Source organism: Nerophis lumbriciformis, linkage group LG03 (assembly GCF_033978685.3).
Source record: "Nerophis lumbriciformis linkage group LG03, RoL_Nlum_v2.1, whole genome shotgun sequence".
Lineage (NCBI taxonomy): Eukaryota > Metazoa > Chordata > Actinopteri > Syngnathiformes > Syngnathidae > Nerophis > Nerophis lumbriciformis.
Genome location: NC_084550.2, coordinates 59,364,275 through 59,430,000, shown reverse-complemented (window position 1 = coordinate 59,430,000; position 65,726 = coordinate 59,364,275). Strand labels below are relative to the sequence as shown.

At 37.4% G+C, this 65,726-nt stretch overlaps 1 protein-coding gene across 1 annotated transcript; it reads right to left on the bottom strand.

The window, feature by feature from the left end:
- Positions 1-10,365: 10,365 nt before the first annotated feature.
- Positions 10,366-46,251, bottom strand: apcdd1l (adenomatosis polyposis coli down-regulated 1-like). Its single transcript, XM_061929610.2, has 4 exons — positions 46,021-46,251; positions 14,917-15,082; positions 11,824-12,343; positions 10,366-11,716 (listed from the first exon to the last, which is right to left on the bottom strand). The coding sequence occupies exons 1-4, from the start codon at positions 46,055-46,057 to the stop codon at positions 10,943-10,945; spliced, it is 1,497 nt and encodes a 498-aa protein (XP_061785594.2). The 5' UTR covers positions 46,058-46,251; the 3' UTR covers positions 10,366-10,942.
- Positions 46,252-65,726: the final 19,475 nt, after the last annotated feature.

Genomic DNA, 65,726 nt, shown 5'->3' with positions numbered 1-65,726 from the left:
AGGAACAGCATGGCGCATCTGGAAAGGAGTAGTTATCACTTTCTCTGACTTTGCTTATTTATTGACCTCGTCTTCAAATACAGTTGAAACCCTTGGGGATTTCCACACCACCATATTCCGTACATATGCAGTCTCTACAGGTCTACTGAAAATGTGAGCAAATGTGTTGGGTCAAAAGTATACATACAGCAATGTAAATATTTGCTTACATGTCCCTTGGCAAGTTTCACTACAATAAGGCGCTTTTGGTAGCCATCCACAAGCTTCTGCTTGAATTTTTGACCACTCCTCTTGACAAAATTGGTGAAGTTCAGCCAAATGTGTTGGTTTTCTGACATGGACTTGTTTCTTCAGCATTGTCCACACGTTTAAGCCAGGACTTTGGGAAGGCCATTCTAAAACCTTCATTCTAGCCTGATTTGTGTTTCATCTGACATCACATGGACAAAGATAAGACCTTCTGGAGGAAAGTTCTGTGGTCAGATGAAATAAAAACGGAGCTGTTTGGCCACAATACCCAGCAATATGTTTGGAGAAGAAAAGGTGAGGCCTTTAATCCCAGGAACACCATACCTGCAGTCAAGCATGGTGGTGGTAGTATTATGCTCTGGGCCTGTTTCGCTGCCAATGGAACTGGTGCTTTAAATGGGACAATGAAAAAGGAGGATTATTGTTATGATCCGCTGCCCGGATCATATTCTGTTTGTTTTCAGTTCACTTGTGTTCCCAGCACCTGTTGAGTTTGTGTGTCTCAGTTGCCATGACGGCAGATTACAGTCACCTGCCTCTGGTTAGTGTTCCGGACGCGCACCTGTTGCCTCGGCACTAATCAGAGGGCTATTTAGTTTACGCGCTGGCCTCACTCGGTCTGTTGGTCTTGTTTGCTCCCATGCAACAAGTTACGCTCTTGCTTACGCTCGTAGTCTGCATTTTGATATTAGCATCTTTTGGCTACCCTTTTGTTTTCCGTGCCGTGGGCACCGCGCAGCATATTTTGTTCTGCACTTAAAAATAAACAATTGATTCTCACCTGCAAGCCGCTTCCTGACATCCCTCTGCATCGTGAAAATACGACCTACGGCATCACAATGCCACGCGAGCGTAACAATTATCTCCAAATTCTTCAGGACAACCTAAAATCATCAGCTCGGAGGTTGGATCTTGGGCGCAGTTGGGTGTTCCAACAGGACAATGACCCCAAACACACGTCAAAAGTGGTAAAGGAATGGCTAAATCAGGCTAGAATGAAAGTTTTAGAATGGCCTTCCCAAAGTCCTGACTTAAACGTGTGGACAATGCTGAAGAAACAAGTCCATGTAAGAAAACCAACACTTTTAGCTGAACTGCACCAATTTAGTCAAGAGGAGTGGTCAAAAATTCAAGCAGAAGCTTATGGGTGGCTACCAAAAGTGCCTTATTGCAGAGAAACTTGCCAAGGGACATGTAAGCAAATATTAACATTGCTGTATGTATACTTTTGACCCAGCACATTTGCTCACATTTTCAGTAGACCCATAATAAATTCATAAAAGAAGCAAACTTCATGAATGTTTTTTTGTGACCAACAATTATGTGCTCCAATCACTGTATCACAAAAAAATAAGAGTTGTAGAAATGATTGGAAACTCAAGACAGCCATGACATTATGTTCTTTACAAGTGTATGTCAACTTTTGACCGCGACTGTACATATACACATACTGTACATATACAAGTACATATACATACATACACTCATGCACATAATCATCTTTCATCAAAGATATATTAACGTTGTTGCCCTAGAGGAAACTGGGTAACACATGACACACAGACAAAGCTTAACCTATTGTTACTATAACAATCTACAAGGTTAAAACAGTCCGCTTCTCTTTCTTCCCCTCCATTTATTTGCTTTCTTTTGTATCTCTAGTTATCATTACATATATGTATTGTTGCATTTGAACAACTGTATTGTTGATAATAGAGGTAATTATTGTTGTTATTCATTATCATTAGTGATATTCCTATTGGTATTTGTATTGCTCCATTTGTAGTGTAATAATGCTCATTAATAATATTTATTTCACTAACTGCTTCTTTGTTATCACTTTTACTATCATATTTGTGTCACGACTAGGACTGTGGCGTGGTTTGTTCTCCCGAGGTGCAAAAGATTTGGACCATACGTGGCGTGAAGGGGAGTACATGATTTATTTAAACACTATAACTACAAAAAAAAAGGAAGCAAACAAAAGGCGCGCACAAGGGCGGAAGTACAAAACTTGACTATAAACACAAAACTTGCACAAAGGCAGAAACTATGAACAATTAAACAAAACTTGCAAACTATGGGATGAATAAAGAAAACTTACTTGGACGAGAAACCGGCATGAAAAAAGAGCAGCAAGGGTCTTAAGGGTGTGTGGAGAGTGTGCAGAAGCATAAATGCGGGTTGTCGCCAGGAAGACAAACCGAAAACAATGAACTTAAATACTACAGACATGATTAACGAAAACAGGTGCGTGACGTGACAGGTGAAAACTAATGGGTTGCTATGGTGACAAACAAGAGTGCACAATGATTCCAAACGTGGAACAGGTGAAACTAATGGGTAACCATGGAAACAGGACAAGGGAGTGAAAAGCCAGAAACTGAAGAGTCCAATAACTAAACAAAACAAAACATGACTAATACAAAACATGGTCACACAAACATGACAATTTGTACATATCCTATTTGCTGATGTTCTGTTTTTGTTGTTATTTTTGTGTTTGTTGTTGTTGTTGTTGTCTCTTTGTCTTATCCCCCTCTTTTCCCCACAATTTCCCCCTCTGTCTTCCTTTTTTTTATCCCCTCCTGCTCCGGCCCGGCTGCACCAAATAATAATATAAATACATTTAATAAAGTCAAATACAAATAAGGCAACAAGAGAAGTATCCCACACTTCTCTTTTGTAAAGTAAATCTGAACAGCTGATACGGGCATCTACATCAACTATATGATTTACAAGTAGCTGGACAGGACACAAAAAAAGGTGCATTAAATCATGTTCCTCAAACCATATTTCCCGAACCAAATCCCTTGTTTTGTAACTTGTGTTTTTAGAAAGGTGTTTATGATCAGAACTGAACGGCCTCCATCTTTTTGTTGGAAACAGGTGTTTTCCGAGTGAGGAACAATGTTCCATGGATCGTAACGCTCCGCTTGCTTCAGCCATAACATATAAAAACTGCTGCACGACTCCACTCAAGGCTTCTAAAACCCAAACAGCTCAATTGCCTTTCGCGGCCGAGCTGTGTAATATCTGAGCATTGGATCCGAGTTATTCTCAACCGTGTGTTTGTTGCAAAGTTACACCTTTGTTGTCATGTCAATGACTTCACTACGAGCTTTGTGTTGAATGTTTGGAGACCAAAAAGTGATGTGGAAATGTGGGTTTAGCTTTTTTGTTGTTGTAGTAATAGCTGGTGTAAAAAGGGGAACTGCACTTTTTGGGTCATTATGCTCATCACTCACACACAAGATCACATATGTTTTGTTTTTTTGCATTCTAAAGATCAAAAAAAGGTTTGTACACTGCAAAAACTGAAATCCAAGTAAGATTAAATATCTCAAATAAGGGTGATATTGTCAATACGTGGACTTTGGGGTTTGTTTTCCCATGGTGCAAAGGAATGTTGGCGCAGGCAAGGCGTGAATGTAAGTACCGTATTTTTCGGACTATAAGTCGCAGTTTTTTTCATAGTGCGACTTATATATGTTTTTTTTCTTTTTTTATTATGCATTTTCGGCAGGTGCGACTTATACTCCGAAAAATACGGTACATGTTTAATTTTACAAAAAGAACAAACGAAAAGGAAACAAGGCAGAAGTACAAAAACTTGGCTAATGAAACAAAAACTTGCACAAAGGCAAAAAACTATGAACAATAAGCAAAAACACTTACTGTGGCATGAAAAACGTGCATGAAACAATGACTTGGCATGACGGGTAGCAGAGGTAGAAAGGATAGATAGATATGATAATGTCACCAGGACGAAGAACAGAAACAGACTGGCTTAAATAGCAGTGACATGATCAGTGAAAGCAGGTGCGTGACTCAAAATGTGAAAACGTGAGACAGGTGCGTGACATGAGGATGTGAACCAGGTGAAACTAATGGTTGCTATGGTGACAAAGCAAGGGAGTGAAACCAGGAACTAAAAAGTGTCCAAAAACCAAGCAAAACATAACTAAACAAAACATGATCACAGATATTTTCTTATTTTCTGTCTGATAAGATAATTCTTCTCACTAAGCAGATTTTATGTTAGAGTGTTTTACTTGTTTTAAGGGTTTTGGTCCTAAATGATCTCAGTAAGATATTCCAGCTTGTTGCTGAGATTTGATGACCTATATTGAGTAAAACATGTTTGAAACTAGAATATCAACTGATGCAAAGCTGTGTCATCAACACTCACAAGTATAAAACTACTTTTTCAAAGTAATAATTTCTTATTTCAAGCATGAAATAAAAAATCATGACTTTGACACAATTGTGTCTCATAATTAAAACAGATGACAGCCAAATGGACTTTGCTGTTTTATTTCCAATGAAACAATAGAAAATAGGTACTCATATATTAGTACAGTTGGCACAGTACAGTAAACTGACAGTTAATATTTAAACATTTAACATTTCAAACAATTTTGAACAGAAATAGTTCATGCACATTCAGATAAATTCTTCAAAATTACAATAAAAAAAATGTGTCCGGGGGCCGGGCTGTATATATGCGCACTAATTGACTGAAAGAGCACGCACTTGGCGTGATGATGTCATGTTATCCATGGAAAAATGCATTTTTAGACAATATGATTTGCCTGAGCGACTAGGAGACCCCGAGAGTAACAAGCGGTTGCTTTGTTGCCTTTCCATTAAGAATAATAAATTAGTTTTTACTATAAGTTTGCTGGTTTCAAGAAATGTAATGCCGAGCGCATATCATTATGTCAAGATAATGGCACTAGCATTTACTTCATTTAAGAATATTTTTCAACATATTGAGCAAAAAGGTCTAAATTTTTCTTCCTACCAAGAAAAGTGCACTTGTTATTAGTGAGAATATACTTATTTTAAGGTATTTTTGGGTTCATTGAGGTTAGCTAATTTTACTTGTTCTGGAAAGTCTTGACAAGCCAAACTTTCCTGTTCTATTGGCAGATAATTTTGCTTAGTTCAAGTAAAATACCCCTCATTTTTGTATATTTTTTTCTTGTTTTTGAACACTGACTTTTTGCAGTGTGAATATAAGGAGGATGAGTTACAAGTTTTAGAAGCTCTGCTAAACAAATCCAGCTTTAGTGAAACACTATAACATCATTTAGCAGTCTTGCTAAACAAGAAATACAAACGATGAACGTAAAAAAACTATCACTTACTGTACGATGTCTTCTTTTACGTCGATTACGACTGATAGGATGTCCATATCTTCCCATTTAGATAAAGCGTTAATCATGATGCACACAAGGAAGTCTCCTTGCAGACACTGTCTTCGGTGGTGTGTGTGATTGTCTCCATCTTTGGGTATACGTTGAATGTCACAGATGAACAACTTCTAGATTTAAGGCTAAATCCTCCTATTCTCCAGATTAGAGGCATGATTCATTGTCTCGAATAATTCTGACAAGCCGAGACGCGATGGTGCGGGAGCAGCAGGACTACTTAGCTTTGTGTATCGTTGCGCCGCTAAGAAATGGTTTGTTTGTGTTAGCGCTTATAATAACAACCATGTTAATATTTGGTCAGTATTTAGGTCACAATATGTATAAAGAGTATTGTTGGCGGGTTTTGGATGGTTATTTGGAGGGTTTTGTGGGAAAAATAGAGAGCCCCCATTGACTATTTTATTAGCGGACTTTTTATGTATTTATTTATTTACGACTTAGAATGCATAAAAAAGACAAAAATATATATTGTTGTCTTATATAGAGATTGTGAATGATAGACAGTACACATCACTGTCTATTTTTGGCGTATTCCCAGTACGACTGATCTGATAACATGGTCAGAGTGCAGAAGCGTTCCCATTGTGACGTCAATCTCCGGAAATAGCCAAAAGTATTCGGAGCGGAATATTCAAAGTGGCTGACTGAATTTGTGGCATTTTGTGATGTTTAAACTGTTTTTTTTATATACTTTGCGGATTGAAAAATACGATTGTTTATGGTTTATGCACACTTTTTCTGCAGGCGAGCTACTTTTCAATTGACCAAGTCGAGGGGATCTACCTCATTCATATATGAGAACTTACCTCCAGAAGGTCTTATGGGATGTCAGATGAAACAAAAATTGAGCTGTTTGACCACAATACCCAGCAATATGTTTGGAGGAGAAAAGGTGAGGCCTTTAATCCCAGGAACACCAATTCATACCGTCAAGCATGGTGGTGGTAGTATTATGCTCTGGGCCTGTTTTGCTGCCAATGGAACTGGTGTTTTACAGAGAGTAAATGGGACTATGAAAAAGGAGGATTACGTCCAAATTCTTCAGGACAACCTAAAATCATCAGCCCGGAGGTTGGGTCTTGGGCGCAGTTGGGTGTTCCAACAGGACAATGACCCCAAACACACGTCAAAAGTGGTAAAGGAATGGCTAAATCAGGCTAGAATGAAGGTTTTAGAATGGCCTTCCCAAAGTCCCGACTTCAACGTGTGGACAATGCTGAAGAAACAAGTCCATGTCAGAAAACCAACACATTTAGCTGAACTGCACCAATTTTGTCAAGAGGAGTGGTCAAAAATTCAAGCAGAAGCTTGTGGATGGCTACCAAAAGCGCTTTATTGTAGGTAAACTTGCCAAGGGACATGTAAGCAAATATTAACATTGCTGTATGTATACTTTTGACCCAGCACATTTGCTCACATTTTCAGTAGACCCATAATAAATCCATAAAAGAACCAAACTTCATGAATGTTTTTTGTGACCAACAAGTATGTGCTCCAATCACTCTATCACAAAAAAATAAGAGTTGTAGAAATGATTGGAAACTCAAGACAGCCATGACTTTATGTTCTTTACAAGTGTATGTCAACTTTTGACCACAACTGTATGTAAAATATGTGATGTATTTGAAAGTTCAACGAACCATCAGGGTTCCTCACGAGAAAACTCATGTATTAAATCCATGAATAGTTATAAAATTGAGTAGATGGTGAGTTTTTTGTGATGTAAAAAAAAAAAATCCCATATTTTAACAATTTCCAGGAGATTTACCATATTTTGAAATGCAAATGTCGATTCCCCTTCTTTGACACACATTATTACAGCGTTTGATGGTTTTGGCTGCTAAATTAACCACAACATTAGCGCTGCATAAAATATTATGTCGCCACTACACTGCAAAAAGTCAGTGTTCAAAAACACAGAAAAAAAAATACAAAAATGAGGGGTATTTTATTTGAACTGAGCAAAATTATCTGCCAATAGAACAAGAAAATTTCCCAAAACTTTCCAAAACAAGTCAAATTAGCTAACCTCAATGAACCCAAAAATACCTTAAAATAAGTATATTCTCACTAATAACAAGTAGGGATGTCCGATAATGGCTTTTTGCCGATATTCCGATATTGTCCAACTCTTTAATTACTGATACCGATATCAACCGATATATACAGTCGTGGAATTAACACATTATTATGCCTAATTTGGACAACCAGGTATGGTGAAGATAAAATACTTAAAAAAAAAAAATTTATAAAATAAAATAAGATAAATAAATTAAAAACGTTTTCTTGAATAAAAAAGAAAGTAAAACAATATAAAAACAGTTACATAGAAACTAGTAATTAATGAAAATTAGCCAAATTAACTGTTAAAGGTTAGTACTATTAGTGGACCAGCAGTACGCACAATCATGTGTGCTTACGCACTGTATCCCTTGCAGACTGTATTGATATATATTGATATATAATGTAGGAACCAGAATATTAATAACAGAAAGAAACAACCCTTTTGTGTGAATGAGTGTAAATGGGGGTGGGAGTTTTTTTTGGGTTGGTGCACTAATTGTAAGTGTATCTTGTGTTTTTTATGTTGATTTAAAGGGGAACATTATCACCAGACCTATGTAAGCGTCAATATATACCTTGATGTTGCAGAAAAAAGACCATATATTTTTTTAACCGATTTCCGAACTCTAAATGGGTGAATTTTTGCGAATTAAACGCCTTTCTAATATTCGCTCTCGGAGCGATGACGTCACAACGTGGCGTCACATCGGGAAGCAATCCGCCATTTTCTCAAACACCGAGTCAAATCAGCTCTGTTATTTTCCGTTTTTTCCGACTGTTTTCCGTACCTTGGAGACATCATGCCTCGTCGGTGTGTTGTCGGAGGGTGTAACAACACGAACAGGGACGGATTCAAGTTGCACCAGTGGCCCAAAGATGCGAAAGTGGCAAGAAATTGGACGTTTGTTCCGCACACTTTACCGACGAAAGCTATGCTACGACAGAGATGGCAAGAATGCGTGGATATCCTGCGACACTCAAAGCAGATGCATTTCCAACGATAAAGTCAAAGAAATCTGCCGCCAGACCCCCATTGAATCTGCCGGAGTGTGTGAGCTATTCAGGGACAAAGGACCTCGGTAGCACGGCAAGCAATGGCGGCAGTTTGTTCCCGCAGACGAGCGAGCTAAACCCCCTATCGACCCTAGCTTCCCTGGCCTGCTGACATCAACTCCAAAACTGGACAGATCAGCTTTCAGGAAAAGAGCGCGGATGAGGGTATGTCTACAGAATATATTAATTGATGAAAATTGGGCTGTCTGCGCTCTCAAAGTGCATGTTGTTGCCAAATGTATTTCATATGCTGTAAACCTAGTTCATAGTTGTTAGTTTCCTTTAATGCCAAACAAACACATACCAATCGTTGGTTAGAAGGCAATCGCCGAATTCGTCCTCGCTTTCTCCCGTGTCGCTGGCTGTTGTGTCGTTTTCGTCGGTTTCGCTTGCATACGGTTCAAACCGATATGGCTCAATAGCTTCAGTTTCTTCTTCAATTTCGTTTTCGCTACCTGCCTCCACACTACAACCATCCGTTTCAATACATGCGTAATCTGTTGAATCGCTTAAGCCGCTGAAATCCGAGTCTGAATCCGAGCTAATGTCGCTATACCTTGCTGTTCTTTCCGCCATGTTTGTTTGTATTGGCATCACTGTGTGACGTCACAGGAAAATGGACGGGTGTTTATAACGATGGTTAAAATCAGGCACTTTGAAGCTTTTTTTAGGGATATTGCGTGATGGGTAAAATTTTGAAAAAAACTTTGAAAAATATAATAAGCCACTGGGAACTGATTTTTAATGGTTTTAACCCTTCTGAAATTGTGATAATGTTCCCCTTTAATTAAAAAACAACAAAAAACAAACAAACCTAGATACAGAAAATTTTAAAAAAAAGATACCGATAATTTTTGATATTACATTTTAACGCATTTATCGGGCGATAATATCGGCAGGCCGATATTATCTCTAATAACAAGTGCACTTTTCTAGGTTCCAAAAAAAAAATGAGTTGAAAAATATTCTTAAGTTAAGTAAATACTAGTGTTATTATCTTGACATAATGATATGTGCTCGGCATCATGATTTTTTTTTTTCATGCTTGAACTAAGAAATGATTACTTTAAAAAAGTAGTTTTATACTTGTGAGTGTTGATGACACAGCTTTGCAACACTTGATATTCTAGTTTCAAGCATGTTTTACTCAATATAGGTCATCAAATCTCAGCAACAAGCTGGAATATCTTACTGAGATCATTTAGGACCAAAACCCTTAAAACAAGTAAAACACTCTAACATAAAATCTGCTTAGTGAGAAGAATGATCTTATCAGACAGAAAATAAGCAAATATCACCCTTATTTGAGATATTTAATCTTACTTAGATTTCAGTTTTTGCAGTGTACTCTTACATTTCCTAAAAAATTATGTTAAATAAACAACTTAAAGCCTTGTCCAGCTATTTACTGACATATACTGTTCATGGACCCCAACTTAAACAAGTTGAAAAACTTATTCGGGTGTTACCATTTAGTGGTCAATTGTACGGAATATGTACTGAACTGTGCAACCTACTAATAAAAGTCTCAATCAATAAATCAATCAATGTCTAAATAACTTTTACTGCAAATAAATATTGGCTCCAAACATCGGTTATCAGCATCCTTGACTACTAATAATCGGTATCCGCCCTGTAAAAAACATAATCGGTCAAAATCTCATCTGAACATTGATATTTTGGTCTCATTTTGGCAAAAGTGAAACACATTTGTGACTGAGAACTTAGTTAAAGAGCTTTTAAAGAGTCATCAAAACACAAGGCATTATGGGAAGCCACGTTTAATGCACAAAGAAATCACTTCTGCTGGTGCTAGCTACAAAAAGTACAGTATATATATATATATATTTATATATATATGGCGATAAAATAAATAGTCGTTTGATTTGTTCAGACTGAAAGATGATAGAAATTTAGCTTAACGGCTTTTTAAGGAAGAACTTCTCGCACCACAAAGTGGGACTGACTACAGAATGTCTGCCTTTTGGCTGCTTTTCTTTCCAGCATCAACAATCCTTTGTACAAAGTGCAATCGTTCTCCCGCTGCTGACCCACATTTCAACTGCCATCTTGCTTTGTAATGATGGCATCACACGAAAACCGAGTACGAGGCCAGAGCAGAATTCTTTGATGATGCTGGTATCAGTGGTTTACGTGCAGATTAGTTTGAAGTAGAACTGGAGCTCGAGCTTCGGGTTAGTAAAAGGCACCGTCTGAAAGCCGGGAGGAGGTTCGAGAAAAGGAGCAGATATAAAAATGCGAAGTGTTTATTCAGCTCTCCTGAATGTCTTGTGGTGTTCCTCACACCTGGTCAAAACCACAGTAACAGAGAGAGCTGCCGAACTCCGTCAGTGTCTCTAAAAAACCCAAATCCAGCTGCACAGAGCAGATCCGAGGACCAAAAACAGGATCTGTGTCAGCCTCCCGGTCCCACTGGTATCCACCTGGACTTGCTTGCTGTTAAGTCCTGAGCTGTGGCGACTGGAAGGCTGTGTCTCCCTGTGGCTGCAAAGCATCATGGGAGGCTGAAAGGAAGTAGCTCTCTTTGATGGTCGGTCTGGGCTGGAACCGTCTTTCGGCCTCTCCCCAACATACAACAGCGGGTGTTTCCTGTGGTCCAGCTCGACTTTAAAGAGCTCGTACTCCTTATGCGGCAGCTTGATGCCGAGCACCGTGCACCCGTGAGTAGGACTCAGGTCCTGCTCCACCCCGACCTGCCAAGCTCCCGCACGACCACACTTTCCCGTCTTTGTCCCGTTCAGCAGCTTAGCCGTGGGCTCCTCGTCAGCCGTCACTCTCACTTCAGTCACTTTGAATACAAACTCAGTGGCTCCCGGTACCTTGACGGAAGGGTTTCCCTGAGCGTAGTGACCCGAGGCTCTCAGGGTGAAGGTGCTCTGAGAGCAGAAGGGGTCCGAATAGTGATGGTAGATCCCCTCCCATGCATGCTCATCTGGATCGAAGTGGAACTCTCGGGTGAGGAAGAGAACGTTGGGACGAGTCTCGCATCGCTGGCTCACCCAGCAACCAGCTAGAGAAATAGGAACCTGTGGATGGTGAGGCAGCACTGGGGGGTACTGTTCTGTGGCGCGGTACACCAGAGCACAGACTGGACAGGGGTGGATGTGACGCTGAAAGGATTAGTGAAGGGATAGAAACAAGTTAGTGTGGAAATCTAAATTCATTTTAAGGAGGTTCTTAGTTGCAGGTGTTTCTACTTATATACAATAAAGCTCACCATGGCGCTCTGCAGTGGCTGCTGGTACCCGGTAGGTCTGTAGTGAGTCCTCTGTGTCCAGTCAGTTTGTATGTCTCCCAGGAATAGCTCCTGGATTTCCCCCCCATGGTTGCGGTGCTGAGTCTCTACCCTAACCACAGCCATCTCTATCATGGAGAAGCCCATAGCTGCCAGGCATCCCCTCCCTGCCCGGGTATTGTGAAGGTCATGGGGCTTGCCGACTACCAACCGACCCAGCGTCGGACCCACGCAGGACGCGGGCAGCCTGGATACCAGTTTGAGCTTGGCTTCCAGGCTGTGGATGACTATCGCCACCTTGCTGAGGTGGTGATTGGCTTCGGTGGCGCCCCGGGTGATCCAAGAGGCCTGGCGAAGGCGGAGCTTGCCCTGGATCAGCAAGGAGTAAGCGGGATCTTCACAACCAATGTCTGAGTAGTAATGCTGCAAGGCCTGGAAGTGACGAGTCGGGTGGAAGGTGTAGGAACGAATGAGGAACTCTGGACCTGGACGAACTTCACATCTGAAAACAGGGGTTGAAACTATCAATGGAATGAACGTGAATTCCTGCTTGATTAGCTTGTTGCATTCTTACATTGCATCTTGGAAACAGGACAAGTTGTGTACATTGGACTCTTGGAACTCAGAACATTTTCATTTGATTTTTGCATCATGGTTTTAACTTGAATTTAAACAAAAATGTACAGTTGACAAGGAGGTTTTTAGCCACAGACCCACTGCACACAGTGGAGTCTTGGAACTCAAACAGTTTGGCAGTCGCACTACTTGGAATTCATGTTGAAACTTCAAAGAAGAATTTCTGGATGAAAAATTGCTGTATTTTTATTTTATTTTTATAGCCACAAGACTAACTTCACGAATCAAACAGTTGGCAGTTGAAAAACTTGGAATTCAGGCTTAAAGATGAACATATCACTTGAATGAAAACAAGGGCGGATGTCTGTATTTCACTGTTTTTTTCATTTTCTGTGGCTATTAGTGATAGGAAAACGATGACTATGATAGAACTGAAAAAAGAACTTATTAAAAGCAGTAATCATCAAAGATCAGGTTTCTTCTAGAGATCCACAGATTATCTTGCCTTTCCTTTCTGTTCCTCCTGCAGTATTGGTTGCTTGTTCACTTTGCTTTCAAAACTTACATTTCTTGCCGGGAAATCCAGTGGTTGTCCTTCTTTCCCGTTACGTTGTCTTTGTTTTTGCTACTGCAACCATCAAGCGTTCGTCCAATAAAGGAGCGCGGCGAGCTTCATGTTCCGTGGTTCAATGAAATAACAGACGGACGGACATTAGGATGGCAGAAAAGATACCTCTGCCAAAAATCCAAACTTTGTATAAACATTTTGACAAAAAGGAGATTATTATATAAGTAAAGAAGAGCAGGCAGCAGCTCACACATTCTCAGACTTTCTGTAATATCCGGGGAAAACTGAAGTCAGCCAGCTTGAAAAATGTCTCAACTATAATGTATGTGAAGGAGCCCACAATTGTTTTTAATTTGAATGTTTGCAATATTTCCGAGTTGCTGACAAAGAAACCTTCCCAATGTATTAAATCCATAAACTGCTATGAAACTGTATAAAATTAAGTAGATGTTGAGTTATTGCAGAGGTGTCCAACTTTTTAACTGGGGGGGGGGGGGGGGGGTGCCTAGAGCATTGGCCGGGGGCCAAAAGCCAACTGCATGCAAAGTAACTACAGTATATATATATATATATATATATATATATATATATATATATATATATATATATTAGGGGTGTAACGGTACACAAACATTTCGGTTCAGTATGTACCTCGGTTTAGAGGTCACGGTTCGGTTCATTTTCGGTACAGTAAGAATACAACAAAATATACATTTTTTGGTATTTATTTACAAAATTTGTAAACAATGGCTTTATCCTTTTAACATTGGGAACGCTATAATAATTCTGCCCACGTTAATCAACATTAAACTGCCTCAAGTTGTTGCTCAGATTAAATAAAATGACAAAACTTTTCTTCTACATATAAAAAGTGCAACATTAAACAGTTTCAAGTCAACTCATCATGCTTAATTAATTACAGCATTTGGGAAGCCTGTAGTTGATTTGTATTATGTAAATGTTATATTTCTATCAACATGTGATAGCAGGGACCCTGCCATTCAAAACTAGGCTTCTGAAACCCCCGTACCGAAACGGTTCAATACAAATACACGTACCAATACACTCCTAATATATATATACAGTATATACCTCTGCAATAACTCAACATCTACTAGTTATTTTACAATTTTATAACAGTTTATGGATTTTATATATATATATATATATATATATATATATATATATATATATATATATATATATCTATATATATATATATATATATATATATATATGTATATATATGTATATGTGTATATATATAATATAATTGGATATTAAGAGTATGTGAAAGTTCGACTCCTACCTTGTTTATCTTCGTGACGGCTTCCTTAAAGTTTTGTGATCAATCAGAAATATCAAGCAGCTAAAATGCGTCTAAAATGGATAAGTGTGAAGAGAATGTTTTTGCATTTCTCCCATCATGCTTTGTAATGGATTTAAATGGGTGTAATTTTGAATTTTTCATGGTGGTTGGCTTTTTTTTTTTGTTTTTTTTTAAATAATATCCACAAAGTTCAGTGAGCAGGTTGTGTTATGTGTGATATGTTTGTTGACTTTTTGTGCTGGTTGAATTTTTATTTTTCCTGCTTCATGACTAGGGAAGGTTGTTTGGATGGGGTCGTGCATGTGGTTTCGAGCAAGTACACCCCATTGCCACGGGCCTGGGTCACTCACGTTGTCCACAACATAGCGCAAAATAAGCACATATCAAATCTCTAGATACTGAAATTTAATACGTAAACAACCAGATTGGTTGTTGTACTCGTGCCTTCTCGCGGGCCAAATTGAAGATGCCGGCGGGCATAACTTTTATGAATATCAGCTCCAAATATCGGTTATCGGCCTCCTTGACTACTACCTCCTTTACTACTACCTCTTTTACTACAACCGTTTGTTGTATTTTTCACTTCAAACAGTTCCTTTACCTTGTTGACAGCCAGGTGCCATCCAACTTTGGCGGTATCTCTGCTGTGATTGTCACTCCATCCTGGCGGTAGTGGCAGTGTGGCGCCCCTGGCAGGCTTTCGTTAAGGTTGTTGGAGGATGTGGGCACCTCCCAAAGTTTACTTCCAGTCGCGACCATCAAGGCAACTAGAAAGAAGAAGAAGTCCTGTTAATTATCTGCTGAACAAGGTCCATCTTTACAGCTCAGGGACGTTTCAGGTACCAACACTGATTATGTTCATGGTGTTTTATCTGTAATTACGTTCATTTTATGATTGTGCGGCACAGTGGTTGTATGTTCTAGCATAGGCACCGATGCCCTGGAGCACCCACGTGGGATGGATGTCAACTTTCAATTTTTCAAATAATTTTTGTAAATTCAATCTTGTTGTTGTTAATTATGTAGCGAGAGTGGTCCGTTTTTACTTAATAAATAAGTCACAAATCATATAGTCTATAATTAACAAAGCCTAACCAAGATTTCATTGTGCTTGATAATGAACTAATGACACAATCATCTTAACTTTGAACACACTGAGTGAATGAAGCACATACTTAGTCAACAGCCATACATGTCACACTAAGGGTGGCAGTATAAACAACACCAACACTGTCATAAACATGTGCCATACAGTGCAACTACTGTACTGTAAATGTACTGTACTGTACTGTAAATGTATAATGTATTTATATTATTCACATGTGAATATCGCTGTATAATAGACTGTATTTATATTATTCACATGTGAATAATGCTGTATAATAGACTGTATTTATATTATTCACATGTGAATAATGCTGTATAATAGAGTGTATTTATATTATTCACATATGAATAATGCTGTATAATGGACTGTATTTATATTATTCACATGTGAATAATGCTGTATAATAGACTGTATTTATATTATTCACATGTGAATAATGCTGTATAATAGACTGTAATTATATTATTCACATGTGAATAATGCTGTATAATAGACTGCATTTATATTATTCACATGTGAATAATCCTGTATAATAGACTGTATTTATATTATTCACATGTGAATAATGCTGTATGATAGACTGTATTTATATTATTCACATGTGAATAATTCTGTATAATAGACTGTATTTATATTATTCACATGTGAATAATGCTGTATAATAGAGTATATTTATATTATTCACATATGAATAATGCTGTATAATGGACTGTATTTATATTATTTACATGTGAATTATGCTGTATAATAGACTGTATTTATATTATTCACATGTGAATAATGCTGTATAATAGACTATATTTATATTATTCACATGTGAATAATGCTGTATAATAGACTGTATTTATATTATTCACATATGAATAATGCTGTATAATAGACTGTCTTTATATTATTCACATGTGAATAATGCTGTATAATAGACTGTATTTATATTATTCACATGTGAATAATGCTGTATAATAGACTGTATTTATATTATTCACATATGAATAATGCTGTATAATAGACTGTATTAATTATTATTATTTACATGTGAATAATGCTGTATAATAGAGTGTATTTATATTATTCACATATGAACCGGCGCTCGCGAATTTTACTCCAAACATTTAAGTTTAATAATGTAAGGAGAAAGTTTGCAATTAATTTAACAAGTGCATATCTGGAGTAACTAGCCGGTGCGCTGTTACAAAGACGAGATGGCGCCCAAGGCTGATTATAGCGAACTTAAAAAGTCAATCGACACTCTGATCGAGGAAGTTGCTACGATCAAGGAGCAGCAGAAAACCATCATGGCCCTTGTTGTGCAGCTGGATCAGATGAGGGCTGACAATCTGGAGAAAGATAAGAAAATCGCAATCCTGGAGAACAGAGTTGCTGATATTGAGCAGTACACGCGGGTCAATGATGTGATCATCACCGGACTTAGCATCAAACCCCGGTCTTACGCACGAGCAGTAAACCCAGCGAATGGAGAGGAGCCGGCGGAGTTGGATATCATTTCAATGGAGCGACAGGTGGCGGTATTCATGCAGTCCAAGGACATACAACTGGACTGTAACAGTATCGAAGCATGTCACCTTTTGCCCAGGAGAGGAACAAACGACAAGCCGAGCGTAGTCCTGAGATTTGTAAACAGAAAGCACAAGATCGCGTTGCTAAAACAGGGAAGAAAGCTAAAAGGAACAAACGTGTATATGAACGACCATTTGACCAAACGAAATGCTGATGTAGCCCGAAAAGCACGCCAAATGAGGAGAGAGAAGAAAATTCTACAAACTTGGACTGCGAACTGTAAAGTATTCATCAAACTCAACGGTACTCCGGAGAACGCCAAAGTGCTGGTGATTAGAAACATTGAGGATCTGAACGAATATGACGTTTGAACTGGACTGTAAGGTAAAAGTGATTAAACACAATCATGACACACATTGACAATACGCAAGATGACACTAGCCACATAATTCAGTTGGTAAGTGAATATGACAATGTACAGTTGAAAGCATCTCAATACACTGAGCACCACCTACAAGACTTGGAACATGATATAGACCCGGACAATAATTTCCTCCTCAATATCAATGAGAACTGCTGCTACTACACCAATGAACAGTACAACCAGAATATTATTACTAAAGGCAAATTGTCCATTATCCATTTTAATAGTAGAAGCCTAAACAGGAATTTCAAGGACATCAAGGACTATTTACACACCTTTTCTCAACCATTTAACATAATTGCAGTATCTGAAACTTGGATTAACAGTGAAAAAGTGACAGATTTTGAACTGGATGGTTATGACTTTATTAATATGAGTAGACAAAACAAGGGGGGTGGAGGGGTGGCAATCTATGTGGATAACACCTTGAGATTCAAACGTCTGGATGATATGACAACTGTGGTTGATAACCTACTTGAATGTCTAACAGTTGAAATGTGTATGGAAAAAAGTAGAAATGTCATTATTAGTTGTATATACAGATCGCCAGGTACAAGCATTGAATGTTTTACAGATTGGATGGAATGCTTGTTTTCAAAGAAGAGTAATGTTAATAAAGCTGTCTTCATTTGTGGAGACTTTAATATTGACATGTTAAATCCCAGTAAAAATAATGATATAGATAATTTCATTGACACAATGTACAGTATGAGTCTATATCCCAAAATCACCAGACCCAGTCGAATTACGTCCCACTCTGCCACTCTAATCGACAACATATTCACTAATGATATTGAGAATAAGACCGTAAGTGGGCTATTGATCAAAGATATCACTGACCACCTCCCAGTTTTTCTGATATTTAATGGAAACTACAGGACAAAAAAATTAGAAAAGCCAACCCAATACAGAAGAACGAGATCAGAGGAATCTATTAGTTCATTTAAACATGATTTACTGGAGCAGAATTGGGATGTAATTTATGAAAATGGTGATGTTAATAGCGCTTACAATATATTCTTGAGAATATTTAGGTCAGTATATGATAAAAATTGCCCAATAAAAGAATGCACCAGTAAAAGAAAATATACTAATTGTCCTTGGATCACAAAGGGATTGCAAAATGCTTGCAAAAAGAAAAACACTCTTTACAGAGAATTTATAAGATTGAAAACAAAAGAAGCAGAAAATAAATATAAAAAATATAAAACCAAATTAACTCATATTATAAGGTCAAATAAGAGAGAGTATTATAAGAAATTACTAGATGATAATAAAAACAATATCAAAGGAATATGGAATTTATTAAACAGTATTATAAGAAACAGTACCTCTTCAATTAACTATCCAACGTATTTCACGAATGATGGTAAAGAAAATGATAATATGGAAGATGTGGCTAATGCCTTCAATAAATTCTTTGTAAGTATTGGACCCGAACTTGCAAAAAAAATCCCAGATCCACGGACAACTGGTAAAAATATGGAGGGATTGTTGGAGAGAAATCCCAATTCTATGTTTTTAAATGCAGTGGGTGAAGAAGAAGTGTTGGATATTGTAAACAAATGTAAGAACAAAATGTCCACTGACTCCAATGACATTAGTATGGCATTGGTAAAAAAGGTCATTACAGGGATATCAAAACCATTAACATATATCTGTAATTTGTCATTTCAAACCGGCGCATTTCCAAATGAAATGAAAATAGCTAAAGTTATACCTCTGTTTAAAACTGGGAGCAAGCACCACTTCACAAACTATAAACCCGTCTCTTTACTTCCACAATTCTCTAAAATATTAGAAAAACTATTTAATAACAGGTTAGATGCATTTATAGAAAAACATAAATTACTCTCTGACTGTCAATATGGGTTTAGATCAAACAGATCTACATCAATGGCAATAGTTGAAACAATGGAGGAAATCACAAATGCCATAGAAAAGAAACAATATGCAATGGGAATATTTATTGATCTAAAAAAAGCATTTGACACAATTAACCACGATATATTAATCAATAAAATGGAAAAGTATGGAATTAGGGGAGTTGTACTAGATTGGCTTAAAAGTTACTTAAATAAGAGACAACAGTTTGTGAAGTTGGGGGATTGCTGTTCATCGTGTTTGGATATTGTTTGTGGTGTCCCCCAGGGGTCAGTGTTGGGGCCAAAACTGTTCATCCTATATATCAATGATATATGTAAAGTGTCTAAATTATTGAAATTAGTGTTATTTGCTGATGACACTGATATTTTTTGTTCAGGGGATGACTTAAATCAATTGCAAGAAGTCATTATGGAAGAAATGAGTAAACTAAAAACTTGGTTTGACTACAATAAATTGTCATTAAACCTGACTAAGACTAAGTTAATGCTGTTTGGAAAGAGGACACATAAAACAAAGGTGCAGATACAAATAGATGGGGTGGATATTGAAAGGGTTTTTGAAATAAAATTCCTTGGAGTTACAATTGACGATCAAATTAACTGGAAATCACATATAAAACATGTACAATCTAAGCTGTCAAGAAGCATCTCAGTAATAAATAAAGCAAAGCAGGTTCTGGATCACAAATCACTCCACATTCTTTACTGTTCATTAGTTTTACCATACTTAACCTACTGTGTGGAAGTCTGGGGGAATAATTATAAAAGCTCATTAAATTCAATAACTACACTTCAGAAAAGAGCTGTACGCATCATCAACAAGGTTGGATATCTGGACCATACTCACTCACTATTCTTACAGTCAAAAATATTAAAATTTAATGATATTATTTTGTATCAAACTGCACAAATAATGTATAAAGCCAAAATAAATAAACTCCCGGGAAGCATTCAAAAATTGTTCAGCATACGAGAGGGCGGTTATAATTTAAGGGGGAATTTAAATTTCAAAATGCTTAGTTATAGAACGACCATTAAAAGTTTTTGTATTTCAATTTGTGGAGTGAAATTATGGAATGGTTTGAATGTGTAGTTAAAGCAATGTCCAAACATAAACCAGTTTAAAAAGAAGTATAGGTACATGGTATTCCAGAGGTACAGAGATGAAGAAGGGCTTTGATATTGGCTTGTTTATGTTACAGAAGAGTGTGGGGCTGCCCATTGAGGCAGTGGTGTTGCTGTGGTGGCATGATACCATTTCCATGATCACTAGTGGTAATGGTGTGGCTATGTATGTGTGTAGTGTGCATATGTATGTATATATCTATAATTTATGTATATACAAGTTCATTAAGTTTGTACATTGAGTGAACAGGTAGTTCTAACTCAGAGTAATTTATGATTTAAAGAAAAGGGGTGGGATTAAATAAGTGTAAACTTCTTCTCACTCCTTTTCAAATATGTAAAAAAAAAAAAAAGAAAAAGAAAGTCCAATGCTCATTTGTTTTTCTTTTTTCTTTTCCATTGTTTTCATTTTATTATAATGTCTGTTAAGGCTATAGCACTGTATTGGATCAGGTTTGCTCTTGTTTTTATGCATATTTGAAATAAAAATATATCAATCAATCAATCAATCAATCAATCAATCAATAATGCTGTATAATGGACTGTATTTATATTATTCACATGTGAATAATGCTGTATAATAGACTGTATTTATATTATTCACATGTGAATAATGATGTATAATAGACTGTATTTATATGATTCACATGTGAATAATGCTGTATAATAGACTGCATTTATATTATTCACATGTGAATAATATAAATACAGTCTATTATACATCATTATTCACATGTGAATAATGCTGTATAATAGACTGTATTTATATTATTCACATGTGAATAATGCTGTATAATAGACTGTATTTATATTATTCACATGTGAATAATGATGTATAACAGACTGTATTTATATTATTCACATGTGAATAATCCTGTATAATAGACTATGTTTATATTATTCACATGTGAATAATGCTGTATAATAGACTGTATTTAAATTATTCACATGTAAAAAATACCTAAGTGTTTATTGTCTATTGTGTGCGAACTGTGGTGCTGAATTTCCCCCAGGGATCAATAATGTACTTTCTATTCTATTCTATCCTAAAACCACACTAAACAACAACGACAAACGCATTTTGGAAGAATATTTGCACACTACAGAACAAATTCCCAGAATTCCCTGCAGCACTAACTCTTCCGGGAGGCTGCAATATAAACAAACGCCATTGTTGGATATACACCCAACATCCACTGTAATGATGCCACGTACAATAGCGTATCTAGTCGATACTACTATGATTACATCGATATTTTTTAACATCACAAAATCATCTTTCGTTTAAAAAAAAAAAATTATATTATGTTTATAAACTCAGGAATTATTTCCCTGGACACATGAGGACTTTGGATATGACCAATGTCTGATACTGTAACTACTTGGTATCAGATTGATACCTAAATTTGTGGTATCATCCAAAACAAACAGAAGAATAAGTGATTATTACATTTTAACAGAAGTGTAGATAGAACATGTTAAAAGAGAAAATAAGCAGATATTAACAGTACATGAACAAGTAGATTAATAATTCATTTTCTACCACTTGTCCTTAATTTGTCACACTTTTATTATTATTATTTTTATTTTTATTTAGGAAATTTTTACTTTTTATTCGACCCCTTTTACCGTATTGCTTTTGCACTATCTTGTTCAGCTCATTAATTGTTTATGTTCTTTGTTTTTTGTTTGTTTGTTTTTTTGTTTGTTTTTTGCTCAATGCTTTTTTAACCTGTAAAGCACTTTGGTTCAATTTAAAAGTTGTCGTAAATGTGCTATATAAATAAAGTTGACTTGACTTGACTTGACTAATAATTTTGACAAAATAATAGGTGTATAAATGACACAATATGTTACTGCATACGTCAGCAGACTAATTAGGAGCCTTTGTTTGTTTACTTACTACAAAAGACAAGTTGTCTAGTATGTTCACTATTTTATTTAAGGACAAAATTGAAGCAATTTGTTAAAATAAAGCCAATAATGATTTTTTTTGTGGTCCCCTTTGTTTAGAAAAGTATCAAAAAGTACAGAAAAGTACAGAAAATGTTTTGGTACCGGTACCAGTACCAAAATATTGGTATTGGGACAACACTAATACACACATACCGAGTACCCACTGGCAGAAATGTAGATCGGCGCCTATGTGTTCTAGCAACACCCAGTACCCATTTTAGCCAGCCAACATACTCGCTACGAACAATGGGAGACCGAGCTTTCTGCTCCGCCGCTCCCAGTCTGTGGAACGCTCTCCCTGACCACCTGAGGGTACCACAGACTGTGGATGCTTAAAAAAAAAGCGTAAAAACCCTTCATTTAAAAAAAAAAACTTTGTTTTAGATATAAGCATGCTCGTTCTAGTTTTTATTTTATTTTTTAATTTTTATTATCTTTGTATTTATTTTTAATACACTGTAGCACTTTGAGGTTGTTTGCTCAATGGAAAGTGCTTTTTACAAATAAAATCTATTATTATTATTATTATTATTTTTGGGTTCACTTGACGTGTGCATGTTAACATCATCATGCAGCTGCTGCCAGAATGAAAAGCATCTGCTGATAAAAGCATGACAAAGTGTTTGCCCCACCGAACACTGTGACAGTCAAGCTAATCCCAATGAACGCGGCGTTTGTTCGATAGCAAATCTGTTTGACGTGCACATCTGCTTTGTAGCGCTGACTGCATTCTCCGCTTCTGCACGCCTAAAAGGTGTGGCTGGGGGCCAAAAACCTCTGATCGGGTTCCCGGCCAAAATAAAGGCAACAGGATTTTGGTGATTGCCTCCTTGTGGTTTTGCAACCGGAGGAAGCCACAGAGACTTGGCAGTGTGTCGTCATCGAGCCTCCAGCTCCTGCAATCAAGTGTAAGTCCTCATCTATTCCTGCCTCTTCTTGTCACGGCTGCTCTTAGATCAGTGTTTTTCAACCTTTTTTGAGCCAAGGCACATTTTTTGCGTTGAAAAAGTCCAGAGGCACACCCACCACCAGCAGAAATCATTAAAAAAACGAACCTCAGTTAACAGTAAAAAGTCATTGTCATATATGTTGGATACGACTTTAAACCATAACCAAGCATGCATCAATCTTATGTTATTTTCATTTATTATGCGCCCCCCAATCAACTGTTACATCAGCCCGGGGTGCAGCCCGAGTGGAGAAAAAAAAAAAAAAAAAAAAAAAAAAAAAAAAAATATATATATATATATATATATATATATATATATATATATATATATATATATATATATATATATAAATTAAAATATATATATATATATATATATATATATATATAAAAAATTAATTATTTTTTTGTGAAGTGAAGTGAATTATATTTATATAGCGCTTTTCTCTAGTGACTCAAAGCGCTTTACATAGTGAAACCCAATATCTAAGTTACATTAGATATTGTAACTTAGATTATATATATATATATATATATATATATATATATATATATATATATATATATATATATATATATATATATATATAGCTCTTGTCTCGAAGTAGGTGTACTGTCACCACCTGTCACATCACACCCTGACTTATTTTGAGTTTTTTGCCGTTTTCCTGTGTGTAGTGTTTTAGTTCTTGTCTTGCGCTCCTATTTTGGTGATTTTTTCTCTTTTTTTGGTATTTTCCTGTAGCAGTTTCATGTCTTCCTTTGAGCGATATTTCCCGCATCTACTTTGTTTTAGCAATCAAGAATATTTCCGTTGTTTTTATCCTTCTTTGTGGGGACATTGTCGATTGTCATGTCATGTTGGGATGTACATTGTGGACGCCGTCTTTGCTCCACAGTAAGTCTTTGCTGTCGTCCAGCATTCTGTTTTTGTTTACTTTGTAGCCAGTTCAGTTTTAGTTTCGTTCTGCATAGCCTTCCCTAAGCTTAGGGGAACTCACCTTTTGTTTATTTTTGGTTTAATCATTAGACGCCTTTTTACCTGCACCCTGCCTCCCGCTGTTTCTGACATCGACAAAGCAATTAGCTACCGGCTGCCACCTACTGATATGGAAGAGTATTACACGGTTACTCTGCTGAGCTCCAGACAGCACCGACACTCAACAACAACACATCATTTGCAGACTATAATTACTGGTTTGAAAAAAATATTTTGAACCCAAGTAGGTGAAATTAGATAATCTCCCACGGCACACCAGACTGTATCTCACGGCACACTCTCAGAGTGAACCTAATCTCAGCCCATGTTTCTCCCCTCTCGTGGCTTTTCCGTGCACTTTGCACCACGACGAGTTCAGGAGTTAAGTCCTCGGATGAGCTCAAGTCTGTATGGGATGATGTCGGTCCGTTTATAGTAGCACAACCACCTGGCGCACATGTTGGACCGCGAAACACAGATTTCATGTTGAGACACATTCACCTGCGGTCGTGGTACGTTTAGCCTCTTTTATGTACAGTCGTGGTCAAAAGTTGACATACACCTGTAAAGAACATAATGTCATGGCTGTCTTGAGTTTCCAATCATTTCTACAACAGAACTTTCCTCCAGAAGGTTTTATTTTTGTCCATGTGATGTCAGATGAAACAAAACCCAGCAATATGTTTGGAGGAGAAAAGGTGAGGCCTTTAATCCCAGGAACACCAGACCTACCGTCAAGCATGGTGGTGGTAGTATTATGCTCTGGGCCTGTTTTGCTGCCAATGGAACTGGTGCTTTACAGAGAGTAAATGTGACAATGAAAAAGGAGGATTACCTCCAAATTCTTCAGGACAACCTAAAATCATCAGCTCGGAGGTTGGGTCTTGTGCGCAGTTGGGTGTTCCAACAGGACAATGACCCCAAACACACGTCAAAAGTGGTAAAGGAATGGCTAAATCAGGCTAGAATGAAGGTTTTAGAATGGCCTTCCCAAAGTCCTTACTTAAACGTGTGGACAATGCTGAAGAAACAAGTCCATGTCAGAAAACCAACACATTTAGCTGGACTGCACCAATTTTGTGAAGAGGAGTGGATTGCACAGATCAGAATTTCGAGTCCTCTTCAAAAGTCTGTTTAGTGTTATCCAGCATGTTGCCTCAGTGATCAGTGAAAGGACCCTAGTGGCACGGAAGTGACAGCCCGCGACATGTCGTCATTTGGACTTTTTGCTACATTTAATTGTCTTGTTTGTGCCAAAAAAAAAAAAAAAAAAAAAGTCTTTCGACCGAGTGTTTCTTGAGGTCACATGTCATTCAGCCCTTGCTTCCCCCTCCCGTTTCCCCTCTTGGATCTTAATCCAGGCCGGCATATGGTTGCATTTAGAAAAAAGGGAACTCGTAAAAGCAGGGCTTAGTGAAACAAAATTGCTCATTGAGAGATTTTAAGTATTCTTCTACGAAAGTGAGAGCGTGTTGTAATAATGCTCAACATGCAAACCTACTCTTAATTTGGACATTCTTACTTGACTTCCTTACTGTTAGTATAGTACTGTTTACTGATCTATATTGTGCTTTTTTTTTTGTCTTTTATTTTTTTACGTTTCTATTTAGCAATCCGTTCTTCTGCAATATGGACACAATTCACTGGATAGCCAATCAAATACATATTTATTACTATGGTTTTCAGAAGGTTGAAGCCCAGCAGGCACAAGACATTGATACAATGTTGATTTAACGTACTTGATGTCTGACCTTGGATCCACGTTGTTGGTTGGGAAATTACCAAAGATCAATGGTCGAATCAACGTCACAACCTGACATTGAATAAACGTTGTCAAAAAGCATGTTGTTTCAATGTTGTATTTGTGTTGTAGAATATTGGTTGGGAAATGACCAAAATTCAATGGTCAAGTCAAGGTCACAACCCGACATTAAATAAACGTCATCAAAAAGCATGTTGTTTCAACGTTGTATTTAGAATAGGATAGGTCTTTATTGTCTTTGCACAAGTACAACGAAACTATGTTTTCAGCACAAACTCGTTCAAGATGAGACAAACAAACAGTGTACAGGGTTACAGAACAGGAACGCTGATGGCTCGCCAAAGACGCTCCGTAAAAGATAAGAAAAAAGTAAAACGCTGGGGAAGAAGATTAGTAAAAAAATACAATCTAGACTGGGCTCCTAAGGGGTCCGAGTCTGGAGTGGGAAAAAATTTCCATGCAATGCACACATAAACACGTTACATTTAACCACGACAACTCGCAATAGAGGGGTGGGGAGTTGGGGCCCTGGAGGTCGACTGCTGCTATGAAGCGCTGCCAGCCGTCCATCACCCCGAGGGGAAACAAGCGGCGGTGAAGGCGTGGGGTGGGGCAGGTGGGGTTTGTGTGTATGTGCCCAATTGTCTCGGGTGTGATGATGTAATGTTCATAGACTGGGGCCAATCTGCATGCAAGCATTTGTGTTGGTTGGGAAATGAATACATTTCAATGGTCAAATCAACGTCAGAACCTCATTGAATAAACGTTTCAACATAAGGTTTGAGTATTTGTGTCGTAGAATATTGGTTGGGAAATGACCGAATTTCAATGGTCAAATCAACTTCAGAACCCAACATTGATTGAACGTCGTCAAAAGGCATGTTGTTTCAACGTTGGATTTGTGTTGTTGAATATTGGTTGGGAAATGACCAAATTTCAATGGTCAAATCAACATCAAAACCCAACATTAAATAAACGTTGTCAAAAAGCATGTTGTTTCAATGTTAGGTTTGAGTATTTGTGTTGTAGAATATTGGTTGGGAAATGACACAAAATTTCAATGGTCAAATCAACATCAGAACCTAACATTGAATAAACGTCATCAAAAAGCATGTTGTTTCAACGTTAGCTTTGTGTTGTAGAATATTGGTTGGGAAATGACCAAAATTCAATGGTCAAATCAACGTCAGAACTAAACATTGATTAAATGTTGTCAAAAAGCATGTTGTTTCAATGTTAGGTTTGAGTATTTGTGTTGTAGGTTATTGGTTGGGAAATGAACAAATTTCAACGGTCAAATCAACGTCAGAACCCAACATTGAATAAATGTTAAAAAGCATGTTGTTTCAACGTTGTATTTGTGTTGTAGAATATTGGTTGGAAAATGACCAAAATTCAAGTCAAATCAATGTCAGAACCATACTTGCCAACCCTCCCGATTTTTCCGGGAGACTCCCGAATTTCAGTGCCCCTTCCAAAAATCTCCCGGGGCAACCATTCTCCCGAATTTCTACCGGTCAACAATATTAAAGGCGTGCCGTGATGGCACTGCCTTTAGCGTCCTCTACAACCTGTTGACACGTCCACTTTTTCACCATTCCAACAGTGTGCCGGCCCAATCATATGTTGTATGCGGTTTCTACAGACACACGAAAGTGACTGCAAGGCATACTTGGTCACCAGTCATACAGGTCACACTGAGTGTGGCCGTATAAACAGCTTTAACACTGTTACAAATATGCGCCACACTGTGAATCCACACCAAACAAGAATGACAAACACATTTCGGGAGAACATCCGTACCGTAACACAACATAAACACAACAGAACAAATACCCAGAACCCCTTGCAGCACTAACTCTTCCGGGCTACAATATACACCCCCGCTACCACCAAACCCCGCTCTCCAACCCCGCCCACCTCCGAATTGGAAGGTCTTAAGGTTGGCAAGTATGGTCAGAACCCAACATTGAATAAACGTCCAAAAGCATGTTGTTTCGACGTTAGGTTTGAGTATTTGTGTTGTAGAATATTGGTTGGGAAATGACCAAAATTCAATGGTCGAATCAACGTCAGAACCCAACATTGATTAAACGTTGTCATGTTGTTTCAACGTTATGTTTGATTTGCTAATTCAACAAGTTCTCAACGTTGATTTAATGTCTGGTGCCTGCTAGGAGGAGATAAGAATAAAAATTTTTTGGGACAAAAGAGTAATACTAATTATAAAAAAAGAAAATACAAATATGGATAATCTACACAAATAATGTAGCATTGCAATATTGCCAGAAAACCAAACTTTTAAAAACATTTTTTTTTATTAAAATCGTGCATTACTTTTTCCAAGATAAAAACTCAGCAGAATAGTTCTAAAAAAAAACATTAACATAATTTAATGGGGGAAAAAAATAGTAGTGGTACATAAAATCATATTATAAAAATATAATATTATGAAGTTAGATTATTTTAAAAATAGTAGATTGCAAGAAAAAAAATAAAAATTCTAAGAAGAAAAGTCATGATTTAGAAAAAAATGAAGACTAATCAACTATTCCCTTTTTGGTAGCTCTTGTAATACATAGCGTCCTCCACAAGGGGGCAGTGCAGCTTCCTGTCAGTGATACCTGTCCAAAAGCTCACGTTGGCCCTTTTAGTGCTCACAATGACACAAATGAAGTCAATTGTTGCTGGTAAACAACCTGTGGTGTGTTTGCTTCAGTATTTACGCTCTGAAGCCGCACTTCCATGTGCTTTTCATACTTGGGGAATGTTTCCATGCACGGATTCCACGAGGAGGCAAAGTCTTTGGTCTTCTTTTCATAGGAGACACAAAGCTGGACCCGCGCCAACTGGAACTGTGCCTGGTCTTCACGTCTTGAAGTAGCTTCCAGTGGTGCCAGACAAAAAGCTTCTAATGCTCCCCTGATGACACGCTACCATGTTTACGCCTCATTTCCCCCGCATAGATATCAGATCTTGTTTTCTTCTTCTTCTTTGGCCTTTAGCGTGCCTGGGATGGAAGATGGAGTGTGTGTGCGTGTGTGTGTGTGTGTGTGTGTGTGTGTGTGTGTGTGTGTGTGTGTGTGTTCATGTATTTCTACCCTTCTTGAGACATCAACAAGGAAAAGTACCTTCCGGTGAACAAGTCAGGACATAAATCATGGTCCCAATACTGGAAACCATTGCATCTAATAGAGAGCCAAATACTCGATTCTGTGAACATTGCTCCAAAGTCAGGATTTTTTTTTTTGATTTAATGTGCATACAAAAGTAAACATTGCCAGGTGCAAAGGCAGCAATATGTGATAAAACAAGACGGCAGCTAAAGAAGGACTTCCTATTCATCCCCGAAAAAACCCGCCAGGTGAACAGCGGATTTTACGACTTCCGGTGCTAACGTAAGACAACCCGCGTCCCATATGTGACCATAGGATGAACAAATACACTACGATACTAAGACTATAGTGGCCATTAACAGTTGGCTTCTACAGCTGGGTTGCCCAAAGTGCGGCACAGGGGCCATCTGTGGTCCGTGAATCCTTTGTCATCGGCCTTAAGCACATTACAAAAAACAAAAGATAGAGAGCTCATTTGCACCCCTGGTGGTGAAATCTATCAAAATTAAGGTGGTCCCAAAAAGGAGGGATTTTACAAATTGACTGTGTGTCGGTTTTAAAGGTGCGCCCCCTCTGGTCAACATATGAAATAACAAGTGTGTGTAAAAATTTGAGGTGCTCCCCCTCTGGCCAACATATGTAATAACAAGTGTGTGTAAGAAATTGAAATGCGCCCCCTTTGGCCAAAATTAATTAAAAAATTTTTAAAAAAAAATGTGTATATAGAGACATACTGTAATAACTTAAAGTAAATAATGAAGATTAAAAACTGATTACAAGCAAAACATTCCCCCCAAAAATAGATTAACTAATCTTTTTTCTTATGAATGTGGGAACAATTTCTTATATTCTTTGTTTCTGTAATATTGCAATATTTTCCTCGTAAAGTTATTACCTTTTTATGTAAAATGATTATGTTTTAATGCAAAATGGTGACATTTGTCATATAAAAATCTGACTTTTATCACAATATTGCCAATTTTTGTTGTTGTTCTTATAAAAAAAAGTGACATTTTTTGAGTAAAATTATGACTTTTGTCATAATTTTGCCAAGTAAAATTTGGATTATTAGTATAATATGGCCAAAATGTTCAAGTTTTCTTATAAAATTGTGACTTTTGTCGAGTAACAATACGACTCTTTTCTTGTAAAATTGCGACTGTTATTGAGTAAAATTCCTACTTTTATCATAATATTGCACAAATGTTCACTTTTTCTTGTAAAATTTTTACTTGCGTTGAGTAAAATTACAACTTTTATTATAATACTGCCAAAATTCCAAGTTTTTCTTGTGAAATTGTCACCTTTTTCTTGTAAAATTCCAACTCATTTTTCACAACAAGCTTTTTTATATTTGCATAGTGCACACCCCGCGACCCCACTAGGGACAAGCGGTAGAAAATGGATGGATGGATAGTATGTATATATTATTAATGTTGTAAATACACATCTTTATATATCTAGAAAGGCTGGTCCTAAAGAGGTAGGCATTATTCTGAGGTCTCAAGAAGGTAATAAATACAAGAGTGTGTGTGTGTGTGTGTGTACGTGTGTGTGTGTGTGTGTGTGTGTGTGTGTCCTGAAGATTGGCACTTTCAGACTTTGTGGCTTGTGACCCCTCACTTTAAAGGGGAACTGCACTTTTTGGGGGGAATTTTGCCCATCATTCACAATCCTTCGAAGAGGCAAGTATTTTTTATTATGCATTCTAATTTGTAATCATCGGCTCGTTCTAGAAGGCTTGCAATGGTGTTAATAGGAGTAATGAATTTTGCCTCTAATTCACTCAAAGGAAACATCCAAAAAAGCGCCGACAATACTCTATTTACATCTCATGTTTTGAGTATTAACCAAGTATCAGCATTATTTTTATTACAAAAGCTAACACCAAGGAACTACTTTTAGCGGCGCCGTGATCACAGAGACGAACTAGTTTGTACAGCTGCAGTGTTGACGTACTGAGCTGCTCACCAGGATAGTAGAAGGATGTGGCCGTACACCAAGAATAGTGTAACATTCAACTTATACCCCGGGATGGCGAGAAATACTTTTTTTTAACCCCCCGTGTGGATTATAATTAATGAACTTGTATGGAGGTTAATTTGTGTATTTATTACAACAGCTTTTTTTTAATGCTGAATATATGTAACTGAATTTTTTGCGTTTCAAATTTTGTGAACTGAATTTATGCCGACAATTTCATTGGGAAAAAATTGTTAGCAAATTGCGTGTTTTAAAATTCAGTGTAAAAAAAAATCAGTGTATAACATTCAGTTGGTATAAATTCAGTGTATAAAAATTCAGTGCAAGAAAATTCAGTGTTTAAAAATTCAGTGTTTAAAAATTCAGTGTAAAAAAAAATCAGTGTTTAAAAAACCAGCGCAGAAAAATGTGTTGCTTCAAAACGAAACAGAATTTTAATATACCAAATGTTTATGCATTTAATTTTTTTTACACTGGAGTTTTAAAAACGGAATATTAATATACTGCATTTTTATGCACTGCATTTTCAAACACTGAAATTTTATACACCAAATTTTTAAATACTGAATTTTTATACACTGAACTTTTGATTACTGAATTGTTCAACACTTAATTTTTTTACACTGAATTTTAAAAACACAGAGTTTTTTTTAAACCAAATTTTTTTATACTGAATTTTTTGCGTTTGAATTCAGTGGCAAAATTCATGGTATTCATGGCAAAATTGTAATTGAAAAAAAATTATTTGAAAATGTGTTTAAAAATTCAGTGTATAAAAATTCAGTGTAAGAAAATTCAGTGTTTAAAAATTCAGTGTAAAAAAAATCAGTGTTTAAAAAACCAGCGCAGAAAAATGTGTTGCTTCAAAACGAAACAGAATTTTAATATACCAAATTTTTATGCATTTAATTATTTTTACACTGGATTTTTAAAAACTGAATATTAATATACTGCATTTTTATGCACTGCATTTTCAAACACTGAAATTTTATACACCAAATTTTTAAATACTGAATTTTTATACACTGAACTTTTGATTACTGAATTGTTCAACACTTAATTTTTTTACACTGAATTTTAAAAACACAGAATTTTTTTTACACCAAATTTTTTTATACTGAATTTTTTTGCGTTTGAATTCAGTGGCAAAATTTATGGAATTTATGGCAAAATTGTAATAGAAAAAAAATTGTTTGAAAATGTGTTTGAAAATTCAGTGTATAAAAATGACTTTTTAAACACTGAACTTTTATACACTGAATTTATAAACACTGAACTTTTAAACACAACATTTTTAGACACGTCATTTTTATGCAGCAAATGTTTCTAAACTGAATTGCTATTCACTGAATTTATAACAAACGCATTTAGCTAACAAATTTATTTTCAATGAAATTGTCAGCAAAATTTTATAATAAAAAAATCAGTTCACAAAATTCAAACGCAAACAATTCAGTTACAGAAATTCAGTGTATAAAAAAAAAAGCTTCAGTAATAACCTTACTTAACCTCCATAAACCTGTTTTCAAACATATGTCCAATATGAACACAATATTGTGCTTTTTCAGTGATTTTCTTGTTCATTTTTTTCCCCCAAGCCAATTCGGAGAACAAAATACAGAAACATGATTAATCTATAATCAAATAAAAAGCTATTTTAATTTATTTTTTATTTTATTGAATTTCTTTTTCCATTACAAACATTTTCTCTGATACAAAAACCCCAAATATGTCATACCACCTATACAAATGTAAAAACACCAAATTGTCGTTATTGTCTGTGATAGTCGCAGAACGTCCAGACCCGTCTAAAACCGTTCTCTGTCCTTCTTCATGGACGTCAAGCCGAGGTCAAGCTGATGTGGTTTTTCCAAGAACATAAGCACTGGTTTATTGTCCGTTTGTGGGCCACGAGCGAACCATCTGTTGTCTTTTCCTCACACTTTTCATCTCTTTAATTCGCAGGCCTCCTTTGTTTAGACGAGAGGTCGACACGGCTTTTACCCGGTGGACTTTCTACGGCGGTGGCGTTCTCTGGCTCCTTATCGCACGCACTCACCCCCAGCGTCCTCTACAGTGGACATTTGTGTTTTGCATAACGGGGCCAATTCCCCCCAGCCCCTTGCCAAAATAAATATACACCAAAATGATTCTCAGAAGGATATCTAAAAATAGACGCATACGTTCAAACCCAGAAAAGTGCGTACGCCAGTAAAAAATCAAGTGCGTTAAAGTGTGCACACGGACAAAGCCAAGCACATTTCTTCGTCACATTGCAATCGACATGGAATTTGATCTCAGGAATTGGCTTGACGTGGCACACCCAGACCACGCCCCCTTTTTAGTATTGTCTGAAATATTTTATTTTATTTTATTTTATTTTATTTTATTTTATTTTATTTTGTTTTATTTTATTTTGTTTTATTTGATTTAATTCTCTTTTATTTTGTTTTGTTTTGTTTTATTTTATTTTATTATTATTTTTGTTTTGTTTTGTTTTGTTTTGGTTTGGCAGTTTTGGCCAACCCGCCACATTTTCAATCCAATTTGTCCCAGCAGCACTCAAACGCAACATAACTGTCTAAGTAATTAAATAAAATATGGATTACATTATAGATTTTTCTTCACTGACGGCCATGAAGCAAATAGTTTTCATTAAACACAGGCAAAGACACTTAAATGGTGTGTTGTTGTTTGTGCTGTGGCGCCACCTTTTGGACAAGTTCGCTCACTGCAGGTGCTGCTGGGTGAGTGTGAATTCCTTGTGTTTACAGCTTTGAACCGGAAGTACACGTGCCTGACTTTTTGACACTTGGAAAAAATAGACTCTTTGACTCTTAGAAAAAAATCACGATTTTTTGCCAAAAAAATCCAGACTTTTTGACACTTAGAAAAAATCCAGACTTTTTGAGAAAAAAAATTCAGACTTTTTGACACTTGGAAAAAATCCAGACTTTTTGACAAAAAATAGCCCGACTTTTTCACAAAAAAAGCCAGACTTTTGACACTCAGAGAACAATCACGGCTTTTTAACACTTAGAAAAAAATCCAGACTTTTTGACACTCAGAGAACAATCATGACTTTTTGACACTGAGAAAAAATCCAGACTTTTTGACAAAAAAAAAATCCATTGTTTTTGATTTTAAAAAAATGCTGACTTTTTGACACCCAGAGAAAAATCCCGATTTTTTGACACTTATAAAAATTCAGACTTTTTGACACATAGAAAAAATTCAGACTTTTTGACACATAGAAAAAATTCCGACTTTTTGACTCTTAGAAAAAATCACGACTTTTTGACTCTTAGAAAAAAATCACGATTTTTAAACAAAAAAATCCAGACTTTTTGACACTCAGAGAAAAATCCCGACTTTTTGACACCTAGAAAAAAATCCAGATTTTTTGACACTTAGAAAAAATCCAGACTTTTTGACACTTACAAAAAATCCCGATTTTTTGACACTTAGAAAAAATTAAGTTAAAGTACCAATGATTATCACACACACAAAAAATCCAGACTTTTTGACAAAACAATTCTGACTTTTTGACACTTAGAAAAAATACCGACTTTTTGACATTTGGAAAAAATACCGACTTTTGGACAAAAAAAATCCTGACTTTTTGACAAAAAAATTCCCGACTTTTTGACTCTTAGAAAAAATCCAGACTTTTTGGCACTTAGAAAAATCCAGACTTTTTGGCACTTAGAAAAAATCCAGACTTTTTGACCAAAAAAATTCAGACTTTTTGACACTTGGAAAAAATCCATACTTTTTGACCAAAAAAATCCATACTTTTTGACCAAAAAAATCCATACTTTTTGACCAAAAAAATCCATACTTTTTGACCAAAAAAATCCATATTTTTGACCAAACAAATCCATATTTTTGACCAAAAAAATCCATATTTTTGACCCAAAAAAATCCAGATTTTTTGACCAAAAAAATCCAGATTTTTTGACCAAAAAAAATCCAGACTTTTTGACACTTAAAAAAAATCCAGATTTTTTGAGAAAAAAAATTCACAACTTTTTGACACTTAGAAAAAATACAGACTTTTTGACCAAAAAAATTCAGACTTTTTGACACTTAGAAAAAATCCAGACTTTTTGACACTTAGAAAAAATCCAGACCTTTTGACCAAAAAAATCCAGAGTTTTTGACCAAAAAAATCCAGACTTTTTGACCAAAAAAATCCAGACTTTTTGACACTTAAAAAAAAATCCAGATTTTTTGAGAAAAAAAATTCACGACTTTTTGACACTTAGAAAAAATTCCGACTTTTTGACACTTAGAAAAAAATCCCAACTTTTTGACACTTAGAAAAAATCCCGACTTTTTGACACCCAGAAAAAAATCCCGATTTTTTGACCAAAAAAATTCAGACTTTTTGACACTTGGAAAAAATCCATACTTTTTGACCAAAAAAATCCATACTTTTTGACCAAAAAAATCCATATTTTTGACCAAAAAAATCCAGATTTTTTGACCAAAAAAATCCAGACTTTTTGACACTAAAAGAAAAAAATCCAGATTTTTGAGAAAAAAAATTCACGACTTTTTGACACTTAGAAAAAATTCAGACTTTTTGACCGAAAAAATTCAGACTTTTTGACAAAAAAAATTCAGACTTTTTGACACTTAGAAAAAATTAAGTTAAAGTACCAATGATTATCACACACACAAAAAATCCAGACTTTTTGACAAAACAATTCTGACTTTTTGACACTTAGAAAAAATACCGACTTTTTGACATTTGGAAAAAATACCGACTTTTGGACAAAAAAAATCCTGACTTTTTGACAAAAAAATTCCCGACTTTTTGACTCTTAGAAAAAATCCAGACTTTTTGGCACTTAGAAAAATCCAGACTTTTTGGCACTTAGAAAAAATCCAGACTTTTTGACCAAAAAAATTCAGACTTTTTGACACTTGGAAAAAATCCATACTTTTTGACCAAAAAAATCCATACTTTTTGACCAAAAAAATCCATACTTTTTGACCAAAAAAATCCATACTTTTTGACCAAAAAAATCCATATTTTTGACCAAAAAAATCCATATTTTTGACCAAAAAAATCCATATTTTTGACCCAAAAAAATCCAGATTTTTTGACCAAAAAAATCCAGATTTTTTGACCAAAAAAATCCAGACTTTTTGACACTTAAAAAAAATCCAGATTTTTTGAGAAAAAAAATTCACAACTTTTTGACACTTAGAAAAAATACAGACTTTTTGACCAAAAAAATTCAGACTTTTTGACACTTAGAAAAAATCCAGACTTTTTGACACTTAGAAAAAATCCAGACCTTTTGACCAAAAAAATCCAGAGTTTTTGACCAAAAAAATCCAGACTTTTTGACCAAAAAAATCCAGACTTTTTGACACTAAAAAAAAAATCCAGATTTTTGAGAAAAAAAATTCACGACTTTTTGACACTTAGAAAAAATTCAGACTTTTTGACCAAAAAAATTCAGACTTTTTGACACTTTGAAAAAATCCAGACCTTTTGACCAAAAAAATCCAGAGTTTTTGACCAAAAAAATCCAGACTTTTTGAGAAAAAAAATCCAGACTTTTTGACACTTAGAAAAAATTCCGACTTTTTGACACTTAGAAAAAATCCCGATTTTTTGACCCTTAGAAAAAATCCAGATTTTTTGACAAAAAAATTCCCGACTTTTTGGCACTTAGAAAAATCCAGACTTTTTGGCACTTAGAAAAAATCCAGACTTTTTGACCAAAAAAATTCAGACTTTTTGACACTTGGAAAAAATCCATACTTTTTGACCAAAAAAATCCATACTTTTTGACCAAAAAAATCCATACTTTTTGACCAAAAAAATCCATATTTTTGACCAAAAAAATCCATATTTTTGACCCAAAAAATCCAGACTTTTTGACCAAAAAAATCCAGACTTTTTGACACTTAAAAAAAAATCCAGATTTTTTGAGAAAAAAAATTCACAACTTTTTGACACTTAGAAAAAATCCAGACTTTTTGACCAAAAAAATTCAGACTTTTTGACACTTAGAAAAAATACAGACCTTTTGACCAAAAAAATCCAGAGTTTTTGACCAAAAAAATCCAGACTTTTTGACCAAAAAAATCCAGACTTTTTGACACTTAAAAAAAAAATCCAGATTTTTTGAGAAAAAAAATTCACGACTTTTTGACACTTAGAAAAAATTCCGACTTTTTGACACTTAGAAAAAAATCCCGACTTTTTGACACTTAGAAAAAATCCCGACTTTTTGACACCCAGAAAAAAATCCCGATTTTTTGACCAAAAAAATTCAGACTTTTTGACACTTGGAAAAAATCCATACTTTTTGACCAAAAAAATCCACACTTTTTGACCAAAAAAAATCCATATTTTTGACCAAAAAAATCCAGACTTTTTGACCAAAAAAATCCAGACTTTTTGACACTTAAAAAAAATCCAGATTTTTTGAGAAAAAAAATTCACGACTTTTTGACACTTAGAAAAAATCCAGACTTTTTGACCAAAAAAATTCAGACTTTTTGACACTTTGAAAAAATCCAGACCTTTTGACCAAAAAAATCCAGAGTTTTTGACCAAAAAAATCCAGACTTTTTGACCAAAAAAATCCAGACTTTTTGACACTTAAAAAAAATCCAGATTTTTTGAGAAAAAAAATCCACGACTTTTTGACACTTAGAAAAAGTTCCGACTTTTTGACCAAAAAAATTCAGACTTTTTGACCAAAAAAAATCCCGATTTTTTGACCAAAAAAATCCAGACTTTTTGACCAAAAAAATCCAGACTTTTTGACACTTAAAAAAAAAATCCAGATTTTTTGAGAAAAAAAATTCACGACTTTTTGACACTTAGAAAAAGTTCCGACTTTTTGACCAAAAAAATTCAGACTTTTTGACACTTAGAAAAAATACAGACCTTTTGACCAAAAAAATCCAGAGTTTTTGACCAAAAAAATCCAGACTTTTTGACCAAAAAAATCCAGACTTTTTGACCAAAAAAATCCAGACTTTTTGACACTTAAAAAAAAATCCAGATTTTTTGAGGAAAAAAATTCACGACTTTTTGACACTTAGAAAAAAATCCCGACTTTTTGACACTTGGAAAAAATCCCGACTTTTTGACACCCAGAAAAAAATCCCGATTTTTTGACCAAAAAAATTCAGACTTTTTGACACTTGGAAAAAATCCATACTTTTTGACCAAAAAAATCCATACTTTTTGACCAAAAAAATCCATATTTTTGACCAAAAAAATCCAGACTTTTTGACACTTAAAAAAAATCCAGATTTTTTGAGAAAAAAAATTCACAACTTTTTGACACTTAGAAAAAATCCAGACTTTTTGACCAAAAAAATTCAGACTTTTTGACACTTTGAAAAAATCCAGACCTTTTGACCAAAAAAATCCAGAGTTTTTGACCAAAAAAATCCAGACTTTTTGACCAAAAAAATCCAGACTTTTTGACACTTAAAAAAAAATCCAGATTTTTTGAGAAAAAAAATCCACGACTTTTTGACACTTAGAAAAAGTTCCGACTTTTTGACCAAAAAAATTCAGACTTTTTGACCAAAAAAAATCCCGATTTTTTGACCAAAAAAATCCAGACTTTTTGACCAAAAAAATCCAGACTTTTTGACACTTAAAAAAAAAATCCAGATTTTTTGAGAAAAAAAATTCACGACTTTTTGACACTTAGAAAAAGTTCCGACTTTTTGACCAAAAAAATTCAGACTTTTTGACACTTAGAAAAAATACAGACCTTTTGACCAAAAAAATCCAGACTTTTTGACCAAAAAAATCCAGACTTTTTGACCAAAAAAATCCAGACTTTTTGACCAAAAAAATCCAGACTTTTTGACACTTAAAAAAAAATCCAGATTTTTTGAGGAAAAAAATTCACGACTTTTTGACACTTAGAAAAAATTCCGACTTTTTGACACTTAGAAAAAAATCCCGACTTTTTGACACTTGGAAAAAATCCCGACTTTTTGACACCCAGAAAAAAATCCCGATTTTTTGACCAAAAAAATTCAGACTTTTTGACACTTGGAAAAAATCCATACTTTTTGACCAAAAAAATCCATACTTTTTGACCAAAAAAATCCATATTTTTGACCAAAAAAATCCAGACTTTTTGACCAAAAAAATCCAGACTTTTTGACACTTAAAAAAAATCCAGATTTTTTGAGAAAAAAAATTCACAACTTTTTGACACTTAGAAAAAATCCAGACTTTTTGACCAAAAAAATTCAGACTTTTTGACACTTTGAAAAAATCCAGACCTTTTGACCAAAAAAATCCAGAGTTTTTGACCAAAAAAATCCAGACTTTTTGACCAAAAAAATCCAGACTTTTTGACACTTAAAAAAAATCCAGATTTTTTGAGAAAAAAAATCCACGACTTTTTGACACTTAGAAAAAGTTCCGACTTTTTGACCAAAAAAATTCAGACTTTTTGACCAAAAAAATCCCGATTTTTTGACCCTTAGAAAAAATCCAGATTTTTTGACAAAAAAATTCCCGACTTTTTGACTCTTAGAAAAAATCCAGACTTTTTGGCACTTAGAAAAATCCAGACTTTTTGGCACTTAGAAAAAAATCCAGACTTTTTGACCAAAAAAATTCAGACTTTTTGACACTTAGAAAAAATCCAGACCTTTTGACCAAAAAAATCCAGAGTTTCTGACCAAAAAAAGCCAGACTTTTTGACCAAAAAAATCCAGACTTTTTGACACTTAAAAAAAAATCCAGATTTTTTGAGAAAAAAAATTCACGACTTTTTGACACTTAGAAAAAATTCCGACTTTTTGACACTTAGAAAAAAATCCCGACTTTTTGACACTTAGAAAAAATCCCGACTTTTTGACACCCAGAAAAAAATCCCGATTTTTTGACCAAAAAAATTCAGACTTTTTGACACTTGGAAAAAATCCATACTTTTTGACCAAAAAAATCCATACTTTTTGACCAAAAAAAATCCATATTTTTGACCAAAAAAATCCAAACTTTTTGACCAAAAAAATCCAGACTTTTTGACACTTAAAAAAAATCCAGATTTTTTGAGAAAAAAAATTCACGACTTTTTGACACTTAGAAAAAATGCAGACTTTTTGACCAAAAAAATTCAGACTTTTTGACACTTTGAAAAAATCCAGACCTTTTGACCAAAAAAATCCAGACTTTTTGACACTTAAAAAAAAATCCAGATTTTTTGAGAAAAAAAATTCACGACTTTTTGACACTTGGAAAAAATTCCGACTTTTTGACACTTAGAAAAAATCCCGATTTTTTGACCCTTAGAAAAAAATCCAGATTTTTTGACAAAAAAAAAATCCAGATTTTTTGTCAAAAAAAATCCAGACTTTTTGACACTCAGAGAAAAATCCAGACTATTTGACACTTAGAAAAAAATCTGTTCCTTCTTCTATTTGTCAATAGCGTTTCTACTCTTTCTACTTTTAAGTTTTACAATATAACTAGAACAATTCATACTTACTAAACTGTCCAATGGACGAGTCCCATGTGTAATGTCTGTAGGAGTGTTTTCATGCTTATTTGTCCATGCTATCTTAATGTGATGAAGCTAGCATCGTTAGCATGATTTAATATGCTAACACGTTTACGGCTGTCTGTGTTAGTATTAATAACTTACAATGTCATTCTTTTTGTATTGTTTCAGTTTCACAAATTCCTCAGTAAACTCGCCAAGACGTCACCGTGGAGTTAGTGAGTCTGTTTAGCAAAATGGAGAGCGAGCTTCCGCAGCTAGTGGGTCCATGACAATGACTTCTGTTTTGTTTGATCGGCCGTTTTACTGCCGCGCTACAGACACCGTTTGGAAACAATTAAGGTAAGTAAATAAACATTCACAGAATATTTCTGTGTAAATAACTCATTTTGCAACATATATATCTGCGGCTTATAGTCCAGTGCGGCTAATATATGAAAAAATAATATTTTTTTTTACAAATTTAGTGGGTGTTGTTTATATAGTCCAGAAAATACGGTAAGTATTTGTAAAATGGCCCCTTTATTTGATTGTTCAAATTTTTTGACACTTAGAAAAAATCCCGACTTTTTGACACTTAGAAAAAATCCCGACTTTTTGACATTTAGAAAAAATCCAGACTTTTTGACCAAAAAAATTCAGACTTTTTGACACTTTGAAAAAATCCAGACCTTTTGACCAAAAAAATCCAGAGTTTTTGACCAAAAAAATCCAGACTTTTTGACCAAAAAAATCCAGACTTTTTGACACTCAGAGAAAAATCCAGACTATTTGACACTTACGGTAGAAAAAAATCTGTTCCTTCTTCTATTTGTCAATAGCGTTTCTACTCTTTCTACTTTTAAGTTTTACAATACATCTAGAACAATTCATACTTACTAAACTGTCCAATGGACGAGTCCCATGTGTAATGTCTGTAGGAGTGTTTTCATGCTTATTTGTCCGTGCTATCTTAATGTGATGAAGCTAGCGTCGTTAGCATGATTTAATATGCTAACACGTTTACGGCTGTCTGTGTTAGTATTAATAACTTACAATGTCATTCTTTTTGTATTGTTTCAGTTTCACAAATTCCTCAGTAAACTCGCCAAGACGTCACCGTGGAGTTAGTGAGTCTGTTTAGCAAAATGGAGAGCGAGCTTCCGCAGCTAGTGGGTCCATGACAATGACTTCTGTTTTGTTTGATCGGCCGTTTTACTGCCGCGCTACAGACACCGTTTGGAAACAATTAAGGTAAGTAAATAAACATTCACAGAATATTTCTGTGTAAATAACTCATTTTGCAACATATATATCTGCGGCTTATAGTCCAGTGCGGCTAATATATGAAAAAATAATATTTTTTTTTACACAGTTACAAATTTAGTGGGGTGTTGTTTATATAGTCCAGAAAATACGGTAAGTATTTGTAAAATGGCCCCTTTATTTGATTGTTCAAATTTTTTGACACTTGAAAAAATCCCGACTTTTTGACACTTAAATGATAAATGGGTTGTACTTGTATAGCGCTTTTCTACCTTCAAGGTACTCAAAGCGCTTTGACACTACTTCCACATTTACCCATTCACACACACATTCACACACTGATGGAGGGAGCTGCCATGCAAGGCGCTAACCAGCACCCATCAGGAGCAAGGGTGAAGTGTCTTGCTCAGGACACAACGGACATGACGAGGTTGGTACTAGGTGGGGATTGAACCAGGGACCCTCGGGTTGCGCACGGCCACTCTCCCACTGCGCCATGCCGTCCCTTAGAAAAAAATCCAGACTTTTTGACTCTTAGAAAAAAAAAAATCAAATTTTTTTGACACTTGGGAAAAAATCCAGACTTTTTGACACTTAGAAAAAATCCAGACTTTTTGACTCTTAGAAAAAAAAAAAAATCGAAATTTTTTGACACTTAAGAAAAAATCCAGACTTTTTGACACTTAGAAAGAATCCAGACTTTTTGACTCTTAGAAAAAAATCACGATTTTTTGACCAAAAAAATCCCGACTTTTTGACACTCAGAGAAAAATCCAGACTTTTTGACATTTAGAAAAAAATCCAGACTTTTTGACACTCAAGAGAAAAATACCGATTTGCAGCAAACACAAGAGTAGTTTTATTTGTCGTAGTTTGAACCGTTGGCGATTCTAATCACAATTTATCACACTTCCTGGTGCTCTAGATAATATACCTTGGTGTAAATGTTGCTTACATTTTGCTCTACAGTCACATTTAGAACCCAATTTTTAAGTCTATCTGCAAAATGTTTGTGTGTGGAGACTTTCCCAGATTGCAAATGAAACCACGCCCCACCCTCTTCCAAATTATCATATTCACCTTTTATCTGTTTAAATATATTTAGCTCTCTCTCTCTCTCTCTCTCTCTCTCTCTCTCTCTCTCTCTCTCTCTCTCTCTCTCTCTCTCTCTCTCTCTCTCTCTCTCTCTCTCTTTCTCTCCCTCTCACTCACTCACTCACTCACTCACTCACTCACTCACTCACTCACTCTCTCTCTCTCTCTCTCTCTCTCTCTCTCTCTCTCTCTCTCTCTCTCACTCACTCACTCTCTCTCTCTCTCTCTCTCTGTCTCACTCACTCACTCACTCACTCACTCACTCTCTCTCTCTCTCTCTCTCTCACTTTCTCTCTCTCTCTCTCTCTCTCTCTCTCTCTGTATATATATATATATATATATATATATATATATATATATATATATATATATATATATATATATATATATATATATATATATATATTTAGGTATAAATATATATATATATATATATATACACGATGAGGTGGCGACTTGTCCAGGGTGTACCCCGCCTTCCACCCGATTGTAGCTGAGATAGGCTCCAGCGCCCCCCGCGACCCCAAAGGGAATAAGCGGTAGAAAATGGATGGATGGATGGATATATATATATATATATATATATATATATATATATATATATATATATATATATATATATATACTTTTTTTTTCATAAACATTGCATAGATTCACCCGGTCACAACATTAGTTACACCTGCACACTCTGAAATACATTAATATTCACACAGTTCACTGCTCTGTATTAGTAGTATAAAATATCCACAGCAAATAAACCAAACACAGGCATAGGCAATAATGTCAAATTAAGTACAACATATGTATTAATTTAACAATATCTATAATTTTACATTACTTTTTCATTTTTTTAATCGATTAAGAATCGTTCCAAATAAGAATCGCGGTTCACTTTAAAATACATTTTTTGGACACCCCTATATTTCATGAATTTTGTGCATTTTAATCAATTAAGAATCGTTCCAAATTTACAGCTCTGATACATTTCTATATTACTTAAAAGAAAAACTGGTTTTGTTTAAAAAAATTCTACCCAAACATTTAATAAAGTCAATGCAAATAAGGCAACAAGAGAAGTATCCAATACTATGTAAATCTGTGAAGCAGATATGATCATCTACATCAACAATATGATTTTTCTGAGTGGCTGGAAAGGACAGATTAAACTTTTTTTTTTTTTTTAAATAGAAAAATAGATATTTTTTTCTTATTCATTTTTTTAATCGATTAAGAATTGTTCCAAATAAGAATCACGGTTCACTTAAAAAAATTTTTTTTATTACTCCCCTAAAATTCATGAATTGTGTGCGTTTTAATCGATTAAGAATCATTCCAAATTAACAGCTCTGATAAATTTCTCTATTACTTAAAAGAAAAACTGGTTTGTTTAATGAAATTCTACCCAAACATTTAATAAAGTCAAATACAAATAAGGCAACAAAAGGAGTATCCAACACTTAAAGTAAATCTGTACAGCACATATGATCATCTATATCAACATTATGATTTGCCTGAGTGGCTGTACAGGACAGATTAAAAAATAAAAAATAAATAAAATATCATTATTATTATTATATTTTATTATTATTTTTTTGTTTAATTTTTTTTAATCGATTAAGAATCGTTCACTTTAAAATCGTTTTTTGACACCCCTATAATTCATGAATTATGTGCATTTTAATCGATTAAGAATTGTTCCAAATGAACAACTCTGATCAATTTCTATATTACTTAAAAGAAAAAATGGTTTTGTTTAAAAAAATTCTATCCAAACATTTAATCAAATCAAATACAAATAAGGCAACAAGAAAAGTATCCAACACTTAAATCTGTAAATCTGTGAAGCAGATATGATCATCTACATCAACAATAGGATGTGTCTGAGTGACTGGACAGGACAGATTAAAAAAAAAAAAATTAAATTTGAAAAAATGTTTTTTTTGTTTGTTTTTTTAACTTTTTTTTTAATCGATTAAGAATCGTTCCAAATAAAAATCGTGGTTCACTTTAAAAAAAATGTTGACACCCCTATAATTCATGAATTGTGTGCGTTTTAATCGTTTAAAAAACATTCCAAATTAACAGCTCTGATCAATTTCTATATTACTTAAAAGAAAAATTGGTTTTGTTTAATAAGTATCTAACACTTTAAAGTAAATCTGTACAGCAGATATGATCATCTATATCAACAATATGATTTGGCTGGACAGGACATATTAAAAAAATTAAAAAAAAAATAAATAAATAAAAATACAACGTTTTTTTTAATTTTTTAATTTTTTTTTTAAGTCGATTAAGAATCGTTCCAAAAAAGAATCGCAATTCACTTTAAAATCTTTTTTTAAATTTTTTTTTTACATCCCTATAACCCATGAATTGTGTGTGTTTTGAAACACTGCTGTTGACAAAAACGTCATTTAAAAAAAAAAGTTTTTTTGCTGGAGGTCAACTGGGCTGACCTTGCTGGTCTCCTTGTGCAAGCGAAAAGAAAACACTCTGCCAGCCATCAAGGAAGGAAGGAGGAGATGAGGGCTGGTGATCGCACCTGGGCAGACGTCTCCTATCGGTCTCTGGGACGTCGCCCTAACTCGGCCTGATGTAAACCCCCTCCCACCCCCACCCCTCACCCCGGCAGCGGTGGCGCGACAATCATCCCCAGCCCGATGGAGGCTGGGTAATGGCCGCCTCCTGTTATTCCAGGCATTACCATAATGGCAACATTAGTTCCAGGGCCACGCTCGCCTGCTCCTTCATTGTCTGAAAGCAGCGGACAAGACTCCTCTGCTTTGAAGGCGCCCGGGCGGGAGCGTACAGAGCGACCATTCATGAGCGCAGGTCCTGTTTTTATTTGGGAGCCGGACTTTGCCAGGCGTTTGAAAACGTGACAAATTGCTTAATCACTTCCTTGTGATCCAGAGCTGATGTGACTTAATGCTTTTTTCCCCTCACATAGGAGAGCATTTATCTCCTTGTTTGGACATGTGCTTTATTTCCACAATGAATGCCTCCCTTAATAAGTGCTGAAAGTGTCACCTGGGTGAACTCACCTTGCCACAGCAGGCAGACCCCCCTCAGCGTGGACATGTTGCCCGCCTTTTCAACGCCAAACCTTTCTAGATCCGAAAAGTGCAGAGGTTGCCGATCATGTGTAATCCTTCAAGGTCTTTATGTCCACCTCCTGGCCTTCATGGTCTGCTGACATGGATTCTTCTCACAGCATCTCCACGCCGGTGCTCTCCTCACAGGCGTGCATCACACAGTGCTTGGCTTCCACTCCATGCATGTGCACCGAGTGTGTGTGTGTGTACGTGTGTGTGTGGGGGGGAGTTTAATGCGAGTGTGGGAGGGTGTGTGTCTGTGGGTGAGAAGGAGAGAGAGAGAGAGAGAGAGAGAGAGAGAGAGAGAGAGGCGCTTTCTGTGTGTGTGCTTGTCAGGGAGCTTTTAAATCAGAGGTTCTCAAACTATGGCCCGCTGGCCAGATCTGGCCCCTCCCACCAGCCTTCACAATCTGTCTGTCCCAAAATAAACAACAAAAAAACAAAAACATATATATGTGTGTGTATATATGTATATGTATATACGTGTGTGTATATATGTGTGTAACGTATATATATATATATATATATATATATATATATATATATATATATATATATATATATATATATATATATATATATGTGTGTGTGTATATATATACATATATATATATATATATATATATATATATATATAAATATATATATATGTGTGTGTAATGTGAATATATATGTGTGTATACATGTATGTATATGTGAATATGTATGTATGTATTTATATATATGCATGTATGTATAGGTGTGTATGTATTTATGTATGTATATGTATGTATGTATGTGTGTATATATGTATATGTGTATATGTATGTATGTATATGTGTGTATATATGTATGCATATATGTATTTGTGCAAATGTATGTATGTATATATGTATATATATGTGTGTGTAATGTGTATATGTATATATGTTTGTATATATGTATGTATATATGTGTATATATGTATGTATATATGTATTTGTGTATATGTATGTATGTATATATGTATATATGTATATATGTATACATGTGTATGTATGTATATATATATATATATATATATATATATATATATATATATATATATATATATAACAAGCAAACCGTCAACTTCCTTGACGTCACTTTCAACCTGAGAAATAACAGCTACCAACCATTCACGAAACCCAACACAACACTCCAATACGTGCACCATGACAGCAACCACCCACCCACCACCACGAAAAGAATACCTACCGGAATTAATAAAAGGCTATCGATGCTGTCATCTAGCAAAGCTGAATTTGACCAAACAACCCCCCCGTACCAAAAAGCCCTTGATGAAAGCGGATACAATTTCACCCTCACCTATGAACCCACGCCAGGAAACCAGCCAAAAAAGAACAGAAAACGAAACGACATCATCTGGTACAACCCCCCATACAGCAAAAACGTCTCAACTAACATTGGACACAAATTCCTCAATCTGATTGACAAACACTTTCCCAAAGACAACACCCTAAGAAAAGTATTCAACAAGAACAACATTAAATTGAGCTACAGCTGTATGAACAATATACGACAAATCATCTCAAACCACAACAAGACAATTGCAAATGAGCCGTTGGCCCCCGGACAGAGCGACTCCAAAACCAACAAAGGCTGTAACTGTCGAAAGAAACCTGATTGCCCTCTCAACGGGGGGTGCTTACAAACATCAATTGTCTACCAATCTAAGGTAATACGCAAGGACATTAACACATCCGACACATATGTAGGATTAACCGAGGGAGAATTCAAAACCAGATGGAACAATCACAAGGCTTCTTTCAGGAACCAAAACCTGCGGAATACCACAGAACTCAGCAAACACATTTGGGACCTCAAAGACAATAATGTTGAATATTCAATAACATGGCAAATTCTTGCATCCAGCACACCTTACAATAGTGGTAATAAAAGATGCAACCTATGCTTGAAAGAGAAACTGTTTATTATTTACCGTCCAGACCTGTCATCCCTCAACAAGCGCAGCGAAATTGTAGCAGCATGCCGCCACAGACGGAAACACCTCCTAGGTAACACATGAGCCAATCACCACGCCCCTACGCCAGCCTGTACCCACCCACTCTGTGCCCTATATAAACCATGGTATGTGAATGCTCCCATTAAAATCTCCTGATGATTGAGGGTACCCCCCCTCATGAAACAGGCCTGTAGAGATGAAATAGTCTTGTGATTTTTTTCCCACACATACATATATTGCGCTCTACTACGGTATCGAGCACTATTTTTTGGATAACCTTATTAAGACATATACTCCGCTCCAAATTGACATTTGTTGAGCACTGTACGACGATCAGAAATGGAAAAATTCAACATCGACTACTCCACGAAGAACATTCCCATACCCGCGCAGAATGACTACAAGCTAAGGCTCATAGAAAAGACGGAACACTTCCTAAGAAGGATGCGGTGGAAAGCACATTTTTTCCTCCACCCTGAAACAAAAGGAACGCAAAAGAAAACTTACGGATTCAAATCTACCAAGAACCCACCCACAGTTGAGGAACTAAAGGATTTTGAGAACGACATGCTCAAAATGATACAATCAGTCAAATTCAAGCCAATCCGCAACCCACTCCTCACCAAGCTGAAAAATGACAAGGAGCGCATCAAGAAAGTAAACAACCTCATCATAGCTGCCGATAAAACCACAAACTTCTACAGAATGGACATACCAGAACATCACACCTTACTGGACAGAAGCATCACCAAATCATACAAAAAAGCGCAACCCAACACCTTACAGAACATCCACCTGGAAAATAAAAGGATCGCGGCTGAACTGGACATTGAGGACAGGGTGGACGCCACAGCCAACAAGGAAGCCTTCATCACATTGAAGGACCACAAACCCAACTTCGCAAATAACCCAACATGCCGACTAATAAACCCAACTAAATCTAAAATAGGAAAAATCAGCAAAATAATCCTGGACAGAGTCAACACAAAAATCAAGGACAAAACACCACTCAACCAATGGAGAAATACAGCAGCAGTAATCAAATGGTTCAACAACATCCAAGACAAACAACAGCACAACTTTATCTCCTTTGATATCGAATAATTTTACCCTTCCATCACGCAAGACCTACTGACTCAAGCACTAGACTTCGCCTCAGACTACGACTCAATCACAGGCAACGAAAGAAACATCATCATCCACGCAAAAAACTCCATTCTCATCCACAACAGTACACCATGGCAAAAAAAGAACAATGCAACATTTGACGTCACTATGGGAAGTTTTGACGGAGCAGAAACGTGTGAACTCGTTGGGAGTTTCCTCCTCTCCCAGCTCGCTAGCCTCAATCTGAACCTTGGTATTTACCGTGATGACGGACTGGCAGTGTGTCGCGCCTCGCCAAGGAGCAGCGAGAATACCAAGAAGCGCATATGCCAAATTTTCAAAGAGAACGACCTACGGATCACGATTGAAGCCAACAAGCAAACCGTCAACTTCCTTGACGTCACTTTCAACCTGAGAAATAACAGCTACCAACCATTCACGAAACCCAACACAACACTCCAATACGTGCACCATGACAGCAACCACCCACCCACCACCACGAAAAGAATACCTACCGGAATTAATAAAAGGCTATCGATGCTGTCATCTAGCAAAGCTGAATTTGACCAAGCAACCCCCCCGTACCAAAAAGCCCTTGATGAAAGCGGATACAATTTCACCCTCACCTATGAACCCACGCCAGGAAACCAGCCAAAAAAGAACAGAAAACGAAACGACATCATCTGGTACAACCCCCCATACAGCAAAAACGTCTCAACTAACATTGGACACAAATTCCTCAATCTGATTGACAAACACTTTCCCAAAGACAACACCCTAAGAAAAGTGTTCAACAAGAACAACATTAAATTGAGCTACAGCTGTATGAACAATATACGACAAATCATCTCAAACCACAACAAAACAATTGCAAATGAGCCGTCGGCCCCCGGACAGAGCGACTCCAAAACCAACAAAGGCTGTAACTGTCAAAAGAAACCTGATTGCCCTCTCAACGGGGGGTGCTTACAAACATCAGTTGTCTACCAATCTAAGGTAATACGCAAGGACATTAACACATCCGACACATATGTAGGATTAACCGAGGGAGAATTCAAAACCAGATGGAACAATCACAAGGCTTCTTTCAGGAACCAAAACCTGCGGAATACCACAGAACTCAGCAAACACATTTGGGACCTCAAAGACAATAATGTTGAATATTCAATAACATGGCAAATTCTTGCATCCAGCACACCTTACAATAGTGGTAATAAAAGATGCAACCTATGCTTGAAAGAGAAACTGTTTATTATTTACCGTCCAGACCTGTCATCCCTCAACAAGCGCAGCGAAATTGTAACAGCATGCCGCCACAGACGGAAACACCTCCTAGGTAACACATGAGCCAATCACCACGCCCCTACGCCAGCCTGTACCCACCCACTCTGTGCCCTATATAAACCATGGTATGTGAATGCTCCCATTAAAATCTCCTGATGATTGAGGGTACCCCCCCTCATGAAACAAGCCTGTAGAGATGAAATAGTCTTGTGATTTTTTCCCCACACATACATATATATATATGTATATATGTATATGTGAATATGTATGTATGTATATACTGTATATATGTATGTATGTATATGTGTGTATGTATTTATATGTGTATATGTATGTATGTATATGTGCGTGTATATGTATGCATATATGTATTTGTGTATATGTATGTATATATGTATATATATGTGTATATATATGTGTGTGTAATGTGTATATATGTACTGTATGTGTATATGTGTATATGTATATATGTATATATGTGTGTATATATATGTATGTATATATGTGTATATATGTATGTATATATGTATTTGTGTATATGTATGTATGTATATATGTATACATGTGTGTGTATATATATATATATATATATATATATATGTATATGTGAATATGTATGTATGTATATACTGTATATATATGTATGTATGTATATGTGTGTATGTATTTATATATGTATATGTATGTATGTATATATGTGTGTATATATGTATATGTGTATATATGTATGCATATATGTATTTGTGTATATGTATGTATGTACGTATATATGTATATGTATATATATATGTGTGTATATATGTGTGTGTAATGTGTATATATGTATGTGTATATGTGTATATATGTATATATGTGTGTATATATGTATGTATATATGTGTATATATGTATGTATATATGTATTTGTGTATGTGTATGTATGTATGTATGTGTGTGTATATGTGTGTGTATATGTGTGAATATATGTATGCATGTATGTATTTGTGTATATGTACTGTATGTATGTATATATGTATATATATATGTGTGTATATGTATGTATGTATACAGTACAGGCCAAAAGTTTGGACACGCCTTCTTATTTCAATGCGTTTTCTTTATTTTCATGACTATTTACATTGTAGATTGTCACTGAAGGCAGCACGGTGGAAGAGGGGTTAGTGCGTCTGCCTCACAAAACGAAGGTCCTGAGTAGTCGTGAGTTCAATCCCGGCCTCGGGATCTTTCTTTGCATGTTCTCTCCGTGACTGCGTGGGTTCCCTCCGGGTACTCCGGCTTCCTCCCACCTCCAAAAACATGCACCTGGGGATAGGCTGATTGGCAACACTAAATTGGCCCTAGTGTGTGAATGTGAGTGTGAATGTTGTCTGTCTATCTGTTAATCCTCTGTAGTGGTAAAGTTGGGCCTCAAGGTCAACAGGGTTAAGAAACCCTGATGTAGACCACAAGGAGGTGTTTTAAATGTAGAAAAAAACATAATATGACCGATCCTTAAATGCACTGTGACGCTACCACAATGAATGACAAAGAAAGAGCTGATTCTGAACAAAAGTTGAACATACACCAAAACATATTTAGTCAACGGAATGTACCGTATTTTCCGCACCATAAGGCGCCCTAGGTTATAAGCCGCGCCTTCAATGAACGGCATATTTCAAAACTTTGTCCACCTATAAGCCGCCCCGTGTTGTAAGCCGCATCTAACTGCGCTAAAGGAATGTCAAAAAAACAGTCAGATAGGTCAGTCAAACTTTAATAATATATTAAAAACCAGCGTGATGTGGGCGCGCATGGAGTCGTATATCAACATGGACGGAGCTGCGTGAAAAAAGCCACCCGGCCTCTTCGCGTAAACTTACCTTAACCACTCGCTCATCTTTTCTTCATCCATCCATCCCTTCGAGTTAGCTTTTATGATGACGCCGGCTGGAAAGGTCTCTTTTGGCAAGGTCTTCCTTTTGAATATCACCATGGGTGGAAGTTTCTGGCCATTAGCATGGCAAGCTAGAACCACAGTGAAGGATGACTTCTCATTCCCTGTGGTGCGAATATTCACCGTACGTGCTCCCGTTGTATCCACAGTGCGGTTCACAGGAATATCAAAAGTCAGTGGAACCTCGTCCATGTTGATAATTTTCTCTGGCCGGATCTTTTTTTCAGCTATCTTGTTTTTACAATAGGCACGGAAAGTAGCCAGCTTTTCTTGAAAGTCTTTAGGCAGTTGCTGTGAAATGGTAGTCCGTGTGCGGATGGAGAGATTGCGTCTTTTCATGAACCGGAAACACCAAGAAGCACCACCTTTAAAATCATCCAGGTGAAGTTCGCTTGCTAGCGCTGTTGCGTTATACGCGTGTCGCTTAGTAGGAGCCATTTTGTGGTCTTTACAGATGTAAACACACAAAGGAAATGAAACGTAATATCCGCGCGCTTTTTCTTCTTCTACGCGGGCGGGTGGTTGCTTACAGTAGAAGAAGAAGCGCTTCCTGTTCTATGGGGGCGGGTGCTTACCTTGGCGGTTGCTTGCGTAGAAGAAGAAGCACTTCCTCTTCTACGGGGAAAAAAGATGGTTTACTGTAGTTGCGAGACCGAAACTTTATGAAAATGAATCTTAATATTAATCCATATATAAAGCGCACCGGGTTGTAAGCCGCACTGTCAGCTTTTGAGTAAATTTGTGGTTTTTAGGTGCGGCTAATAGTGCGGAAAATACGGTAAACACAAAAGTACATATTTGACCTCTTATTTTTTTTTTACATTATAGAGTAATGTCCACAAGTGTTCAGACGCTTTGATCCCAGTCGTCGTAAGCACGCAGCTGCAAGAGGTGTGTCATATTAATTCGTATTCATTCCGCAGCTACGTTGTGAAATGAGTTTTTTTACACAGAAAGATTTTGTAAATGTCTAATACCTTAATCGTTTCCAAACGGTGTCTGTAACAGGGCAGTAAAACGGCTGGTCAAACAAAACAGAAGACATCGTCATGGGCCCACGAGCTGCGAAAGCTAGTCTCCAATCAGCTAAACAGACTCAAAAATGACATTTTGGTGAATTTACTGAGGAATATGTGAAACTGAAACAATACAAAAATAGTGCCATTATAAGTTCCTAACGACGCTAGTTTCATTACATTACGATAGCACGTTCAAATATGCATGAAAACAATCCTACAGACATCACACATGGGACGGTTTAGTAAGTAAGAATTGTTTTAGTTATTGTGTAAATCTTACAAATGTTGTTTGGAGCAATGAATGGAGATTCCATTCAAGTATGAACGCTAAGGAAGGCTAAAAGACGGAACGGCAGTCAGAAGGGCACTGCAACACATTCAGTGAGCAAACTTGTCCAAAAGATGGCACCATAGTACAAACAATAACGTTCCTATTCTGTGTCTTTGCTTGGTTTAAAAAAACAAAACAATTTGCACTTTGGCCGTCTGCGAAAAAAAACCACGTAAATTTGTCGCACCGTTTCATAAGCCGCGGGGTTCAAAGCGTAGTAAAAAGTAGCAGCTTATCGTCCGGAAATTACCGTATTATTTCCATTAAGGAAGGTTGAAATATAAACAATTCATCAAAAGGAAAATAAAAGACGTTTTAAATAGTTTCTTATTGGTTGAAACAAGCAAATGTAGTAAAACTAAGTACATTAAAACAGTTTAAAAACGACATAGTAAACCACATTTACATATGAAAATATTATGCAGGTGTGTCAACCTCCGTTTACTCGGTACTGGAACGGAAAGAAAATCACTAAAGGTCCCTAAAACAAAGTACAGAGGGAAATAGTCTCTTGTATGTATTTGATGAGCTTCATGAGACAGGGTTCTCCGTGAGCCAATCAGATTCAGCGGCTTTCCCTGCTAGCCAATCAGTGAATCAGCTGACCTTACCATGTGACCTTGACATGTAGATGGATGATAAAAAAAAAAGTGTAATAGACTTCAATCACTTGGACAAGATGAACGCTGAACATTTCCATCAAGCTGACAAGGTGAAGCACCATAAAACACAATATTCAGGTTTTTTTGATTTGGTGATCCAAAAACTTTCCTCACTGGACTTGTGAGGCAATTCCAAGACCTCAAAGTTCGAACATTCCCAGCAGGAGCTGTGTGGCGAGCCAACTTAAAAAAAAAAAAGCATTTGAAGTCTTGGCTTTTCAGAAAAGCTTTTAGTTAATATTTTTTATTATGTTGCCCTTGTTGTTAAAATGTAATTGTTGTTTGAATTCACCTAAGTTTCTTGAAGTTTGGTTCTTTTATGAATTTATTATGGGTTTACTGAAAATGTGAGCAAATGTGCTGGGTCAAAAGTATACATACAGCAATGTTAATATTTGCTTACATGTCCCTTGGCAAGTTTCACTGCAATAAGGCGCTTTTGGTAGCCATCCACAAGCTTCTGCTTGAGTTTTTGACCACTCCTCTTGACAAAATTGGCGCAGTTCAGCTAAATTGGTTGGTTTTCTGATATGGACTTGTTTCTTCATAGTAGCCTCTTAAGGCCCAAGCTGTTTGTTTACATGTTTTTTTTATTTCTCTTTGCTATTTGGGCTTACTGGACCCTAATTAGAATAAAAACTAAAAATCATCTTTTTATAGGATGTCCTTAGTCCATAAGTACACAAACGTGTACTTCATGTTTAGTGACATGCAAATTTTTATTTTTACACTTTTTTCCCCCCCAAATTCCATTGTATGTTATACTCTTCTGACACCATCAGATAGCAGTATAAGTGTCCCTATGTCGGCATAAGACCCCAATTCAGCAGTGTACACAATTTTGGAAATACGAGCTAAAAGGTGCTGTCCACACATGTGGCCACTAAGGCCTTTAGAGGTTAAGTCAGTACTTTGGGAAGGTAATTCTAAAACCTTAATTCTAGCCTGATTTAGCCATTCCTTTACCACTTTTGACGTGTGTTTGGGGTCATTGTCCTGTTGGAACACCCAACTGCGCCCAAGACCCAACCTCCGGGCTGATGATTTTAGGTTGTCCTGAAGAATTTGGAGTTAATCCTCCTTTTTCATAGTCCCATTTACTCTCTGTAAAGCACCAGTTCCATTGGCAGCAAAACAGGCCCAGAGCATAATACTACCACCACCATGCTTGACGGTAGGTCTGGTGTTCCTGGGATTAAAGGCCTCACCTTTTCTCCTCCAAACATATTGCTGGGTATTGTGGTCAAACAGCTTAATTTTGGGGAAAAAAACTGTTCTTGTGGCTAGAGGTTTTGGTCCGACTGGACCTTAGTCTCCCGCCTGAGGTGTGAGGCTCAGATAGTTTGTGTCCAGGGTGAGTAAGGTCAGCTGCGATCTGGCCTGCCCGCCCTCGAGTCCTGGAGGCATACGGCTCTTGGAGCCCTGGAAGGTTGCAGCCCATTACCTTCCCAGCAGAGCGTATGATCCTCTGCAGACCGACAAGACAAAATACTGAGGAGCTGAATATTGACAAGTGAACATGAAAAAAGTCTCCTCGTCTTAGCTTCAGCCATCTTACTCCAGAGAAAACTATCTACACACTAAAACATGCTGGGTTATTTTGATAACCCAATTTATGAGTTGCGAGTGTTGGGTTAAATTTTGGAGTTATTTTTATGAAAATAAATCAATTTTTTTGGGTTATAAGGGTATCATCCATCCATCCATCCATCTTCTTCCGCTTATCCGAGGTTGGGTCGCGGGGGCAGCAGCCTAAGCAGGGAAGCCCAGACTTCCCTCTCCCCAGCCACTTCGTCCAGCTCTTCCCGTGGGACCCCGAGGCGTTCCCAGGCCAGCCGGGAGACATAGTCTTCCCAACGTGTCCTGGGTCTTCCCCGCGGCCTCCTACCGGTCGGACGTGCCCTAAACACCTCCCTAGGGAGGCGTTCGGGTGGCATACTGACCAGATGCCCGAACCACCTCATCTGGCTCCTCTCGATGTGGAGGAGCAGCGGCTTTACTTTGAGCTCCTCCCGGATGGCAGAGCTTCTCACCCTATCTCTAAGGGAGAGCCCCGCCACCCGGCGGAGGAAACTCATTTCGGCCGCTTGTACCCGTGATCTTGTCCTTTCGGTCATAACCCAAAGCTCATGACCATAGGTGAGGATGGGAACATAGATCGACCGGTAAATTGAGAGCTTTGCCTTCCGGCTCAGCTCCTTCTTCACCACAACGGATCGATACAGCGTCCGCATTACTGATCCGCCTGTCGATCTCACGATCCACTCTTCCCCCACTCGTGAACAAGACTCCGAGGTACTTGAACTCCTCCACTTGGGGCAAGATCTCCTCCCCAACCCGGAGATGGCACTCCACCCTTTTCCGGGCGAGAACCATGGACTCGGACTTGGAGGTGCTGATTCTCATCCCAGTCGCTTCACACTCAGCTGCGAACCGATCCAGTGAGAGCTGAAGATCCTGGCCAGATGAAGCCATCAGGACCACATCATCTGCAAAAAGCAGAGACCTAATCCTGCAGCCACCAAACCAGATCCCCTCAACGCCTTGACTGCGCCTAGAAATTCTGTCCATAAAAGTTATGAACAGAATCGGTGACAAAGGGCAGCCTTGGCGGAGTCCAACCCTCACTGGAAACGTGTCCGACTTACTACCGGCCATGCGGACCAAGCTCTGGCACTGATCATACAGGGAGCGGACTGCCACAATCAGACAGTCCGATACCCCGTACTCTCTGAGCACTCCCCACAGGACTTCCCGAGGGACACGGTCGAATGCCTTCTCCAAGTCTACAAAACACATGTAGACTGGTTGGGCAAACTCCCATGCACCCTCAAGGACCCTGCCGAGAGTATAGAGCTGGTCCACAGTTCCACGACCAGGACGAAAACCACACTGTTCCTCCTGAATCCGAGGTTCGACTATCCGGCGTAGCCTCCTCTCCAGTACACCTGAATAGACCTTACCGGGAAGGCTGAGGAGTGTGATCCCACGATAGTTAGAACACACCCTCCGGTTCCCCTTCTTAAAGAGAGGAACCACCACCCCGGTCTGCCAATCCAGTGGTACCGCCCCCGATGTCCACGCGATGCTGCAGAGTCTTGTCAACCAAGACAGCCCCACAGCATCCAGAGCCTTAAGGAACTCCGGGCGGATCTCATCTACCCCCGGGGCCTTGCCACCGAGGAGCTTTTTAACTACCTCAGCAACCTCAGCCCCAGAAATAGGAGAGCCCACCACAGACTCCCCAGGCACTGCTTCCTCATAGGAAGACGTGTTGGTGGGATTGAGGAGGTCTTCGAAGTATTCCCTCCACCGATCCACAACATCCGCAGTCGAGGTCAGCAGAACACCATCCTCGCCATACACGGTGTTGATAGTGCACTGCTTCCCCTTCCTGAGGCGGCGGATGGTGGTCCAGAATTGCTTCGAAGCCGTCCGGAAGTTGTTTTCCATGGCCTCACCGAACTCCTCCCATGTCCGAGTTTTTGCCTCTGCGACCGCTGAAGCCGCACACCGCTTGGCCTGTCGGTACTTGTCCGCTGCCTCAGGAGTCCTATGAGCCAAAAGAACCCGATAGGACTCCTTTTTCAGCTTGACGGCATCCCTCACCGCCGGTGTCCACCAACGGGTTCTAGGATTACCGCCACGACAAGCACCAACTACCTTGCGGCCACAGCTCCAATCAGCCGCCTCGACAATAGAGGCGCGGAACATGGTCCATTCGGACTCAATGTCCAGCACCTCCCTCGTGACATGTTCAAAGTTCTTCCGGAGGTGGGAATTGAAACTCTCTCTGACAGGAGACTCTGCCAGACGTTCCCAGCAAACCCTCACAATGCGTTTGGGCCTGCCAGGTCTGTCCGGCATCCTCCCCCACCATCGCAGCCAACTCACCACCAGGTGGTGATCGGTAGAAAGCTCCGCCCCTCTCTTCACCCGAGTGTCCAAAACATGAGGCCGCAAATCCGATGACACAACTACAAAGTCGATCATGGAACTGCGGCCTAGGGTGTCCTGGTGCCAAGTGCACATATGGACACCCTTATGTTTGAACATGGTGTTCGTTATGGACAATCTGTGACGGGCACAAAAGTCCAATAACAAAACACCACTCGGGTTCAGATCCGGGCAGCCATTCTTCCCAATCACGCCTCTCCAGGTTTCACTGTCGCTACCAACATGAGCATTGAAGTCCCCCAGTAGAACGAGGGAATCACCCGGGGTAGCACTCTCAAGTACTCCCTCGAGTGAATCCAAAAAGGGTGGGTACTCTGAGCTGCGGTTTGGCGCGTAAGCGCAAACCACAGTCAGGACCCGTGCCCCCACCCGAAGGCGGAGGGAAGCTACCCTCTCGTCCACCGGGTTGAACTCCAACGTGCAGGCTTTGAGCCGAGGGGCAACAAGAATTGCCACCCCAGCCCGTCGCCTCTCACTGCCGGCAACGCCAGAGTGGAAGAGAGTCCAGCCCCTCTCGAGAGAACTGGTTCCAGAGCCCTTGCTGTGCGTCGAAGTGAGTCCGACTATATCTAGCCGGAACTTCTCCACCTCGCGCACTAGCTCAGGCTCCTTCCCCCCCAGCGAGGTGACGTTCCACGTCCCAAGAGCTAGCTTCTGTAGCCGAGGATCGGACCGCCAAGTGCCCTGCCCTCGGCTGCCGCCCAGCTCACATTGCACCCGACCTCTATGACCCCTGCTATGGGTGGTGAGCCCATTGAAGGGGGGACCCACGTTGCCTCTTCGGGCTGTGCCCGGCCGGGCCCCATGGGGACAGGCCCGGCCACCAGGCACTCGCCATCGTTCCCCACCTCGGGGCCTGGCTCCAGAGGGGGGCCTTGTTTGTTTTCTTCATAAAGGTCTTCGAGCTGCTCTTTGTCTGATCCCTCACTTAGGACCAGTTTGTCTTGGGAGACCCTACCAGGGGGCATAAAGCCCCCGGACAACATAGCTCCTAGGATCATTGGGACACGCAAACTCCTCTACCACGTTAAGGTGGCAGCTCAGAGAGGAGATAAGGGTATCAATTTAACTTAATTTCCAGGTTTTCAAAACAATGAACCATTTTTGGGCTGTTTTTCAATGAGTAACACATTTTTGGGTAAAAGCCTTTTTTTTTTTAATTAAAAAGGTACTTTTTATTAAGGATTACCGTACTCTCATGAACATTATTTACAATCACACATCTTATGTACATGAAAATATTTGAGCATGCTGTATAGAACTACTATTGTCATGATCATGTTTGTTTAGTTTTTGACTCCCTCAGTTCCTGTTTTGAGCACCCCTGGGTTTGTCTTTTAATTGCCATTACTGCAGATTGTTTTCACCTGCCTCTGATTAGTGTTCGGGGCGCTCACCTGCTCCTGGGCACTAATCAGAGAGCTACTTATTCCCTGCTTTTCGTGAGCATTCTTATTTGCTTCCACGCTACAGTTACGACGGCTACTAATTTGACTCCTGAGCTAAGCTTCGCCTTTTTGTTTGCCTGTTTACATGCTAAGCTTTTCTTGTTCGCTATTCCGTTAGCTTCCCGTGCTATCGGCACGCTAGTGCTGTTTTGTTTGTATCATGCAGGATTTATGGAGAATAAATCATTTCCTTATCTGCACCTTGCCTCCGGAGTCCCGTCAGCATCCTGGGAGAACGATCCACGCAGTAAAATGTTACCCCGACTATGACCATACCCCGACTATGACCATACACGGCATTTCTTGTAAAAAAAAATGTCACTCATATCTTACTTTTGAGTATATTTTAATGGAATACAAATAATTTTGATCGGTCGTTGGGAAGGATTATTACAAACCAGCAGTAAAATGTATAATTTTTAACCAACTATTGGGTCAAGGAGCGCTAAATTGCGCAACCGAATAGTTGGGTTTGGAATAACCCAACATTGAGTTAGCACATACTTGCCAACCCTCCCGGATTTTCCGGGAGACTCACGAAATTCAGCGCCTCTCCCGAAAACCTCCCGGGATAAATTTTCTCCCGAAAATCACCCGAAATGCAGGCGGAGGTGGAAGCCACGCCCCCTCCAGCTCCATGCGGACCTGAGTGACGTGTCAACAGCCTGTATTCACGTCTGCTTTCCCACAATATAAACAGCTGCCTGTCCAAACACGTTATAACTGTAGAATGATGGAGGGCGAGTTCTTGGTTTCTTATGTGGGTTTATTGTTAGGCAGTTTCATTAACGTCCTCCCAGCGCGGTAACAACACACAACAACAGCAGTCATGTTTTATTCTACCGTAAAGCAGTTCGTCTGCCGTAAACAGCAATGTTGTTGTAATATATTGAGTTGGAGGCAATAACCAGGCGAGGTGATGAAGAACGTCTCTTTACTGTAGACTTCAGAACAGACTCACACACTTGACGTCAGGTGCGCAACACCACGTAAATCGTTGGCCAACCAAAAAGTAACCCCAGTACGCTATAGCCAACATTCACCAGGAGATGGCAACAGACAAACATAGATCAATCTATTACATTCCTCCCCTTTTAGATTTGTAGAAGTTACTCAAAATAAATAAACAACCCAACCAAAAAATGCAGCAGCTCAATTAAAAAACTGTACTTAAGCCACAATCTTTTTTCTTTTTTTTTTAGTACTGAACTCTTAACCCTCATTTGTAAACAATAACATGCTTATTATACAAACAGTATTTGTACACCTTTAACACAGATTTTTATACTGTCTTCAGAGATTCCGTTTTTTTGGTGGTACTCGAAACCTTTCTGGGTACCTGTGAAAGGGTGTTCAGCATGGTTAGAAAAATAGTGACAGAGAATAGAACAAGAATGGACAATTCAACCCTTAACTCAACAATGAGTAGATGAGTGTTATGTGTGTGTATATGTGTAAATAAATGAACACTGAAATTCAAGTATTTATTTTATTTATATATGTGTATATATATATATATATATATATATATATATATATATATATATATATATATATATATATATATATATATATATATATATATATATATATATAATAAAATAACTATATATATATATAGCTAGAATTCACTGAAAGTCAAGTATTTCTTATATATATATATATATATATATATATATATGTATATATATATGAAATACTTGACTTGGTGAATTCTAGCTGTAAATATACTTATCCCCTCTTAGCCACGCCCCCCACCCCGACCACGACCCGACCCCCCGAAATCGGAGGTCTCAAGGTTGGCAAGTATGAGTTAGCATAACTCAGCTTTTGTGTTAAATAATTCAACGCAAAAGTTGGGTTGAAAACATTAACCCAAAATGTTGAGTGAAAATAACTCAAATAAGGGGTTTGTCCTTTTCTGAACCAGCAGTTGGGTTAAAATTGGGTTATTTTTTTAACCCAATTTTTTAGTTAGGTTAAAATTGGGTTATTTTTTAACCCATTTTTTTAGTTGGGTTAAAATTGGGTTGAGTTAAAATTGGGTTATTTTTTAACCCAATTTTTTAGTTAGGTTAAAATTGGGTTATTTTTTAACCCATTTTTTTAGTTGGGTTAAAATTGGGTTGGGTTATTTTTTAACCCAACATTTTTTCGTGTGTAGGCGAGCTGAAACCCTGATTCCGTATATTTCCATACCACAACGCAATCTGTGACACCCAACCCCGTCTTTGACATTTTTTCAAAATAAAAAAGACATGGAAAAATCAGTGTGACCAAGTAGGACTATTTAAAAATTGGCATAAAAGGAGTTTAGGGAATTGGAGCCCTTTAGAAAACCAACATGTCCAGATGTCCCAGTTTCTCCACAATCCGCAGCCCAGTTTACGTTGGAACTGCTTTCCTGAAAAATCCAAAAGAAAAGCGTTGACGGTGAGGTCTGTGGCTCGCGGGGAACGTCGGGACTCTGAAACAAAATATCGTCGTTCAATTTGTCTGATGCAATGTTTTTTTAACATAATTGCTCCACCATTAACCTCCACACTTTAATGCGGTGGAGACAAAAATCTGAGAGGGTGTCGGCTATCTCCAACATTTTGCACCTCCAAAATAAAACCTCAACGTGGCAAATACACGTTTTTATCATGTGGGCCAACTAAAGTGACACACACACACACACACACACACACACACACACACACACACACACACACACACACACACACACACACACACACACACACACACACACGCACGCACGCACACACTCACACATTCTTGTATTTCTTACCTTCTTGGGACCTCCGAAAAAAGCCTACCTCTTTAGGACCACCCTTTCTAGATATATAAAGATTTGTATTTACAACATTAATAATGTATACATACTATGCAAATATAAACAAGCTTGTTGTGAAAAATGAGTTGGAATTACACAAGAAAAAGGTCACAATTTCACAAGAAAAACTTAGAATTTTGGCAGTATTATAATAAAAGTCGTCATTTTCCTCAACGCAAGTCAAAATTTTACAAAAAAAACTGAACATTTGTGCAATATTATGATAAAAGTTGTAATTGTACTCAATAAAAGTCGCCTTTTTACAAGAAAAGCTGAAAATGTTGACAATTTTATGAAAAGAGTCGTAATTTTACTCGACAAAAGTCACCATTTTATAAGAACACTTTTTAAATTTTGGCAATATTATAATGATAATCGGAATTTTACTTGGCAAAATTATGACAAAAGTCATAATTTTAAAGTTAAAGTACCAATGATTGTCACACATACACAGTAGGTGTGGTGAAAATATTCTCTGCATGTGAGAGGAGCAGTGAGCAGCAGCGGTGGCCGCGCCCGGGAATCATTTTCGGTGATTTAACCCCCAATTCCAACCCTTAATGCTGAGTGCCAAGCAGGGAGGTAATGGGTCCCATTTGTATAGTCTTTGGTATAACTCGGCCGGGGTTTGAACTCACGACCTACCGATCTCAGGGCGGACAACTCAAAAAATGTCACTATTTTACAAGAACAACCAAAAAAATTGGCAATATTGTGATAAAAGCTGGAATTTATATGACAAATGTTACCATTTTGCATTAAAAAGTCATCATTTTACTTAAAAAGGTAATAATTTTACATAAAAAAGTAATAATTTTACATAAAAAAGTAATAATTTTACATAAAAAAAAAAATAATTTGACGGGAAAATTACACAGAAACAGAAATACAGAAACAGAAAGAATACGAGAAATTGTTCCCAATTTTATAAGAAAAAAGTCAACACGTGAGAAAAAGACTGCTTTTAGTTCATTTATTTGTTTTTTATTTTTTGTTTCTAATAGGTTTTTAATCTTCATTATTTGCTTCAAGTTATTACAGTATGTCTCTATATACATATTTATTTAATTATTTTTAATTAATTTTGGCCAAAAGGGGCGCATTTAAATTTCTTACACACACTTGTTATTTCATATGTTGGCCAGAGGGGGAGCACTTTTAAAACCGACACACAGTCAGTTTAAAAAATCCCTCCTTTTTGGAACCACCCTCATTTTGATAGATTTCACCACCAGGGGTGCAAATGAGACATTCTCTATTAGATGCAATGGTTTTCCGTATTGGGACCATGATTTATGTCCTAACTTGTTCACACCTCCTCATATGGAAGGTACTTTTCCTTGTTGATGTCTCAAGAAGGGTTGACATACAAGAACACACACACACACACACACACACTGAGAGAGAGATATACGGCACCCCGTTAGAGCCACACATAAACGCCCCAGTCATGGCGATTCAGAGGCTCCATGTCCCTGCGGCCTGCAGGTTGACTCTGCTGACCGCCGCCGTCGAGGCGAGGGAGGTCTTGAAAGCGTCTGCCGAGCGAGACTGGAAGTACGGCGGGTGGGCGGACCCAAAGTGTTGGCACGCAGTCAGGGTGTGCACACATTCACACACATCAATAACCATGGGGCCACTTGCGCTTGTTCTTTAATACAGCGAGTTATTGTCTACACTCTATCCCAGGTGTACCCAAACTACCAATTTGTGGATCCGGCCTGTGGGATGCCACCCCTCGCCCCCAAAAAATATTATTAAAAATAATAATAGTCAAATTTAAAACAAATTAAAAATAATATATATATATATATTAGGGGTGTAACGGTACACAAAAATTTCGGTTCACTACGTACCTCAGTTTAGAGGTCACGGTTCTGTTCATTTTCGGTACAGTAAGAAAACAACAAAATATTAATTTTTGGGTTATTTATTTACCAAATTTGCAAAATCTTCCACCAAAAATATTTTTCTTAGTGGAATATTTGATGTGAAGTAATGGGAACCTTGGATAGGTCAATAATTCATAATAACATTGATTTTGATTCAATATTATGTTTTGAGCAATGACAGTTTGAAAGAAAAAAAAAAAACAGCTTTGTTTTATTAGTCAACATTGCAACTTTTTCTAAATTACATTTAACCTTTAAGCTTTTCTATTTCACTTTTGTTATGTTTTTGTTTATTTTAATAGTATTTTTAGAATGTGCCGTGGGCCTTTAAAACATTAGCTGTGGGCCGCAAATGGCACACTTTTGACACCCCTGCTATAGATAATAAAACATTAAATGTGATAAATCTATGGATAAAAAGCAGAGCCTGGCGACGCATGCGCGTTTATCGTAACTCTCTCTCTCTCTCTCTCTGTCTCTGCCCCTCCCTCACCAATGCTGCTGCACGCACAATTTGTTTTGCTTTTAACCCCTTCTTAACCCTGAAAGTACATTGAAAATACACGCAACCCTAACTCAAAATGCCGGACATTTGAGGCATTTAAGAAACTCCGCCCTGACAGCTCCGCAAAAACCCGTTAGCTGCTAGTATGCTGTGTGTTGTGCCTCGGTGTGCATTGTTTACACAACGTGCGTTACGCTACTTAATATGTCCGTGTGGAAACTCGTTCGGTACACCTCCGAACCGAACCGGAACCCCCGTACATACAAATACACGTACCGTTACACCCCTAATATATACACACCAGTGGTGTGCCGTCAGGGCCAGCAAGGCCTTCTCGGCTGGCCTAACATAACCAGAATTTATGATCATAATTAAAGGGGAACATTATCACCAGACCTATGTAAGCGTCAATATATACCTTGATGTTGCAGAAAAAAGTCCTTTTTTTTTTTAACCGATTTCCGAACTCTAAATGGGTGAATTTTGGCGAATTAAACGCCTTTCTATTATTCGCTCTCGGAGCGATGACGTCACAACGTGACGTCACATCGGGAAGCAATCCGCCATTTTCTCACTTTCGTCGGTGTGTTGTCGGAGGGTGTAACAACACGAACAGGGACGGATTCAAGTTACACCAGTGGCCCAAAGATGCGAAAGTGGCAAGAAATTGGACGAAATTTGTTCAAAATACGAGGGTG

Bases quoted from the DNA above. Each gene is read 5' to 3' on its own strand.
- apcdd1l (XM_061929610.2), bottom strand. From the start codon at position 46,057: ATGTCCACGCTGAGGGGGGTCTGCCTGCTGTGGCAAG. The intron at 15,083-46,020 runs GTGAGTTCACCC...TCTTCTTTCTAG, and splicing joins GGTCTGCCTGCTGTGGCAAG to TTGCCTTGATGGTCGCGACT. The intron at 11,717-11,823 runs GTGAGCTTTATT...TAATCCTTTCAG, and splicing joins AGCCACTGCAGAGCGCCATG to CGTCACATCCACCCCTGTCC.